General features: G+C 45.1%; 2 protein-coding genes and 1 long non-coding RNA gene across 3 annotated transcripts; 1 reads left to right on the plus strand and 2 right to left on the minus strand.

Moving 5' to 3' along the window:
* Window positions 1-10427: 10427 nt before the first annotated feature.
* On the minus strand, window positions 10428-18210 carry LOC146772582 (uncharacterized). Its single transcript, XM_085639969.1, has 2 exons — window positions 15918-18210; window positions 10428-11453 (listed from the first exon to the last, which is right to left on the minus strand). The coding sequence occupies exons 1-2, from the start codon at window positions 16345-16347 to the stop codon at window positions 10606-10608; spliced, it is 1278 nt and encodes a 425-aa protein (XP_085496095.1). The 5' UTR covers window positions 16348-18210; the 3' UTR covers window positions 10428-10605.
* LOC146772583 (uncharacterized) lies at window positions 18204-48227 on the plus strand. The gene is made up of 2 exons (XR_014972391.1): window positions 18204-18406; window positions 46006-48227. It is a non-coding gene; the product is annotated as an uncharacterized LOC146772583 (long non-coding RNA).
* A 6665-nt stretch (window positions 48228-54892) lies between these two features.
* On the minus strand, window positions 54893-55840 carry LOC146772584 (olfactory receptor 1L1-like). The gene has a single exon (XM_085637013.1). The coding sequence runs from the start codon at window positions 55829-55831 to the stop codon at window positions 54893-54895; it is 939 nt and encodes a 312-aa protein (XP_085493139.1). The 5' UTR covers window positions 55832-55840.
* Window positions 55841-72089: the final 16249 nt, after the last annotated feature.

Genomic DNA, 72089 nt, shown 5'->3' on the forward strand with positions numbered 1-72089 from the left:
GTGCACTGTAAGGTTGGATGAAGGGCAGCAAAGTAACTGATTACAAGGGGTTGTTGCATTTAATTAGTTGGGAGCACTTGAGTAGTCTATGTGTTCCAGAGCTGCACCAACATCTTTTAGACAGCAAGCTGACGGACCCCATTGAGCTTGCTAAGGAAGCGGACCGCTGGACCAGTACCAGGGTCCACAGAGGAATTGTTGGTACCACAGCCAAAGGTGGGCAGGGTCCCCAGCAAAAGAGTGGGGAGGACAAGGGTAACCAAAAGGAGTTCTCTCAAGGGCCTCAAAACAGTTCAGAGGAAAAGGAGCCCCAACCTCCCAAGCCCAAACCAACCTGGCCCCCTAGGTGGAGGCGGGACCCCAGGGGCCCACCTACCTGCTATCACTGCAAAGAGGTGGGGCACATTGCCCCTAGTTGCCCCAAGAAACCTCCAGCACCCATTGGTGCTCCTAAACAGGGTTTAGTGAGTGTAGTTTTGGGGGAGGATTGAATTTCTAGTGAAGGGGAGGGACCAGCAGTTATGACCCATGTCTCTTTAGGAGACCGAGAGATGGTCCAGGAAACCTACCTGCCCGATAACACTAAGAAATACGGGCAGTGGGTGACCATCAATAGGAGGAGGGCGGAGGCTCTGAGAGACACAGGAGCCAGCGTGACATCTGTGAGGTGTCAGTGTGTGTCTGCAGAGCAGGTCATTCCCAATGTACTTCACCAAGTAGTTGCAGCTGACAACTCAGTGCGCCTCTGTAAAGTGGCGCAGGTTCCCTTTGAGTGGAGGGGGGTCTCAGGTCTCTTGAAGGTTGTTGTGAGTCCATCCATGCCTGTAGACTGTCTGCTAGGTAATGACCTGGAGAGTTCCCCATGGAAGCAGGTGGAACGCCAGGCTCACATGGAGATGTTGGGTTTGCCTGAGTGGATCTGTGTGACCACTCGGTCTATGGCAGCCAGTAGGGGTGATTCAGCAAACCTGGAGCCTGAAACAGTGGCCCAGGTACCTGCCCAGAGGAGAAGGAGCAGAGGGCGTGGGAAACCAGCCTCCACCGTTCCCACGGTCCAGGAAGGAGCAGAACCTGAGGGGGATGCCCTGGAACCTACAGGGGAACAGGTGGCCGAACTAGGGGACCTACCTGAACTGACCCATTGGCAGCAAGAGGGTGGCCCCTCCAGGGAGGAGTTCTGCTGGACGCAGGAGGAATGCCCCTCGTTCAGTGGTATGCGGCAGCAGGCTGCAGACCAGGCAGCAGGTGGAGCGGTCAAGGATCATCTAATTTACTGGGAGGATGGGTTGCTTTATAGTGAGCCTAAGTTTGCTGAGCCCGGTGCAGCCCCTGTGCTGGTGGTACCCGAGCGCTTCAGGGACTTCCTACTGGGTCTGGCTCATGACGTGCCTCTCGCAGGACATCTGGGGCAAGACAAGACCTTCCAAAGGCTTGTCACCCACTTCTTCTGGCGCCAGATGAAGAAGCACGTCGGGACATTCTGTAGGACTTGCCAGACTTGTCAGGCAAGTGGGAAGAGCGGAGGAAAGTGCAAGGCACCCCTCCAACCCTTTCCTGTGGTGAGCACCCCTTTCGAGCGGGTGGGCATCGATATTGTGGGGCCACTGGACCCCAAGACAGCCTTAGGCAACAGGTTCATCCTGGTGTTGGTGGACCACGCCACCCGGTACCCGGAAGCAGTCCCTCTCAGGAGAATCACAGCACCCGTGGTGGGCCGTGCATTGATGAGGATCTTTTCCCGTGTGGGGTTCCCCAGAGAGGTGGTCTCCGACCGGGGTACCAGCTTCATCTCTAGGTACATGAAGTCTCTGTGGGAGGAGTGTGGGGTAACTTATAAGTTCACCACTCCTTGCCACCCTCAAGGAAATGAGTTGGTTGAAAGGTTCAACCGAACCCTGAAAGGTGTGATTATGGGCCTTGCGGAGCCCATGAGATGGAAGTGGGAGGTCTTCTTACCATGCCTGTTGTTTGCCTACAGGGAGGTGCCTCAGAAGTCCTTAGGGTTCAGTCCCTTTGAGCTTCTGTATGGCCATCCTGTTAGAGGACCTCTCACTCTGGTGAAGGAGGGGTGGGAGAAATCCCCCAGGAAAACCCCCCAGGATGTGTTCAGCTATATGCTGGCCTTCCGCAACCAGACACTGCGCTTCAGGAAGCTCGCACAAAAGAACCTAGAAGCCAGTCAGGAAGAAATGAAAAGATGGTACGACCAGAATGCCACTCTGGTCGAATTTCAACCTGGGCAGAAAGTGTGGGTAATGGCGCCAGTGGAGCCTTGTACGCTCAAGGACAAGTGGACTGGGCCATATGAGGTGGTGGAGCGCAAGAGCGAAGTAACCTACCTGGTTAACTTACAGACTCCCAGGCAGCCACTGAAGGTCTTACATGTGAACCGCCTCAAACCCCACTTCAAGAGGTCTGATGTAACCATGCTCCTGGCTACAGATGCTGGAATGGAAGAGGACAGTGACCCTCTTCCTGACCTCTTGGCAGCCGAGGAGCAAGATGGGTCAGTGGATGGTGTGGTCCTCTCGCCCACCCTGACCCTAGAATAGCAGAGGGACTGTCGCCAGGTGTTGGGTCAGTTTTCCTTCCTGTTCTCCCTGACCCCAGGTGTCACCAACTGGTGCGTCCATGATGTGGACACTGGATATAGTCTACCTGTAAAGCAGACATTCTACAGGATAGCTGACAAGGTCAGGGCCAGCATCAAGGAAGAGGTTTCCAAGATGTTGGTGCTAGGGGTAATTGAGCCCTCCAGCAGTCCCTGGGCTAGCCCAGTGGTCTTAGTTCCAAAAGTTGCTGTGCCCGGTGCCACCCCAGAACTCTAGTTTTGTGTGGACTACCGTGGGCTCAATGCGGTCACCAAGACTGACGTGCACCCCATCCCCAGAGCTGATGAGCTCGTGGATCGGTTGGGAGCTGCCCAGTACCTCAGTATGTTTGATTTAACATCTGGGTACTGCCAGATTGCCTTAACTGAGGGGGCCAAGGAGAGGTCTGCGTTTTCAACGCCAGAGGGCACTTCCAGTTCCGAGTTATGCCCTTTGGGTTGAAGAACGCCCCTGCCACATTCCAGAGACTGGTCAACCAGGTACTGTCCGGGCTGGAGGAATTCAGCGCCGCATACCTGGATGATATTGCTGTGTTCAGCTCCACGTGGGAGGAACACTTACAGCACCTCTGTGAAGTGTTGAAGGCTCTGAAAAGGGCAGGCCTCACTATCAAGGCCAGTAAGTGCCAGATAGAGCAGGGTTCTGTGGTGTACTGGGGACACCAGGTAGGGAGCGGCCAGGTGGCGCCCCTCCAAGCGAAGATTGATACCATCCTGGCTTGGGAGCCCCCCAAGACCCAAACAGAGGTGAGAGCCTTCCTAGGACTTACCGGGTATTATCGTTGATTTGTCAAGGGATATGGCACCATTGTTGCCCCCTTGACAGAGCTGACTTCAAGGAAGCAGCCCAGGAGAGTGAATTGTACCGATGCCTGTCAAACTGCTTTTGATGCCCTGAAGACTGCCATGTGCACGGCACCGGTGCTCAAGGCGCCTGATTTCTCCAGTGAGTTTGTAGTGCAGACAGACGCTTCAGAGCATGGTGTGGGGGCGGTACTCTCACAGATCAACAACGAGGGCTTGGACCAACCTGTAGCTTTTATTAGTAGGAGGCTACTTCCCAGGGAACAGAGGTGGAGTGCGATTGAAAGGGAAGCTTTTGCTGTGGTCTGGGCTCTGAAGAAGCTGAGGCCCTGCTTGTTTGGGACTCACTTCCGGGTTCAGACAGACCACAGGCCCCTCAGATGGTTAATGCAGATGAGGGGTGAGATCCCAAAACTGTTGAGGTGGTCCATCTCCCTACAGGGAATGGACTTTACGGTACAGAACACGACAACGCTGATGGTCTGTCCAGGTTTTTCCACCTTAGCGATGAGAATTCCCAAGAGGGTGGGTACTTCTCCCCACTTTCAGCTGGAGGGGACACGTGTTAGACCTGGCATCTTTGGCGTGGTTTCCCCTGACTTTTTGCCTCTACCTTCTGTATTTTTGATGCTGTGCTGGATTTCGTTTTTGCTGGTTTAGATGCTTTGGGCACTTTGCCGCTGCTGATCGGTGTCAAAGTGCAAGTCCTCCCTAGGTAAATTGTTATATTGATTGGTTATCCATGATTGGTATATTTGTTTCACCTGTTAGCCCCTAGTAAAGTGCACTGAGTGTGCCAGGGCTGGTGATTCAAATGCTACTAGTGGGTCTGCAGCACTGATTGTGCCACCGCCCTAAAATGGTGTCACAGGCCTGCCACCGCAGTGCCTGGGTGCAGTTGCTAACTGCCATGCTGACCTGACCAGTGTTCACACTGCCCAGGCATAACCCTTCCCTTTCTGTACACATTGGACACCCCTATGGAGGCCCTAGGTACCCCCCTGGGCAGGGTGCAGTGTATGTGAAAGGTAGAGCATGTACTGGTGTAGGTGACATGCTCTGGTAGTGAATTACAGCCATTTTCGTTTTTCACTATTGAAAGGCTATCTTGCCCATAGGCTATAATGGGGAATGCTGAGTATAATGTTTACCTGCATATCGTCCCATAGGAGCAAGATAGAAAATCAAATTTTAGTATGCCTGAACTCAGAATGATAAAATATATCTTTTAGTGAAGTTGGTTTTAACATTCTGTGTTTGAAAATACCACTTTTAGAAAGTAGGTATTTTCTTGTCTAACCACTCAAACCTGCCTCTGCTAGGTTGTGGATTTCTTGTCTGGCTCCACCCCCTGAGGTGCGTCTGATGTCTCTGCCCTGCACTGTGAAAGGAAAGAAGGAATCATGTCAACAAAGTGCTCCAGGGCTGTGCTTTCCCTCCACAATGCTGGCTCCACCTCCTGTGGGGCGTCTGATGTTTCTGCCCTGCACTGTGAAGGGAAAGAGGGAGTCATGTAAACAGAGTGCTCCAGATCTGGTTTGGACTGGGCAAAGGCCCCTCTGCCCTCAGAGGACTAAGGATTTGGGGGTGTAAATATTTGGACCCTGATCCCAAGAAATTGGGATCAGGGTCCCAATCAAGAAGGAACCTCTGCCAAGGAGAAAGCTGGAAGACTGAAGAAGAAGGACTGACCTGATGTAAGGCTGACCTGCAGTTGCTTTGCTGCCAAGAAGTGGGGAAGGACTTTGCTGTGTGCTCTGTCCCCTGGCTTGAAGGAATCTCCAAGGGCCTGAGTAGAGCTGGCCTCCTGTTAAGAAGTCCCAGGAACAAAAGGACTTCACCCCCAGTTTCCCCCTGAACTCTGCTGTGTGAGTTCTGCCCTTCCTAGAGTGCCTGATCCAATTGTGAGGCCTCTGGAAGTTGTGCCTGTTGTTGGGAAGCTGACCAAGAGAAAAGAAGAAAAAGATCTGCAACTTTTTCACGCACCGCCGGCTTAGCGAGAACATTTCCGTCGCCGCGAAGATCATCGCAGCGCCTATCGCCGCTGCAACGTCAACGCCGCGTTCGTCTTTGGAGCGCATCGCCCACGGAGCGGGAAGATTCCCGTCGCTGCGAGCATCGTCGCAGAGCCTGTCGCCGCTGAGTGAGATCATCACACCGCTCGTTAGCGGGCCGCATTTTGTCGCTGCGAACCTCGTCGCAGAGCCATCGAAGATCGTCGCATCATGCCTTTGCGAGTAAATTTCTACCGGAGAAGCTACGCCTTGGAATCCATACGCGTATCGTCTCACTCCCCATACAGACCGGATTCGTAGCACACGCCCGCTGCGTGCAGCGGGGTTGTCGCATCGCCTTCCCAGGGTCTCAGGACTGACGCTGTTGCTTGATTTTCGACGCCTGAGTGCCGCTAGGAACTTTTATCGCCTCACCAGGTACTGTTGGCTAAAATCGACGCTAATGTGGATTATTTTGTCGCTAAGCTAAGAACTCTATCGAAACCATATTCTTGAACTGTGTGTGTTGGATTTTTGTCGTTGTGGTCTTGTGCAGTTTCTATAAAAGTACTTTATTTATCTACACTGGTGTGGAGTCCATTTGTGGTGTTTTCACTGTGTTACTGTGTGTGTTGGTACAAATACTTTACACATTGCCTTTGATAAGCCTGTCTGCTTGTGCCAAGCTACCAAGGGGGTGAGCAGGGGTTATCTAAAGAGTGTATCCCCCTTACCCTGACTAGAAGTAATGGTCCCTATTTGGACAGTGGAACCTACCTCTGCCATCTAGAGACCCCCAGATCTAACAGAAGCCAACAGGCCTTTGCAACTGCAAGTTGACGCGGTGCACAGGGATTCGGTTATTGCAGCCCCCACGAGGGATACTGGCCTCAAACTTGGTAAGAGGGCACAGCAGGCCTCTGGAGCTGTGGAAAACCACCACCCGTGTTGCAGGACCTTTCAGAGTCCGGAGGAGCTCAGGATCAGCAGAACGGTCGACTTAGTTGCGGTGCCTGCAAATGCAGGGGAGTGAGTCCGTCACTCCAAGGGAGATTACGTCAAGAGTCTTTGATGCTTCAAAGGCCTTGGAAGGTTCCTGTATGATGCACAGGCACAGACGATGCAGCAGACTGGAAGGGAGATGAAGGTAGACCCAAACGAAGTCCAGCGAAGCCCACAGTGCCCAGACGGTAGAAGAAGAAGTGGTGTCTGATCTGAATCTTATCCCACGACGAATCTAAGGACCTCCACCCAGGTAGGCCCTTAAGTAACCTAGGGAAAGGGCTGGGATGATTCAGAGGACTCTCACAGGGGAGGTTACTCCCATGTCCTTTGTCCAGTTCCGAACCAGAGCTGGACAAACGGCTCCCAGGACTGGTTTGAACTGGACTATGCACAAGGACACCAAATGTGCCCCTCATGCAGACTTTGTGGCACTGGCAAGTGCACCCACCCGGTCCCAATACACTACCTGTCTGGTAGGCGGTCACACCTCCCTGTGACAGGATGTCTATTGTTCTGCCTTCCCTTGCTCAAGCTTTGTTCAGCAGCAGGAGGGCAGAAATGTGTCTCTGGTCGGCAGCAACCGTTTTGTGCTGTCCGGGTCTAGAAGGTTGGCACCGGGAACACTGAGATCCTAACGGAGTGCTCTTCCAGTGCTGGGAATCATACCTCCCACACCATTTACGGTGTGGGGGTATGATTCCAACTGTTTGACACCAAACATGATAGGATTAGTTGCAGGCGTTTTCGAGATGGTCATCAAGTAATTACTCAGTGCCCCTCTATATAGTACATGGCTGCTTCACTGACAACCCTGCGAATGGACTCCGTAGGCTGTAGGGGTGTCTTGCTCATGCAGGGGCACCCTCTCACTTAGAACCAAGCACCATGCCTTCAGGATTGCAAAGGCCTGCTACATGGGTCACTTATAGGTAGGCTATCTGGTTTTAGGTTTAAACCTATAATAACTGATAAAACCCCACCGAAAGGAAAATAGCCATCACCGGTGTAAACATATAAACACTGAAAAAACACCTTTACAATCAGAAACTAAGTGCCATTCAAAGAAAGGAAAAGATGAGTCAAAGTGTATTTTTTATTTTGTCCTGAAGGGGCCAATATAATGTAACTTTGTTATACAAGGTAGTATCAAGAAAGACTGGGCTAGCATTATTTTGCTTGAGTTTTGTTGTTTAGGGATGTCACTAAAACCTTATCTCTTCTTTCTTCTGCTTTTTGTAGTTTTGTGGTCTTTGGTCTAAAGATGCAGTGTTTAGAAGCATGTTTTAGGTCTTATTTAGTTGTTTTATAAACTGTAGAGAATCAGGAAATATCAAAATCGTATTTGAAATTTTGGCTACATTTGATTTAACTGATGGGAAAAATGGCTGGTTTCATTAGAATCTTTCCTAAAATGTAGCATCACATTTAGCCACATACAGAGAATGGGTGAAATCCTTTGATACATCAGCCCCCTTTTTTAGTGAGTCAGTATTGATTGTAAGTAAATTGCCAAACCCCCCAGTCTTTAAACATGACACCCGGCGTTTGGTAAACATGGAACACAGTGAGACTTAGAATTCTGCTGAAAAAAGTTCCTACCAAGTTCAATAAAGATTTGAGTGATATTGTTTGTATTTGTAGTAATTCAGCTATGTATATGAAAAAGTTGTATGATGGCCTGTCAAAATACCTGAGCTGAAGTGCTTCCCTGTAAGAGATCCTTGTCACTTGCTAGATTGTTTGCTGAAAGCATCTTTACAATCTTTAGAGTTAATGAAGAATGCTATCAGCGCAGAAAGCAAGCAATAATTAAAATTAAATAAAAATTCCATAAACACCGGTAAAACACTGTTTTTGTTGTTTTTAATAGCGCAAAAATGTGTAACCACTGATAATCACTGTTTTTTTAAGGTATTGGAAAAACTGAAAAAACCCCACCAGAATTTACCAAAAATAGAAACTGAAAACAGGAAAGCCTACTTATAGGTTTTAAGTGCAGTGACCCAAGATTTAGGAAACCTATATCTTTAGTAAGTGGAGGTAGCACCAGCTTACACAGGCTGCAATGGCAAGCCTGTAGTTCCATTTTGAATGGTCTCTCATAGGTGGCATAATACATGCTTCAACCCATGGGAGACCTCTGGTGTACCTATGCCCTGGGTACCTTAGTACCATATACTATGGACTTGTAAGGGTACCCCAGTATCCAATCTGGGCTGTACCTAAGTACTGAACACTACTATTTAGTGAGAAAGCAGAAAAACTGGGGTCCTGATTAGCAGAATCCCAGTCAGACTAGTCAAAATACAGCTTAGCACCAGGCAAAAAGTGGGGGTAACCATAGAAGCAGATCCTACTTTCATACAGTGGACCAGAACAGGATTATTGTTTCACTTCTAGTCAGCTTTATAACATGATTCTTTATTGATTAAACATTAACAGGCACATGCATCAAACCTTTTTGCGATCGCAAACGGTGCGAATCGCAAAAATTGGCCGTTTGCGATCGCAAAATACCGTGTAGAAATGCATCAACTGTATATTTGCGAAAACCCAACTTTTCGCAAAAATAAGGAATCGCAAAAAAATCTGCGATTAAAATTGCGATTCGGTAGTAGCGTCTCCCAAACTGCGAATCGCAAACAAAGATTCGCAAAATGTATGCATAAAAAATCGCAAATTGCGATTCCCGTGAAAATCGCAATTTTGCGAGAGCTAATTAAGAAGGATCACAACCAGGTGGTAATCATGAGTGCAAATCAGAGACAGCTGAAAACCAACTAAAACCCATTTAAACACATCCAGAATGAGCCAGCACCTTTCACAATGGCAGGGATTTACCTCATGGCGAGGAGGATGAGGCTGCAGGCTGCCGGACAGAGACGGAGACGAATAAATGAGCGCATTTACAGAGTCCGCATAACTTTGCTAGGACAGCAAGAGGATGAGATATACGATAAGTATAGGCTCAATGCAGCAATGATCCATGATCTAATCAATGAATTGGACCCCATACTGCAACGACAGACACGTAGGACCAATGCTATCCCAACGCATGTGCAGGTCCTATGTTGCCTACACCTACTGGCTTCAGGCAGTTTCCAGGGGGTCATTGCTGTAGCAGGAGGTGTGTCACAAAGCACACTTTCAAGAATATTCAAAGCATTCCTTGATGCCATGATGGCCTTTATCGGGTCTCACATCAAGTTCCCTACCACCGCGCTTGACCTTGCAAAAACCAAACAGGAGTTCTACCAGATAGCTCGCTTCCCACATGTGTTGGGTTGTATTGATTGCACCCACGTGGCAATATGTCCCCCTGCAGCACAGTAATATTTATATAGAAATAGGAAATGTTACCATTCCCTCAATATTCAGGTTGTATGCAATGCCAAAAACATCATCACTGACATAGTTGCGCAATTTCCCCGGAGTGCACATGATTCTTATATTTTCAGGCAAAGTGGCATACACACCCGTCTTGTCAGGGGAGAATTTGGAGAGGGACATCTGCTTGGTAAATATGTGTAATTGTTTCTCACTGTCATTGTACGCATGTCAATGTCAAACTGCCACTGACCCTTTCCTTCCTTACATGTAGGTGACAGCGCATACGCCTCGCGTAATTACCTCATGACGCCTTACCTCAATCCCACAACTGCCAATCAACAGAGGTACAATGCAGCACATATCTCTACAAGGAACATCATAGAGCGCACATTTGGGCTGCTGAAGAGCCGATTCAGATGTCTACATAAGACCGGTGGAGCACTGCAGTACAATCCTGAACAATGCTGCAAGATAGTAGCAGCATGTGCCATGCTGCACAATATTGCGACAAAGGGAGGAATGGAAATCGAGGCGTCTGACAGCGATTCGGAGGATGGGAACCAGCATGTGCCACACCACCATGCAGCACAAGGGGCAAACGCAGCAGAAGGGCGTAGGAGAAGATTGGACATCACACAAAATTATTTCTGAGGTGAGTAATGATGACACAGACACGTTATATTGCAATCAAAGTAATCTTTAATTAAATAAATATGTCATGAGTGTTGAAGCACACTTTTAATCTGACCTGTCTAATGTATATAAGTGGTTTGCAAATGAAAATGGACTTGTAAGGCAGTAAAAAGTCAGATCACAACAATGGTTACGTCACCATAGTAGAATGTACTTGTACATGGCAGTCTAGCGCTTTCTACCACGAACACCCAGACGCCTGTCAGAGCCAGCATGGTCATCCCTAATGTTGGAAGCGGAGGGGGTATTGCTGCGTGTGTTGCGTCTTCCTGCAGTGGCGACTGGAATTGCCAAACTGCTTAGGCTTGAGGCACCCTCACTACCCTCGTCAGGTGTGGAATTGTTGGCCGCAATTGTGGAAGCATTAAGCAATTCAACTGCATTGGTGACCTGGTCCAGTGCTTTAGCCACATCCCCGCTCCAATGGCACATTTCAGTTTGCATGGTCACAGACCTACGTGCCAGCAGTGCAGTTGTGGTGGCCAGCCTATTGTTCGATTTTGCAAACATTTTGAGGTGCTGCTTTAGTTCACGATGCTGTCTCTTTTGGGATACATTTCCCTCCTGCATCACCTTGCTCAGTTGCTGCACACTTTCTGATAGTACTGCTATGTTGCTTGCCATCTTGTCTATTTGGAATTGCACTGCACGTGTGTTCTTTGTCTGCAGGCGCTGCATACAGAGCATCTGTCCCTCCAGACCACCCCAGACATCAATTGGTTGCTCCTCCTGCTGTGTCCTGAGTGCTCTTCCTCTTCTACGCTGGACTCTGAGATTGGTTCTGGGGACCTGTGGTTGTGGTTGTTGGATGGAAGTGGGCTGTCCATGGCTGCCACCTGGTGTTGCATCAGCCTCATCATCACACTCCATGGTGACTAGGGATGGGACAGTTGGCCTGCGTGAGTGTGTGGCACGTGACGGATTTATTTGCACCACGGGTGTGTCCATGTGTTCACCTGCGCTGGTGTCCTGCATGTCTGGGGAATCGCTATCCACGGCTTCTACACGTTGAGCATCTGTGAGTTGAAACAGTGCAAAACTGCATTATTTAATGTCTGTGATCAAAATGTCACAGTAATACATTTGTTACTTTGTTAATGAATTCATAATCTATTAAACTATTTTGGGTTGTTTCTCTGAGATTTGTCATTGTAACTGCTTGTTATCCAGGGTTAAGTGGTTTTTCGACTGTTCCTTAAAAAACCCTCATTCACGTTTTTAGATGGTTTCTGTGGCGGTATCTGTGGCGGTATATCTTGATTCTCCGCCTAAATAACGTGACAGCATCATCATTGGGTTTAGTATTGTGCTACCTCCACCCGGAGGAAACCACTGGATATTTCAGTAGTGATCGGAATTAAAAATAAAAATTGAAAAGGTTGGTTTAGGTGCTCGTGTGCAGTGATTCGAGTGAATTAAAAAGGATGTTCCCTTATGTTACCTGGACCATGAATTTATTGTTGTCTGGAGCACAGGGAAAGGATAAAAAAGGGGGAGGAGATTGTACAGAGAGGGCAATTAGTGTGTCCACTGTACGATCAGTCCGGTGTGTGGGTCGACATGTTTCAGCTCCTCATGTGCCCCGTAGGGTCAGGTGAGGTTTCTTCAGGACCTAAGGGTGTTGTGATAGAGAGGGGTATTGCCCACTGTCTAGGTAAGGGGTTCAGAAGGAGATACGTTGAGCTCCTTGTGCGAGGTTAGTACCTATGGTGGAGAGAGAGAAGTAAAAGACATATATTTGGCAAATTAAAATACCCAAGATGATAAAGGCGGAGCAACATGGCAATTCTTTAAATACAGTAAATAGCAAGTGGTGTTGGAACATGCCGCTGGCTACATAGATGAAACAAAAGCAAGTATAAATGGCACATCTTTTGTAATGATATCTGTACATAAATTGGTTCACGGAGAATCTCCGGTTGTGTTAAGGGCATTGTGAAAAAGAAACTTGATAACGTCCCGCAGTAAATGGTGAGTGAAAGCAATCGGATGTTTCTCCGAGAGGGACTCATCATGTTGCTAGAAGGGGGGTTGTGGTTCATAGGTTTGTATGACACTACGCTAGTATGGTCTTGCTTACTTGTCCAGATGCGTGGTATGAGCAATGGCTTCGTGTTGTCTATAAAGAAGTGTGATTCAAAGTCTATGTGCCAATATGTTGGTGCGGTCTTGCTTATTGGCCCAAATATGTGGTATGAATAACAGCGTGTATTTGATATAAGTAGGAGAGTTGATCGTCACCCTCATTCAATTTCACGCCAAACAATTGTTATTAGATAATAGAGGAGCGATATTGTGGCGTATTTGTTAAGTCCACCCACGTACACTCAGAGAAAATCTACCTTACAGTCAATTCCTGCGACTCAAAAGAAACTGCAGTGAACTGAGTGAATACAAAGAACAAGCACAAGATTTGTGCACAAAACTATTAAAACGTGACTATCCTGCCAGAATTGTAAATAAATGTCAAAAAAGAGCAAGGAATCAACACAGAGAAAACCTTCTAGAAATAATACCCAGAACACAACCACCGGACCAATTGACATGTGTTACCACATACAACACAGCCAGCAATACAATCAAGAAAATCATCAACAAGAACTGGCGCATACTAACCTCAGGCACTCTGGACTGGTCCAAACCTCGTTTTGCGAACAGAAGAACAAAAAATTTTAAAGACATGTTAGTACACACTCGCCCCCTGGAAGAAAAGACAAATGGAAACATTAACAATCTATGGGGCCTGCCACCAGTGGTAGGCCACTTCCCCTGTGGACATTGCTCCGTCTGTCACTTAACAGAAACAACGAAATCCATCGAACTGACACCCGATCGGGTTTGGACAATGAGACAGCACACTAACTGCAACACCACTCATGTTATCTACATGATTACCTGCCCCTGCAAATTGAGATACATTGGGATGACGTGCCGCAAAATAAAACTGCGAATTTGCGAACACAGAAGCAACGTCAAATGTAAACGTCACACCACCAAGATGAGCAGCCATTTCATTGACTTCCCACACACGCTTGATGATCTGAAGTGGATAGTACTAGAAACCATGGTGTCAGGGTCACCTAATGTTGAAAAACATCTCTTCACAAAAGAACAAAGATGGGTACATCGATTGAAAACTAACACAATAGGCTTGAATGATGATATCCCCTGGTTGAGTGAATCATAGACCATCAACTCACTCTGGAAAAATAACATTCTTTGATAATTACCACCTACCAGGTCTTTGTACCATTATTCCCATTTAACAGAATGACAACCTCCGTTCTTTCAAACCATCGTATCAACTCCAAAGCATTACTCCCATCAATCAACCATAGTATTAGAATTGTCGGAGTCTGCTGTTTGTTGTTATTATTTTTTGCATCTAAATGTTCACGATGTCTACTAACGACAGTTTTTACCATCATGACTCTAGAACATAACAAATCTAAAATCCAAGATCAACTGTGTGATTTTTGGTGAAACTCGACCCAGCCCATAGTCTTTTTTCACTCTTTTTTCACTTTACACCAGTCCTTTCTCATTTTCCACCATAACTTTAAGAAACCTCCTGAAACCAGCCTGTCGTCAGCACAACAGGAAGACAGCGTCAGCACAAGTCGTGCTCAGCGGTAATCCCGGTAGGAAGACAGCACGAGAAGGAGACACGTAACGTTACTCTGAAATTACTTGTCCCTAACTTTCAATATCTTTATAGTTCTCCTCTCCTCTACCCCCCCTGTTCCTTTTTCCACAGCTAAACTGCGCTGTAATTCTTCCTCGGAAGCCCCAACACGGAGCTTCTCAAGGTATGCGTGTCATTTTGATAACGAGTGTTCGTGATTGTACAAGTTTCAGATGCCACTCTCTGCTTCTGTGGAGAGTTCAACAGTTCACGTTATCACTTACTACTTAACAAATACGCCGTAATATCACTCCTCCTCTACCTGAAAGCAAGCGTTTGGCACGAAATTGAACGAGGGTGCGTGTTACTTTAATAACGAGTGCTCTTGAATGTATGAGTATTACATGTCGCTCTCTGCCTCTCTGGAGAGTTCAACAGATTACGCTGTCACCATTACTTAACAAATACGCCACAATATCGCTCCTCTATTATCTAATAACAATTGTTTGGCGTGAAATTGAATGAGGGTGACGATCAACTCTCCTACTTATATCAAATACACGCTGTTATTCATACCACATATTTGGGCCAATAAGCAAGACCGCACCAACATATTGGCACATAGACTTTGAATCACACTTCTTTATAGACAACACGAAGCCATTGCTCATACCACGCATCTGGACAAGTAAGCAAGACCATACTAGCGTAGTGGCATACAAACCTATGAACCACAACCCCCCTTCTAGCAACATGATGAGTCCCTCTCGGAGAAACATCCGATTGCTTTCACTCACCATTTACTGCGGGACGTTATCAAGTTTCTTTTTCACAATGCCCTTAACACAACCGGAGATTCTCCGTGAACCAATTTATGTACAGATATCATTACAAAAGATGTGCCATTTTTACTTGCTTTTGTTTCATCTATGTAGCCAGCGGCATGTTCGAACACCACTTGCTATTTACTGTATTTAAAGAATTGCCATGTTGCTCCGCCTTTATCATCTTGGGTATTTTAATTTGCCAAATATATGTCTTTTACTTCTCTCTCTCCACCATAGGTACTAACCTCGCACAAGGAGCTCAACGTATCTCCTTCTGAACCCCTTACCTAGACAGTGGGCAATACCCCTCTCTATCACAACACCCTTAGGTCCTGAAGAAAGCTCACCTGACCCTACGGGGCACATGAGGAGCTGAAACATGTCGACCCACACACCGGACTGATCGTACAGTGGACACACTAATTGCCCTCTCTGTACAATCTCCTCCCCTTTTTTATCCTTTCCCTGTGCTCCAGACAACAATAAATTCATGGTCCAGGTAGCATAAGGGAACATCCTTTTTAATTCACTCGAATCACTGCACACGAGCACCTAAACCAACCTTTTCAATTTTTATTTTTTATTTCCGATCACTACTGAAATATCCAGTGGTTTCCTCCGGGTGGAGGTAGCACAATACTAAACCCAATGATGATGCTGTCACGTTATTTAGGCGGAGAATCAAGATATACCGCCACAGATACCGCCACAGAAACCATCTAAAAACGTGAATGAGGGTTTTTTAAGGAACAGTCGAAAAACCACTTAACCCTGGATAACAGGTACCAGTGATCCATTCTCTGTTGATGATAAACTTGTAACTGGAAGGTGAATGGATCATGTATTCTTCTTACTCCCTTACAATTGATTCGTTACATTGTAACTGCTTGACCTGACTACATCTCCCATAATGCACCACCCCTAATGTATACATTGTGTGCTGGATGGTCAAAGTGTGCAATTGGGCTGTACTGTGGTCATGTTCTACCTTTACATTTTGGGATAATGGTAACATGCATTCATCTTACCTTCAGATGTGTTTGCTGCTCCGGACGTGTCAAGCTGGGTCACCCCTACAACAGCTTCTGGCTGGATGGTGGATTCGACCAAGTCCTCCATGGGAGTGTTCCCAGTGTCTGTTGGTGTTCCCCCTCCTGTCTTTTTTGCCTCCTTGAGCCAGTCAGCTATGCGCACCTTAGCCCGACTGCGCAAGTCGTACCATCGTTTTTTCAGTTCTTCAATGGTGCGGTGTGTCACCCCAATGGCATTGACCCTGTTTTGGATCCGGAGCCAGATTTTCCTTTTCTCCTGCTCTGCCACTTTTAATGATGCCTTTCCAAACAGCTTATCATGGCTGTGGACTACTCCCTCAATGAGGGTGTCAATTTCTTTTTCTGCAAACTTTATTTTGCGCTTCCTGCCTGTTTGGCTCTCCTCTGCTGTTTGTGAGGCTTCCATTTGGTAGAGGAAGTTTTTCTGATGTCTCTGTCCCACTCCTGTTCAGCTCCCAGAGCCAGCTCCCTCCTCTCCCTGAGACTGTGCACTGGAAATGAGGCTGGAGCTGCTCACTTCCTGGTTGTGATGTCATCAGGATGCATCAAAATGCAACTTCGGTAACTGCGATTTCGCAAATAGCGAAATCGCTATTAGCGAGTTCGCAATTGCCGGAATCGCTATTATATTTGCGATTTTTAGCGATTCTTTATTTTCTCTCAATTTTTGTGGTGCATCGCGGTTTGCGAGTCTTTATTTGCGATTCCTTAAAAATCGCTAATAAGAACTCGCAATTTTCATTTTTGATGCATGTGCCTGTAAATGAACACAATCTTTTTCAACATAGAAACATACTTTTGAAACACATATTTGGTTCATATCAATTTTCCCCTTCTAGTTTTGGTATCCTTTCTTAGTCACTCCTGAACTGAACAACAAGTTTAAGACTATATATTTTGAAACTATAGCAACAGTTTACCAAATTAATACAACTAGAACTCAGCAATGTTTTTAAGCTTCCATTTTTTACATTAGTACTGATAATGCACATAAATACAGATAGATTTAGTTGATTTGGTGAATATCTAGAAAATTAAAAATAAAGCAGCAAAACAGCAGGCAAAAACATGGGCTGTAATTTTCCTTAGCATTAGTGATTTAAATAGAATGGTGCCATCTGCATGACTTCTGTTCTGTATGTCTGTAGCTACACAGCAGGAGGAAAAGCAGCACTATTCGGTTTGACGAAGGAGAAGAGCTACTCAAATGATTGTAGCCTGGATGGTTGAATTAGAAACTAGCGCAAAAGGTACTGGAAGACATCGTCCCTAAAGATTTCTGTTTTCTACATAAAGATAAGAAATTTCGAAAGACACAGTGAGGAGATACAAAGAGTTATCATGCCTCTTTCAAAACTTAATGGCTTGTGTAGCAAGACATTTCTGAATTAGGACGCGAACCAAAATAAGAAAACAGCGATTTGCGGCAAAGGACAATCACCTGGTTCTTTTTATTAGGATTTTTCTCATCGCACCTCTACTAGTAAGATTTTACACATAAAGTGGATGGCCCTGAGGAAGGTGGACATTAATAAAACAGAATTCACCGAAGCGTACGTTGGCTATTTGACACCCCTGGCTGACGGCCACACCTTGGATGGATAAATTAGAACTCTACCATATAGTGTAGTAGCACGTTCTGTCAAGGCTTCCTGCTTCCTGCTCCTCTAACCTTTGAGGCCACGCCCACGAGAGCGGAATGCTGCGGCCGTTTTTCATTCCTTTCCTGGCTGCAGAGGCCCCGCTGAGGCTCTATTGGGGGCTCTACTCCTCTGCTGGTTTTCTCCTCTCTCGGAGCTAGGGGCCCCGTGATGAACGCTCCGGGAGTCCCGCTTTAAATTCGAACGCTCTGCCTGTTTCTCTGCCACCACCTGCCGCCATTGGTCCAAGGAGGACACCCTGCCCTGTTCCACCGGCATCTACTTCACAGCGGCAGTAGACAGCGCCTGAAGGCGCTTTAAAATCGGACGCGGGGCCCCGCAGTCCGGGTCCTGCTTTTTACCCTTCAGTCCGGATCCTGCTTTGCCTGCAGTCCGGGCTCCGCTTTGCCGGTTTCTACCCTTCTGTGCTACCACCTGCTGCCATTGGTGCAAGGAGGACCATAGGAGGACCATAGGAGTCACACTGCTCTGCCTCATTGGTGTCCACCAACAGCGTGAGCAGATAGCGCCTAGAGGCACTTCAAAATCGGACGTGGGACCCTGCTGGGGGCTTTACTCAGCATGATTGAACGGAGCCTCTTTTGCTGATTTTCTCCTCTCTTGGGTGTGTGGGAACCTGCCCTGCCCTGTCTTGTGCCTTGCAGATGGGCGGAGCTGGCAGCTGGTCCGACGTGCCGGGAAAAAAGTATCGTAAATTGCCTGCGATACAGCACGCTGCTATTCCAATTTTGCCATCTTATCTGGAGCGGTTGATTACCCGAGGGGACTGAGAGACATTGCTGCCAGACGCTGGTCCACTGTGAGGTAAGGCACACTGGGTTGCTATCCAGTTCACGCTCGCTTTGCCACATTACACCCTTTGCAATTCTACATCGACGCATTTTTTGTAAGTTCATTGACAATTGAAAAGGTGAATTTAAAAGCTACGATCCAGATGGCGGCAAGAGCGAGGGGCAAACACTCCAAGCTAGAGCAGGGCAGGGAAGTTAAGCCCCTAATTCCATTGACCCCTAAAGGGGAGAGAAAAAATAAAAGGAAAAATCAACAAAAAGAAGCCCTTAAACAGAGGCCGCTGGGGTCCACTGACTTATTTCGAAAAAATAAGTATAATGTGTTAAAGAAGCAGGCCGAGGACGACAACAATGAGGAAAATGACCAAGAGGAGGGCGAAGAGGATGAAGAAGTAGAGAGTCTGACCCTGTCTGAACTATCCGCAGAGTTGAGCTTGCTTGCCGTTGGGGACAAAGAAGAGGGAGGTGCGAAAGACAAGGGACTAAGAATGGACGAGGGAGGTAAAAGTATGGTAAGCACGGACAAATTGGCCATGGCTCCTAATATGTCCCCTTCTACTTGCCATGAGAGCTGCTCTACCCCGAAACAATACCCTCTCTTTTCAAAAAATCCTCTTCAGCAGGGACAGTCCTCAAGTACTCCTTCACGTAGCGGGTTAAACCAGGAGAGTACAAGTGCCTCTTTAGAGCATGATGTCCTCAATACTGGAGGTCAAGTAAGCAGCACCACAGCACAGAAGACACCGACAAGACGAGAAGATGTTCCATTACCCTCACCAACGGTTCCAACTGCGATCTCTTCTAATATTTCGCTTTCCCTCCATTCTCTGCTGCCACCAGCTACAAGCCCAAGCTCAGGCTTAAGCAGCAAGCAAACCACGATATTCCCAAGCCAAGCAATAAGTCTTGAAGCTTCTCCGATCTCCCACGATGATGGCTTGCTTGTTCCTCTGAGTGTTACAAAATCAAACACGATGGAAGATATCCTAGTTACCATTCTCCAGGAACTAAGAGATTTCAAATCTTCCCAGACTCAGGAAATCTCTTTCCTACACAGTAGACTTACGAAGATGGAGGAGTGTCTTGGCAACATCCCTCTGAGGGTCTCAGAAGCTGAGGCTCGGATATCTTCTCTCGAGGACTCTCTATCTACAATTCAGCAAAACCTGGTGGTGACTAACAGAGAGAAATCCCACTTAGAGGAAAAGCTTCAGCACCTCGAGAATTATAATAGGAGATCGAATCTTCACCTTGTAGGCATACCAGAAGGTCTTGAGGATAAAGATGTAGTCAGGTGGACAGACTCTTTATTGAAAAAAGCTATCCCTGGCCTACAAGGCGACCTTACTATCACAAGGGCACACAGAGTCCCCGTACATAAACCAAATAATTTGAAATACCCCCGAACAATTTTGCTTAATTTCTCAGACTTCAGGATAAAAGAAAAAATTCGGAACATCGCATTTTCTAAAAGAACTTTCAACGTGGAGGGGGCGAATAATTTTCGAATTTTTGGTGATATGTCGGCAGCATCTGCTCACAGGCGCAGGGACTTTGTGAAGCTCATTGACTCATTTAAGAGTAAGGGAGCCCAAGCTATGATAGTGCAGCAATCGAAACTCAAAGTCTTGGCTAAAGGAAAATTTTTTATATTCTCGGTTCTTCATGAAGCCCAGACATTCCTCGATGGCCTCGGGGGTAATAAATTAAATAAGTCGCTGAATCTTGTTTGATTCACTATTACTTGAGGGCGGAAACAGGAAGCACACAAGGATGCAATGAGATGGCATCCAAAAAGAAGACACAGAGAAGGACGGAAGTGGGACACTGGGGTCTCCGTCCACTCAAGGGGAGGGGGGAGGGGGGTGAAGGGCGGTGTCGCAAGGGGGAAAAAGAGAGTTCAAAGGCAATATGTTTTTCCATACTCCACTTGGTGGGGTTGCAGGGGAAAAAAAGAGAGTTCATTTATTAGGAATTTGTTTGATCAATTGGCACTACAGAAGGAAATGGAACATTTAGGAATGGTTAGCAGTAGCATCCTACCTGGCGGTGTTCCTTTTTTTTTTTGTTTTTGTTTTTTTTTCTTGGCATTTTAAATATTATAGTCCCGAGTCTAACGAACTATGAAAACTGCGTATTTGCACATAAGGTGTTTATTCCTCTTTATCCTAACGGCTATGTTTGCACAATTGCTCAGATTAATTATTTGCTGCTACTTGGACTATCGAAGTACTGTTTTTTTTTGCATATTTGCACTACCAATGGGAGATGAGTAATACAATGAAGTCTGTTTTTCCTCCTTATTTTAACCGCTATGTTTGCACAAATGCTCAGATTTGCGTATTTGCACAACTATTGAGGGATGAGTAATACATTGAAGTTTGTCTCTTTTAATGTTAACGGTCTGAATAACCCCCGTAAAAAAATTGCTATTAAGTGTTGGCTAAAGAGCCTGAACCCTGATGTTATCTTTTTACAAGAAACCCATCATAGAACCCGGACCGAATCTGATAAAATCTTCAAGGGCTGGGTTGGACATAAAATCTTCTCTATAGCTGGACTTGCACAGAGAGGGGTTTGCATCCTAATAGGAAGACATGTAAGCTTTATTTTGGAGGGTACACTCTTCGACCCCAGTGGCAGATGGGCACTTTTACATGGTAAATTTAACCATGTAAATATAATCTTAGCTACAATCTACGCTCCAGTTATAGACGACCCTCTGCCAATTTTACAATTGAAGCAAGCACTAACAGGATTACCTGGGCAAATAATATGGGGAGGGGATTTCAACTTTTTACAGAACCCTTTAGTTGATTCTTCAAAAAAAGATAGGCGCCAGAATAAACCTCAAGTGGCCATCGCATTACAGAGCTGCAAGTTAGATCTTGACGTTGTTGACTATTGGCGATCACGCAATACGGTTGGACGTCTCTATTCGTGCTACTCAGCAAAATACAATTCAGCGTCCAGGTTAGACTTTTTTTTAACATCACACGGGTTAGAAGTACACAAATATGTTCATTTAATAAACGCATTTTCCGACCATGCAGCAATTTCTATGGAGTTAAATGTTGGAATGCACGAATTTAAACCACCTATGAGATGGTATTTTAATAAGTATAACACAATGGTGCGCAGATATTGAGGAAGAGATCTGTGAGTTCTTTGCAAGAAATAGAGGTACAGCCCCACTCAATGTGACCTGGGATGCCTTTAAGGCTACCTTGCGTGGAATAATTACATCTAAAGAAATCCCAAAGCAGAAGGAGAGAAGGGAGGCAAAGCAAAACCTACAAGTAAATCTTACGCAGGCAACTCAAGAACACTATAGGACAAGATCCCCTTACTCTAGGCAAAATCTCCTTGAGGCAAAGAATAAAATGAAAGATTTTTATTACGATCTGGGTAATGTTAACAGTAATTTTTATGCCCAAAGGTTATATGTGGAGAGCGAATATGCAGGTAAACTTTTAGCCTGGCAAGCTAACGAAAATCAAGTACGTAATAGGATTGAGAAATTAATGAACCCTGTCACTAATGTTCAGGCTAAAACCACAGCTTCCATCGGTGAGATTTTTTTAAATCACTATAAGGAAGTATATCAAGCTACCGAACCGGCCACACGTGAGACTATCTCTGCGTTCTTAGAATCTTTCGCTATACCTAAATTAGTTGACGACGATAACAATTTCTTGATCAAAGACTTTACAAGGTTAGAATTAGATGAAGTAATCTCTTCCTTACCTAATGGTAAGGCAAATGGGGATGATGGACTCCCCGCCGAATTTTAAAAAAAATTTGAGGGGACTTTGCGCAAAGAACTCCTCCTTTTGGCTAATTATTTAATACAAGGAGGGTCCCCCCAGAAAGCTTTCATTCGGCAGTTGTGGTTAGCATTTTAAAAAAAGGAAAGGACAAGGAGAATTCAAACTCGTATAGGCCCATAAGCCTTTTAAATATAGATTATAAGATTTTTACGAAACTTCTAACGAACCGGCTGAATAAAATAATAGGGCCTCTTATAGGCCCGGATCAGTGTGGTTTTATAACAGGAAGACACCTCCATTCAAATACAAGATTCTTACTTGAGGCACTGGATTATTTAAATATTAACAAGGTGAAAGCACAAATTTGGTTCCTTGATGCTGAAAAAGCTTTTGATCTGGTGTCCTGGGACTGTCTTTTTGCTATTTTGCACAGTTTTGATTTTCCGCAGGCTTTTATCTCTCTCTTAAAACAACTCTATATTAACTCTAGGGCACACATCATTATTAACAACTGCAATGTCGGGACATGCCAGGTTAGCAGAGGTACACGGCAAGGGTGTCCCCTGTCGCCAATTTTATTTGCACTTTTTATTGAACCTCTAGCCATTGCAATCAGGGGCATAATGTCCGATACAGCACCAGTAGTCGGAATGACAAATATTAAACTCTATGCAGATGACATTGCCCTTTTTTTAGATTCAAAGCCTGCAAGTCAAGTGAAAATTTTAAAAATCTTTTCTGATTTTCAAAAACTGGGAGGCTACAAAATAAATGTTAATAAGACTGAAATAATTTTACTTAATTGCACTGTTGACACTTTATTGCCGGAATTTAGGCAGAATTATAACTTATGCCCAAAGAGATATCTGGGAATATATATCTCGGATAACTTGGAAGATCTATATTCATTAAACTATATACCTCTGTTAAAAAAGGCCGGGTCCCACCTTGATCGTTGGAACTTACTGCCACTTTCCATAATGGGCCGGGTTGCTTTAATTCGTATGTCAATTTTACCTCTTTTTAATTTTCTTTTCAGCGCTGCCCCTTGTCCTATCCAGGTTTCTTTTTTTAGAAAAGTGGATGCTTTGTTTTCCTCTTTCCTTTGGACTAAAAAAATCCCAAGATTAGCACTTAGCACTTTATATCTTCCAACAATACAAGGAGGACTGTCCCTCCCAAATATTAGAGATTATTATTTTGCTACTTTTGCACACCACAGTTTTAGATTTTTTTTCCTAAATGACTACATGGCAGATAATTTTTTTATGAAAAGGATGCTGCTGGAATCTAAAATAACGGACCCTGTCAGAATCACGAAATATCCAAAGAAGGTCCGTTATAAGTTTCTCCAATGGCTATTTAAAATCAAAACCCAGCTCCTGTCATTCTATGGTATTTCCAATTTAAGCAGCTCAACAATGTTAACTAATTTTAGTTTTGGCGAAGGGGGCTGCTTGGATATTAACACAGCGAGACTCTGTGGTGAGAATGGCTTTGAGACAATAGAGGACTTTCTTGTGGGAAATAGATGGAAAAAATGGGAAGAAGTTCTTAGGCAAATCCATCAACCGAGTACAATCCTCCAATGGTCTTTTTGTATGTTACACGCGGAACTTAGATATTGCGATATAGCTAATTTATTTCACAAAAGAGATGTATCAACAGCATTAAACGACCCCTCATTAAAGAAAATCAGCATGTGGATCAAAGTATTAAAAGAGGATAATGCAATCGAGGTATTTACTAAAGTCAGTGACAGGTGGAAAAAGAGGGAAGACGTTGAAATTAGCAAACCGACATGGGATAAAATTAATAAAAAAATCTTCTGCGGCGCGAACTTCCAACGTATGCAATTTTATAGTAAATGGCTTATTTATAGAACTCCCTCATTTCTCCACAAAATCTATCCCCTGGTCGAAGATAAGTGCTTTCGATGCGTAGAGAAGGGCACCTGGAGTCATATAATTTGGGAATGCCCAAAAATAACGGAATTCTGGGAAGAAATAGGAAAATACCTCTCTATTTCGATCAAAGCCAATATCCAGATCGATATATCAATAGCAGTACTAGGCTGCTCTCCGAGCCCCACTCCACACGATGAGGCTCTGTTTATAGCATCATTAATAGCCAGATCCCTAATCCTATAACTGTGGAAATCAGAGAAAGCTCCAACCTTTCAAGCATGGAAAGCTAAACTACTTCGGATCCAGGGTAGGGAAAGAAAATATGCATTAAGAGCAGGAGCACTCAGGAGTTATCATAAGCACTGGAGCACGTTTGAAAGTTAAATGGATCAACATCCTCTGCTATGAGAATGACACTTTGCATTTCATATGTTTAGATAGGTGTTAAAAGATCCAATCCTACAGCAGAATTCCCTTTTCTTTCCTATTCTCCCTATGCACTTTATTTACTAATATGCTTGCTGATGCTTAATATACTGCTTATGTTGTATTTATTTTGCTGTTATGCTATAATGAATTGATTATAATTATACATATTTATATTTTCCAAATTCCTAATTCTTGATGTTAATCTGCATGCCTGATGACCCTTGTAATCTCTTTCTGTGTCTATGAACTCTCAATAAAAAATATAAATAAAAAAAAAAAAAAGGCCAGGAAGTGAAAGATAGGTTGATAGTGTGTATGTATGAGTGGTTTGAATGACAGTAGAATGGAGTGAGAGGTGCATTTTGATTTTGTTTCTTTTTTATAATGTTTTGTATTTACTGAAGGAAAAAGACAAAAAGTATCACAATATTGAAAGTACAATCTTGTGCAACCAGAGTATAACTATCAAATGTGCTACCAATATGTCTGTCATGTTTTATTTGTATATATGTAAAAATATTGTTTCACTTTGGTTATAAAAATTATATAATATCATGTTTCATATTTCAAAAAAATGTGCAAAAAAACCAAAAATACTAATGTGATTTCAAAAAAATGAATTATATTTCTTGAATTAATTACTCAAATGAAATTTAAATGAAAAAAGGAATTAGTTTTGATTTGTACAATATAGGAAGCCCTTCGAGAGTTTGTACAGCCATAATGAAATCACTATAGGTCGTGTGGGAGGTTGTTTTGCCTATTTGTGCTACACAGCAGTTATAACACGCCACTATAAGCATTATTATGCACATGGTTTCAAAAGTCTCCTTGTGGACTTCCAAATTCATTGAAACGTGCTATTTACATGACAAGCTTTCATTTAAATATCTGTTGTGAGACAAGGCACCATTGGCGTGTATCTCCCTTCGACTTTTTCACTGTTGCCTCCTATGTTTTGCTATGTTTTTGCTGGTCTAGATGCTTTGGGCTCTTCGCCACTGCTATTCAGTGCCAAAGTGCAAGTACTCCCTATTTTAAATTGTTGTATTGGATTAGTGACTCCATGATTGGCTTATTTGATTTACTTGTCAGACCCTAGTACAGTGTACCATGTGTACCTAGGGCCTGTAAATCAAATGCTGCTGGTGGGCTTGCAGCACTAGTTGTGCCACCCACAGAAGCAGCTTGTAAAGTGTGGCTCAGGCCTGCCATTGCAGAGGCTGTGTGCAGTCTGGGACTGCCATGTCGGCTTGGCAAGTGCACCCACTTGCCAGCCCCTAAACCTTCCCTTTTCTACATATCAGTCACCCCTAATGTAGGCCCCAGGGGCAGGGTGCATTGTATATAAAGGTAGGACATGCCCTGGTGTGTGTGGTATGTCCTGATAGTGAATTAAAGCCAATTTCGTTTTTCACTATTGCAAGGCTATCTGTTCCCATAGGCCTGAATGGGCAGTTTGGGAACTGCCCATTCATAACTGACCCAGGGAACAAGATATGGAAATAAAGTTTAGTATGTCTGAACTCAGAATGTTCAAATACATCTTTTAGTGTGGGTGATTTTTACATTCTGTGTTTGAAAATGCCACTTTTAGAGGTTTGTGAGTGACAGTGGGCTGGAGAGAGCCTTGGCTCCTGCAGTCTGATGGTTCAGGGCTGGGCTGAATAGGACCTGCATTGAATAGGGAGTAAGGGACAGAGATTTCCTTTCATTGACTTGAGCCCTCATAGAATAGAGAGTAGGGGGAGGAGATTTCCTTTCAGCTACCTGGGCCAGGTCTGCTCTCAAACAATGCTGTATCCACCTCCTGCCAGGAAGCTGCACCCAGGAGGACAGAGCTGGTTTTGGCTGGGCACAGACACCCTCAGCCTTCAGAGGACAAAGGATTTTGCAGTATAAATATTGGGGCCCTGATCCCAGAACTTTAGATCACTTCTGGGAATCAAGACGGACCTTTGTCAAGGAGAGAAACCAAGGAAGCTGAAGGAGGAGACTGCCCTAGTGCTGGTTACTGTCTTGGGTTGGCATGCAGTGGTTACTCATTTCCAAGAAAAGGGAAAAGGAACTTTGTGTACTTTATCATCTTGAGGAATATCTCCAAGGGCTTGTGAGATGGATTAAGCCACGCCCTATTTACAACACTAAGTTAGCATAACCGAGATCATGGTTAACAAGCAAGCTTGTCATTTCTGCTGCGCTGCACACGACACTGTTGTTATGTGTTATTCATTTTAGAAATGCTGACTCGACTTTGCCTTACAGGATAACAAACTGTTGTTTCACATTCTTAACCGTGAAATGTGCCCTTGGTCTGTACATCATGCAAAGAACGCGTCTGGGTCACTAGAAGGTACAGAGTGTTGTATTTAGATTGATCGTACCACTTGTTAGACATATCATGCATACAGCTGCCAATATTTGAAGGACAAGCGTCTTTAATATTGCAGAACAGTTTGGTTTTACATTCATTCGAACAGAAGAGCTGATGCATGCTGTGAGAGCTGATCCTTTGATGTGATTCTACTAAGCTGATCTATACGGTATGGGGTCCCCCCTGTTAGCCTAAGAGACCTTCTAATAGTCTAATAATAATAATGTATTAGATTATAGTGAAAGGAGTGTGGCCGTATACCACTGTCATTAATAGTATGATTGCTCCTTTCATTCTATATGGTATTGTAATAATGCTTATGATTCTGATCTGTGCTGTTAGTCTGCTAGTGTTAGCCAAAGTACTGCATCTTAGGACGCGAGGTTTATAAAATAAACTCTTTAAACTTTACCGTGTCTGTATTATTATGTTGTGGACTAACAAATAAGTACGAACAGGTATTTCGGATTCCCACCACTCCTGAGAAATATCTAAGTCGCTTGTTCTGGTTTGTCTATACATTGGGACCGCCTAGCTAGATCTAGGCTAACGAATGGGATACTAAGCTAGTCGGATAAGGGGTTCTGGGTTCTGAGGGGAGTTTTCTGGTACACCACAATTCTCTGAGGTCCTGGTCTCCTGCGCATAGTTCTGTGCAAAAGCAGAATCCCTGCAACATGGCGCACCTAACGTTTGGTCTTAACGTCTGAGACGCTTTAGTAGTACTAGTTTTAGTCCACAACTACCCTCACTCTCGTTTCCGGAAAACTTGAGTGACGGTTTAACCTACCTAGGTTTAGACTAAAGGTTCTATCAAGCTTGAAAATTAAAAAGGTTATAATTTTTTAGCCCAAGTGCTACTGTGAATATCGTTGTTACTCTTTAAGGAGTCCTTATGGCGGTTAATATTCCCGCTCATAGTAGGGTTCCTCTGCGCGCTCATTTGAGGGCGTATGGGGTACCTGATGACGGGATGTCCGTAGTCTTTGTGGTCAGTGCTGATACCACCTACCCATATGAGTTGTTTTACTCATGGGTGACCTTTGCGGAGGTGGATACAGACGATAATTTGTTCCACGAATATACAGCCTCGGCTGTACCTGCGGCTTATGCCCCATATCGGACTCTGGAAATTCCTATTTCTGCCTGGCAGCATACAATTTGGTTTAATGGCGCCCTCCCCCATGAGGTCGTATCGGCGAGAATGGGCCCGTTGTCAATTGCAGGGGCTACATGGCCGGTACTGGCCGGATATACTCCACACCCACGCTACCTGACGGTGGGAGTGGGTGATTTAAGAACACTACACACAGCCCTGATTACGGTCCATTGGGCTTTAGTGCAGTATGTGTCACGCACAGTTCAGGTGGGAGCACCTGCGGTTGCTGGACACGGGGCGGATCACCATCACGCGGTGGTGATAAGCCCTGTTAAGGGTAACGCGGTTGTCGGCAAGCGCCCCCTCAGTAAGGATGAATTTCCTTACTGGCTTGCGGAAAAATTTGATCAATTAGAAGCCGTGTTTCCAAACACTACACCTGTGGATAAACACAGGATACTCACCATTACTATGCCGAAAGACCTAGTCCCTGAACTTGTTGATTGTGACAATTGGGGCAAGGTCTTTGCTGCGACATATTCGAAGTGCAACGGCACTCCATCTATGGCTGTACTACCCTCCGTCATCAAGAAAGTTCAAGAAAGTCATGGTGCGGAGGCAGCTATTGAGTTGGGATTAAGGCTTGTCGACAGTTTTGATGTGATTTGTTCCATGGTAATGGGCAACCTCAAAGGAGATGCCATGCAGTTCCAAGTTGGTAATATGCTGGAGCTTGTGGCAGATGCCGATAAGCCTAGGGAGTTCGCAAAAATTATTGCGAAAGCCTATAGGATGGTTGGACGTAGTGCCTTAGGTGTGAAACCCACCATCAAAATTCCCGATGTAGTGCAACAAACTAAGGTGAGTTTGTCTACAAAAGACGAAAAGCCCAACTTTCCTAAACAAAGGAACAGGAGAAGCAGCAACAGAAACAGGTTTCTCGTCCTGCCTCACCAGTTCAGTCGTATAGTGAACGCACTTATGATTTGCGCGATCATACTCGTATTAAGTCACCTGATAGGTTTCAGGTTTCTGAACAACGCTCTCCTCGTTCTTCACAGGAAACATCGACTTCGTACTCTGGTGGTGGAGAGCGTGGAAGAGGACGGGGCACTCAAGGTCGAGACCACCCCCGCCAGACTGACGGTAAAGGCAAGCAGGAAGACGCTGCCAGACCACGTCCACCGTTTCAGAAAAAGAAAGTTGCTGCTATCTCAGCGAGATATGCCTCAGATGGTCAGGACACAGCTTCGGAACCTGACATGGGCACTAACGCTGCTAGACAGCGCGGCGGAAGCTCTAGTAGTGCGGGAAGCATTGCGTCCATTTTTGGAGGCGACAGCAACTGACATTTATGTGACAGTTGAAACTGCTGATACTCGCGTAGCCCCCCCGGAAAGATTATTTGAAATAGTCCTTAATATTGAGGGTGACATACAACGTAAAATTAAAGTGGTTTTTTGGGATAATCTTACCACCACATATGATATTCTTTTGGCGGAGAAAGATTGGCCTCCGGCTTTCGTTTTGGACGCCCCTAGGGGAGAGGAAGTTATACTTCCTTCCTTTGGGCACGCAGTGCCCACGGAGGAGTCTACTAGGTTAGCCGGGGAGTGGGCGCAGGTGCTTGCGCCTGCGTTATATCGTAATCAGGTTGGTTGGGACAAATGTTCTCCCAATCACGAGATTCTATTGCGATCCGATTCCCAGCCTCAACCCCAATATCCCATGCGTCGCGAGGCTAGACCTCACGTCGCGTCAATCCTTGAACAATTGGAATATCAAGGAGTGATTGAGACATGTGTGTCACCCATGAATAATCCTTTATTCACTGTAACGAAGCCTGACGGGTCGTACCGCCTAGTTTTGGATTACCGGCACTTAAACTCACATTGCCGGACGTGTGCGGTACAAAATACTCATAGTTTGGCTCTCGTAGATAGTCTTGTGAGAAAACGTTTCAAAACTACGCTCGACTTATCCAATGGCTTTTATTGCCATAATCTGGCCCCTCTTAGTTATGAGTGGACAGCATTCACCTCGGGTGGCAAACAAAAATTGTTCAAGAGGCTCCCGATGGGCTATAAAAACAGCCCTGGAGTTTTTGCCGCTCGCGTGGTCTCTCTCTTGGAGATGGTAGACCCGGAAGCATACTCGTATGTCGATGACATCTATCTGACAGACGACGAGTTGCTTCCACATCTTGCTCGTGTGGATAACATAGTGACTATGTTTGCAGACTTCGGTTACAAGTTTAACTTTAAGAAGTCGCACATTGCTGAATTTACAGTGTTGTTCTTGGGGTACAAACTCAATAATGAAGGTCGAGGCTTGGCACCGCAGTTCCTTGAGAAATGCGCAAACCTTCGTATCCCTACGACACTGAAAAAACTACGATCCTTGCTGGGTTTCCTGAATTTCGGTCGATCCTACATTCCTGATTATGCCCACCGTATCAAGACACTTTATGCCTTGATACAACCAACTTATACCAGATCTTGCTGGCTGCCAGAGCACTCGTTGGCATTATATACTTTGCAAACTGATCTTCTTACAGCTAAATATCTAAAAACTTGTGACAACCACACCAACCTGGTCATTAGAATTGTTCCAGGCGCGGAAGGTTTCACGTACTTAACGTTCAATGAGGGTGACACAGTCCCCATTGCTTACAAATTTCATCTGTACACTTCGGCTGAGCTGCGATTTTCCACTGTTGAAAAAGTCTTGACAGCAGTTCAGATGGCGATCCTGAAAGAACAAGCGCTATCACAAGGAAAACGCATGCTGGTGGTAACACCGTTTCCTGCTCTTGAAGCAGTCACTAAAGCTAGTGTACCAAATTCTAAGGCTTTGCATCCAAGGTGGATACAATGGGCAACCTCCTTGGCTTCGCCAGACGTCGAATACATCTTTGACGCGGCGTTGCAGACTCAAGAGAGTTTGGAGTATGAATTCGTTCATCTTGCTCCACAGTCATTGCGCCCCATCGAGGAATACCATTGTGTCATATACACTGACGGGTCGGCGCAACCCGCAACTGGATCAAGGCACGCATATTCAGCGGCTTGCGCAATTGTAGTCGGTACTTTCGTGAATGGAGAGTTCAAATCTGATGCAGTACATACGCAGTCATTGGGTGATTGTACCGCGCAACTGGCGGAGCTTCGTGCTCTGGTGCTTGCACTTGAGTTTGCTGATCACAGAGTCACTACTCTTATAGTGAGTGACTCTTACTATTGTGTTCAATCTTACAACGACAATATACTTTTTTGGATTATGAATTGTTTTCGTGATTCCAAAGGTAGCGCAGTGAAGCACAAAACGCTTTGGGCTCGAGTGTCGGAACTCAAAGGGAGTCTGCCACTTGTGGATGTAATTCACACTCTTGGTCACCAACGAGTTGGTGTCCATGCTGTCGGTAACAGTTTGGCTGACAAGGCAGCTAAAACAGCAGTGGCGACATATTTAGTAGCAGCAGTTACAAGATCAAAATCTAAGATAGAGGCAGACATCTTAGCAGCTATAGCTGCTTCTGAGACAGGGACAAACTTCCCTAGAGGTTTCCCTTCTCGATACCATTATCACTTAAGTCCTGATAAAGTCCCATTAGTGAGGATTAACGACGTTGGTGATAGATTGATCCCAACGCGGACTGCAGACCAAATCTGATAACAGCTGCCCACGAAGGTGTTGCGTCTGCGCATGCTGGAGTATCAGCAACTGTGTCTCTTTTGCAACAGCGTTACTGGTGGTACGGTTTGTATAAACAAGCGCGGGCTTATGTACTTAATTGTGACATTTGCCAGCAGATCAAACCTTCTTCTGTGGCGCGTCCACCTACAATGGAGCTGCATATATCTAATCAACCACTAGCGTGTGTTTATTTAGATCACTGCGGTCCTTTTACCTCTGATACTGCGTACAAGTACATCTTGGTTGCAGTGGATTCGTGCACACGTTTTCTGTGGGTGTGGCCACAAAGGAGTGCTGATGCCAGGACTGTCATCAAAGCATTGTGTGTCTTTATAGGGAGTTTTGCGTGTGGTACCCTTCACTCTGATCAGGGCCCGGCGTTCGCCTCTAAGGCTTACAAAGAGGCAATGAGAAGTTTGGGGGTCCAAGTCAAATTTTTGGCTCCATACCGGCCTGAGGGCAATAGTGTTTTGGAACGGATAAACCGTGACCTAAAGCAATCGTTGACAGCCAAGGTGTTAGGTACAGGCCGGAACTGGCTTGCCCACTTGTATGACGTCCAACGTGCACTTAATAATCTCCCTAGAAGGTCTCTGGGTGGGCGGACCCCGTACATGATGCTCTTTGGAGTGAGAATGTTTGTTCCGGACCTTGATGGTCTAGACATGGCGGCAGCTGCGGCGCCTTTTGACCTCGATGACCACTGTGCTGTATTACAGAATCTACAAGAAGCAAGAGACACTCTAGCTAAGGAACATGTGCCCTCTACATCTGAAGAAGCGCTCCTGATTCCGGTGGTCGGCTGGCTGCCTCGAGTTGGTGAACTGGTCCGTGAGAAGGTGGAGAACAAGAAGGAGTTTGGCCCCTCTTATCGTGCAGCAGTCCCGGTGCTTGGAGTATTGGGTACACGTACAGTTGTTTTACCACCACTTCCTGGTCGCAAGGAAAACAGGTACATTTCAATTGAAAATGTCAAGCTACACAGGGTGGCCGATTCTCCATAGTATGACACCTTCGGTTTCCTGCCCTTCAATGCTGAGAAACTCTGTTGTGTTGCCACCCTCTATCATCGTGCCTGAAGTTTCCGTTGAGATGATTACAGTTACTGATCCGCCACCTACTGCTGGTGGTTTGCCCGCTGATCCTGAGTATGCTTATCCTGCAGAAGTCGCCTTGCCCCTATTACATACAACAACACTTGCCCAGTCCCAGTCTTCCTTTGAAACTGAATCATTGACTTCCACTGCCCCTTCCAAAATTTCTATATTTTTTTGCCTGGTTCAAGAGACATTTTTTGGTTGCACCTTGGACTTACATCTGGCTGGTGCTGATTTGTATTTTTTTATTCATGACAATTGGCTTTGTGGTAGTGTTTTTTAGACTTATCAATGGACACTACCTGAATGAGCGTTCTACAATTCAATTAATTGATGGAACTTTGGCCCCCCATTCCTCATCACACATCATGAAAAGAGACCAGACGTTTGTGAACATCACCGCCTGGCCTGTACGTGATGGGATTGCTTGGGATGCGGTGAACTTTCAAATTCATGGTCACTCCGAAGTTATTAATGTGCCAACTGTTTTTCGTGTTTCTATGGGTGATGTAGTTAAACAAAACATCCGCTCAGATGATTGGGATGTACAAGCAATAGAAGCACTGTTTTCTGATTTAAAATATTATGCTGCATTTGATGCTGAAGATCTGTATTTAAATACTGCAAACTATGATGAGCAGTTTTGTTTTCAACATTATGGCACACATTTCCTACACAGAGCAAATACTTTTAGAAATTTTGTTAATTTCACACAATGGGAACATTGTCCTGTCCCTATGCCCGGCAGCTCTGCCACTTTATTGAAAAAATTCACATACTTTTCGGATTTTAGTGTGTCAAACCCTGAGTCTTTTTATTTTAAGGTAGCGGTAGAACCCACTTCTAAGGTCAGACTGACACACACAAAATTATTATATTCCAAATCCTTTATGGAGGAATTGGCTATTGGAGGTTATGACGTATGGAAAGCTACTGTCGATCTTAAATCGGTTTGGGGAACTAAACCATGGCAAGTACAAGGAACAGAAGCTTTGCATCGTGCCTGTCTTATCCCAAACCATATCTTATTTTTAAATTCATCTATTTTTCAGACCACCTGTTTTGGATTGGCTATATCTAAAAAATTAATTACCCCCTCGATCCCTGATCTGGGTGCTTATCCAGGTTGGGAAAATCACTCAGATCTGTCCCTTACTATGTTGCAGTCGCTTGTTTCCAATGGCACCTTCAATATTTCGACATTGAATCCTGAGGGTTGGTTGATATGGCAAACTAGCTCAGATTCCTGTCAACGTCGGTTTCTGGATTTGGCTCCAGGATATACACAACTTAGGGTTGACCCTCGTTTTACATCTTCACACACAGTGACTACCTACTCTGTAGGTAAATTATGTCAGTCATGGCTGCAACATTCCACGTTAACTTCAGTTAAGCTTCATTTATCACGCTTAAATGACAAAATAGATTTAAATGATTTTATTAAGGGTCCTGCAAATGGCAGGTCTAAACGATGGGCTTATGCTATTTACAATGAAATCTGGAAATTGTCGCAAATTGAAGCTGCTTCTAGATTACGTGCTATTGACCAGGCCAATATGGAAAAAGTATTGGCTGTGATAGATAATAGTATTAATACGTTGTCTTCTAGAATTTATACATTAGATAATATTGTTTCTTCTGTCGTAGACATTGTGCAAGATGATGTATCTGTGTTGTATCATGGTCAAAATCAGTTGCGTTCAATTATGCAGTTTGCATGGACATTGCAAACGTTAAAGGCAGGGAAAGTCCCTTGGGATTACATGAATATTTCATCATTGTTCCTTCCGTTTAATTTGACTGAAAAACAGCAGTTCATGTCCATGAAAGATGCAACTTATGCATTGCTGCACATTGAAAAATTAGAACCTTTACCTTTTTCTGTAGCTGAGTTAAATTCAGCCGTGTGGTTAATTCACGGATTAGTAACTTTACCGTTCAGTTTGTTCAAGTTTAGTTCGTGCATGAAACATTATGCTATCGGCAGATATGAACAACTTGGTGATGCGTTTCTGCATGAAGTTTGGTCACTTCCGTTCACTTACAGATGCGTGAGGGATGGCAAGGAAGTTTACTTAAAAGGTGAAGAATGCAATTCCGCTCCTGATCACTCTGTTGTTTGCAGACATATACAATTACATGGCGCTTGCAATATACACGCTCCTAATTTAGCTTGTGTCCTAAAGGGGATTCCAATGCCAGTTATAACGTCTTCTTTTAAGCTGCTTGCCAACGGTAGTTATTTGCTTTTAAATAGTGAAGCTTGCTGTGGGATGCTAGTGGGTATTCCTTACATAGTGACTGTTTCACAAAAAGTAGTTTGCTGTAATAACGTCCTTTTCCCGCCCCCGCAAGGCCGACTCGACATATCCATCTGGCCAGCGATTCCAACCTTGAACGCAGAGTTCAATAGGATGAGCAGAATAAGGGCTCTTTTGTCTAAAAAAGAGGTTGCGTTGACTTCATCCCGTGAAACATTTCTTCTTAATGTTGCGAACACACGCACTGGAGGTACAAGCTCTTTTAAATACCGACCTCCCCCTCCATTTTGGAACCTTGATTCAAACTATCTTTAATGCTTCGTCTACGACTGGCCTTGTTCATTTTTTTTAAATTGTGGGCACCGGCCTCGTGACATCTTTCCAGACTGTTTGTGGTGTGATCCCCGCATTTTTACATTCTATTTTTTCAAGTGTCTTCGGAGGGTTCCCCTTGCTCCTCGCTTTGGTGGCTGGGATCCTCTTGTTGATTTGCGCACTTCGATATGGCTGCACACCGGGAGTTGCAAGACAGAAGGCTGCGCTTGCTCCATCTTCGTAGCCGGATGCTTGATTTCTACGGCACCTTACCACTGGCGGTATTAAGCGTCAAGTATGGATTGTCTTTCCGGTTTCTCTTTTTACGTGTGTGCAACCTGTTTTTCATTGCCTAGATTGTCCCTTCCAATGGGCTCTGGACTTGTGCCTGTCAAACTTGGCGTCACCTGACCCGGATTTTGATGAACTAATGTGTCCCTTAGTGGCTCATGAATTCGACTGTTCTGGTGTCGGGTTTATGGCTTTGGGTGATGCACACGGAGTCCTTGGAAACTGGGATATCGGAGAGGCAGCTATTGATTTCCTTGAAAGGAGTTATATTGAGGAGACTGACAGTTGTCCTATCATGGTGCTGGATGCTCCGATAATTGATGAACATGTGTGTTCCTTTCCCTTGCTCAACTGGATAGCAGATACTTTTGCGGAACGCTCCAATGATTTCCTCTTGGAAGCAGTCGCAACGTACGGTGCATATACCTTCATGGATTGACTGATTGACATTGTCAATGCAGCTTGCATCCAGAATTGTTAATTTTCTACGAAAATTTTGCTTATTTTTTACCACATCATTTTTCATTTTCTAAACAAACATTATTTTTATTCTCGGACTTTACACTTACCTTATATGCCCTTGGTTCCGCTCTAAATCACTTGAACTCTGCGTTCTTGATAAGTGTATCCCTATTGGTTAGTGCTCCGATCATGGGGGGGTGTGAGATGGATTAAGCCACGCCCTATTTACAACACTAATTAGCATAACCGAGATCATGGTTAACAAGCAAGCTTGTCGTTTCTGCTGCGCTGCACACAACACTGTTGTTATGTGTTATTCATTTTAGAAATGCTGACTCGACTTTGCCTTACAGGATAACAAACTGTTGTTTCACATTCTTAACCGTGAAATGTGCCCTTGGTCTGTACATCATGCAAAGAACGCGTCTGGGTCACTAGAAGGTACAGAGTGTTGTATTTAGATTGATCGTACCACTTGTTAGACATATCATGCATACAGCTGCCAATATTTGAAGGACAAGCGTCTTTAATATTGCAGAACAGTTTGGTTTTACATTCATTCGAACAGAAGAGCTGATGCATGCTGTGAGAGCTGATCCTTTGATGTGATTCTACTAAGCTGATCTATACGGTATGGGGTCCCCCCTGTTAGTCTAAGAGACCTTCTAATAGTCTAATAATAATAATGTATTAGATTATAGTGAAAGGAGTGTGGCCGTATACCACTGTCATTAATAGTATGATTGCTCCTTTCATTCTATATGGTATTGTAATAATGCTTATGATTCTGATCTGTGCTGTTAGTCTGCTAGTGTTAGCCAAATTACTGCATCCTTGGACTCGAGGTTTATAAAATAAACTCTTTAAACTTTACCGTGTCTGTATTATTATGTTGTGGACTAACAAATAAGTACGAACAGGTATTTCGGATTCCCACCACTCCTGAGAAATATCTAAGTCGCTTGTTCTGGTTTGTCTATACATTGGGACCGCCTAGCTAGATCTAGGCTAACAAATGGGATACTAAGCTAGTCGGATAAGGGGTTCTGGGTTCTGAGGGGAGTTTTCTGGTACACCACAATTCTCTGAGGTCCTGGTCTCCTGCGCATAGTTCTGTGCAAAAGCAGAATCCCTGCAACAGGCTTGAAGCTCCCCCTGAATTTCCTTGCTGGGAATTCTGCCTGCAGAGAGGTGCCTGCTGTTGTTTTGGGCCCTCTGGTGACTGCGTGTCGCTGGGACCCGGAAGCATGACGCATCGAAGAAGAAGAAGTGTCACCGACGCAGCAGTTGCCGTTGCATCGCCGAAGAAGTGTGTCGCCACCGCAGCTGTTTGCCGTCGCATTACCGGCGAAGCGTGTTGCATCACTAGAGAAGTGTGTCGCAGCCACAGAGGTCGCAGTCACATCACCGGAGAAGCGTGTCGCAGGGCCTATCATGGCTCAAGAGTTCACCGAGTCGACGCACGGCCGTCGGACATGCACGCATCGCATCCTCATTGTCGCATCGCATCAAAGACACCATTTTGTCGCATCGCACCGGATCGTCACCTCGCATCTAGGTGTCATCTTGTTGCCATCGTCACCGGGCCGCAATAAGAAATGACGCATCAACTTCACACACAGTAAGGAAGCGGCGCATAATCTCCCCTGCGCTGCAGTCAGGAACCAATGCATCCACTCCCCTGAGTGTAAGGAACAGCGCATCAACTTCCCTGCGACCCTTTTGTTTGTATTGCGTGACGCATCCCAGGTACTTTGAAAGTAAAGTGTTGCATTTACCATCTACATTGAACTAAGCTATTTTCTACCATTTTAAAGTCATATTTTTATTACAGTATTGTGGATTTTTGTTGTTTGGTCTTGTGTTAAGTCTAGCAAAGATTACTTATTTTTATAAACTGGTGTAGTGTCCATTTGTAGTGTTTTCACTGTATTACTGTATGTGTTCACAAATGCTTTACACACTGCCTCTGAGATAAGCCTGTCTGCTCGTGCCACGCTACCAAGGGAGTGAGCAGGGGTTATCCAGGAGTGTACACCCCTTTCCCTGACTAGAAGCAAGGGCCCCTACTTGGTCAAAGGTACCTACCTCTGTTAACTAGAGACCCCCATGTCTAACATTGGTGATCAGCGGTGAGGATTTGGACTTGCATTTGTGATTCATATACAGTGATTGGTGTCCACTACTAGTGAGTGCAGACCATAACGCGTCCACATACTTTTTGGTAGAACTTTTTTTTTTCGTGGGACTTCTATTTTTGTTGAGAACTGCCAATTTCCTGTCACCATGAGTAAAGCACCATCCATTGCACCTGAAGATTTAGATTTTCAGGAAGAAAAGGTGGATGGTTACACTGTGCCACAGCTGAAGACCATCTGTAAAAAGATATCTCTATGACAGGCCTCTCCATGAAGGAGGAATTCCAAAAGGCGCTGAGGGCCTGTTTGGAAGCTAGAAAAGCCACTGAGCATACTGAAGAGCCTAGAGAAGAGGCAGAGAATACAGATGGGCAGTTAGATGGGCCATTGCGCCTGACCAGGGAGAGGGTACCTTCCAGGCCAGGTAGCAGTGTTTCTTCCAAGGGCCTGTCCCCAGTAGAGCTAGAGGACAGGGTGAGAGATAGTGTGCATCAGATGGAGCTAGCCAAGCTCAAACTGGGTGGGCAAATTGAGTTAGAAAATAAGAAGTTGGCCTTGGAGGACAAATGGATGCATTTAGAGCATGAGAGAATGTTGAGGGAATTGGAGCTCAAGGCTTAGAGCTTAGAAATTACACCGTCTGGTGGCAGCACACTATCCGTGCCTGTAGAAACAAGAGTGTTTATTCCCAAGGAGGTGATTAAGGAGTTCCATAGGCATGAGGATATTAGGCAATGGTTTAAGGACTATGAGGTAGCTATGACCTCCCACCGGGTCCCTGAGAAGAATTAGGGAGCGGAGTTGTGGGGGCGGTTCCTCAGTGATGGGCAGGATACCTTTTTAGATTTTCCCTCTGAGGATCAGAATTCCAATGTCCACATGAAGGAAGCCTTAATGTCCAGGTAGGTATGGGTTGACTCCAGTGCTTTATAGACAAGGGTTTGGGAATTGTAAGAAACTGAAGTCAAGCACATGGGTAGAATATGTTTCTTTCTTTGGCAGAGCATTGGATGGTTGGGTGAAGGGTACCAAAGTGAATGATTTTGAAGTGCTCTATAATTTGATTGCATGGGAGCACTTGTTCAATAAATGGTTTCTAGAGCTACGCTAGCTCCTTATTGATAGCAAGCTGACTAAACCTAGGAAGCTTGCTGAGGAGGCGGACTGCTGGGTTAGTATCCGGGTCCACAAGGGTCATATGGGAGACTTCACCAAAGGTGGGCAGGGTCCCCAGCAGAAGAGTGGGGTGACAAGGGTAAACAGAGGGAGTTCCAGAAAGGGCCCCAAAGTAATCCCCAAGGGAACCAATGGAAGGGTTCCCAGCCTCCCCCTGAGCAGAAGTCCGGGGCCCCGACAGAGGAGCCTGTTCATAAGGGACCACCAAAATGTTTTAAGTGTGGTCTGGTGGGCCAATGCTTTTATGATCCTCAATTTCCCCTGAAAGTAAAAGCAGCACCCACGAGTGCACCGCCCCGGCAGATGGCTAATGTTGCCCTGGGGGAGGAGTTGGGTGCCCAAGGTGGGTGGGGTCCCACAGAGATGTTCCTTGTCTCTTTAGGAGACTGTGAGGTGGTCCCCAGGACCTAACTGCCTGATTACACAAAATAATACAGGCAGTGGGTGACCATCAATGGCCATAGAGTTGAGGCTCTTAGAGACACCAAAGTCAGTGTGACAGCTGTCAGCTGTCGGCTGGTGTCTGAAGAGCAGGTGATGCCCAAAGCATTTTACCCGGTTGTTGCAGCTGACAACACAGAGAGCCACTGCAAGGTGGCTCAGGTTCCCTTTACGTGGGGGGGGGGGGGGGGTCCCAGGTACTCTTCAAGTAGATTTGAGGCCAGCCATGCCTGTTGACTGTCTGTTGGGCATTGATTTGGAGAGCTCCCCTTGGGCTAGGGTGAAGCGAAGTGCTCATTTAGAGATGTTGGCTTTGCCAGAGTAGGCATGTGTGACCATCCAGTCCATGGCAGCCAGTAAGGGTGTTCAAGAGGACCTAAAGCCTGAAAGAGTGGCCCAGGTGCCTGCCTTAAAGAGAAGAGGCAGGGGGCGTGAGAAACCAGCCCATCCATTTCTCACGATCCAGGAGGAGGCAGACCTTGAGGGGGATGCCCTGGAACCTACAGGGGAGCAAGTAGCTGAACTGGGGGACCTGCCTGAGCTGACCCATTGGCAGCAGGAAGGAGAACCCTCCTGGGAAGAGTTTTGCAAGGAGCAGAGGAAGTGCCCTTCTCTTGTGGGTTTGCGGCAACAGGCCACAAAGTAGGCAGCAGGTGGTCAGTCTGGTTCACATTGGATCTACTGAGAGAATGGTCTCCTGTATAGTGAGCCTAAGCTTGCTGAGCCTTGGTCAGCCTGTGTGCTGGTGGCACCCCAGCACTTCAGAGCCTTCCTACTGGGGCTGGCTCATGATGTGTCTTTAGCAGGACATTTGGGACAGGACAAGAACCTCGAAAGGCTTGTAACCCACTTTTATTGGCCCCAAATGCGCAAGAGTTCAGATACTCATTGCAGGACCTGTCAGACTTGCCAGGCAAGTGGTAAGAGTTGGTAAGAGTACAAGGCTCCTCTCAAGCCTTTCCCTGTGGTCAGCACCCCCTTTGAAAGGGTGGGCATTGACATTGTGGGGCCTCTGGATCCCAAGACAGCCGTGGGGAACAGGTTCATCCTGGTATTGGTGGACCATGCCACCTGGTACACAGAAGCCATCCCTCTCCGGTCGGTGACTGCCCCCATGGGAGGCCATGCATTGATGGGGATTTTCTCCCACGTGTGGTTCCCAGAGAGGTGGTGTCAGACTGTGATACCAACTTCATATCCAAGTATATGAAATCCCTGTGGCAGGAGTGTGGTGTAACCTATAAGTTTACCACTCCTTACTACCCCCAAGGTAATGGGCTGGTTGAGAGATTCAACTGGACCCTCAAAGGCATGATTATGGGTCTTGAGGAACACATGAGGCGTAAGTGGGACGTCCTCTTGCCATGCCTTCTCTTTGCTTACAGAGAGGTGCCACAGAAGTCCTTAGGGTTCAGTCCCTTTGAACTTCTGAATAGTCACCCTGTAAGAGGACCTCTGAGTTTGGTAAAAGAAGGCTGGGAGAAAGCTCCCAGAAAACCTTCCCAGGATGTATATAGCTACATGCTGGCCTTCAGAAACCAAACTAGGCGCTTCAGGCTACTCGCTCAGGCGACTCTGGAAGCCAGCCAGGAAGAGATGAAGCGGTGGTATAATCAGAATGCCACTCTGATCAAGCTTCAACCTGTCCAGAAAGTGTGGGTCATGGCCCCCATGGAGCATTGTGCGCTTCATGATAAGTGGACTGGACCATTTGAGGTGGTGGAGCCCAAGAGCAATGTCACCTACTTGGTGGACTTGCAGTCTCCTAGGATCCCTGCGCGGGTCCTACATGTCAACCGCCTGAAGCCCCACTTGGAGAGGTCCGAAGTGGGCATACTCCTAGCAACAGATGATGGAATGGAGGAGGAGACTAAGCCTCTTCCTGACCTCCTGTCTGCGACAGAGCAAGATGGGTCAGTGGATGGTGTAAACCTCTCTTCCACCCTGACCCCAGAACAGCAGAATGACTGTCGCCAACTGTTGGGACAGTTTTCTGATCTGTTCTCCCTGCCTCCCAGTATCACTGATTGGTGAGTCCATGATGTGGACACTGGGGACAGTCCTCCTGTTAAGCACAACACTTACAGAGTGACTGACAGGGTGAGAGCTTGCATCAAGGAGTAGGTCTCCAAGATGCTTTTGTTAGGGGTGATTGAGTCCTCCCACAGTCTTTGGGACAGCCCAGTGGTTTTGGTCCCAGAGGCTGCAGCACCAGGTGCCACGCCAGAACTCCAGTTCTGTGTGGACTACCAAAGGCTCAATTCAGTCACAAGGACTGACGCGCACCCCATCCCCAGAGCTGATGAGCTCATTGATCGGTTAGGGGCTGCCTGGTACCTCAGTACGTTTGATTTGATGTCTGGGTGCTGACAGATCTCCTTAACTGATGGGGCAAAAGAGAGGTCAGCATTCTCCACACCAGATGGGCACTACCAAATCTGGGTATGCCCCTTGGGATGAAGAATGGCACTGCCACCTTTCAGAGGTTGGTCAACCAGGTGTTGACTGGACTGGAAGATTTCAGTGCCCCCTACCTGGATGACATAGCAGTGTTCAGCGCCCAATTGGGAAGAGCATCTGTGCCACCTCTGGAAAGTGTTGATGGCACTGCAGAAGGCAGGTCTCACGGGCAAGGCGAGTAAGTGCCAGATTGAGCAGGGTTCTGTGGTGTACTTGGGACACCAGGTTGGGAGCGGCCAGGTGGTGCCCCTACAGCCCAAGATTGATACCATCCTGGCTTGGGAACCCCCAAGAACCAGACATAGGTGAGAGCCTTTTTAGTACTTACTGGGTACTACAGGAGGTTTGTCAAGGGGTATGACAGCATTGTTGCACCCTTGACTGAGCTGACTTCCAGGAAGCAGCCCAAGAAAGTAAACTGGACTGACACCTGTCAGAAAGCATTTGATGCCCTGAAGACTGCCATGTGCAGGGCGCCCGTGCTTCAGGCACCCAACTTCTCGAAAGAATTCATTGTACAGACAGACACTTCAGAGCATGGTGTAGGGGCTGTACTTTCAAAGATGAATGAGGAGGGCCTAGACCAACCTGTAGCCTTCATCAGTAGGAGGTTACTTCCCCGGGAACAGAGATGGAGAGCAATTGAGCATGAGGCATTTGCTGTGGTCTGGGCTCTGAAGAAGTTGAGACCATACTTGCTTGGGACTCACTTCCGGGTTCAGACAGACCACAGGCCCCTCAGATGGTTGATACAGATGAGGGGTGAGAATCCAAAGCTGTTGAGGTGGTCCATTCCCCTACAGGGGATGAACTTCACGGTGGAACACCGCCCTGGTGCATAACACGCCAATGCTGATGGGCTGTCCAGATTTTTCCGCCTTAGTGAAGAGAACTCCCAAGGGGTGAGTAGTTCTCCCCACATTTCAGCTGGAGGGGACACGTGTTAGACTTAGCACCATTGGCGTGGGTCTCCCTTCCATTTTTTCACTGTTGTCTTGTATGTTTTTGCTGGTCTAGATGCTTTGGGCAATTTACTACTGCTATTCAGTGCCAAAGTGCAAGTGCTCCCTATTGTAAATTGTTGTATTGGATTAGTGACTCCATGATTGGCTTATTTGATTTACATGTCAGACCCTAGTACAGTGCACCATGTGTGCCCAGGGCCTGTAAATCAAATACTGCTAGTGGGCTTGCATCACTGGGTGTGCCACCCACAGAAGCAGCTTGTAAAGTGTGGCTCAGGCCTGCCATTGCAGAGCCTGTGTGCAGTCTAGGACTGCCATGTAGACTTGGCAATTGCACCTACTTGCCAGTCCCTAACCCTTCCCTATTCTACATATCAGACACCCCTAATGTAGGCCCCAGGGGCAGGGTGCGTTTTATGTAAAAGGTAGGACATGGCCTGGTATGTGTGGCATGTCCTGATAGTGAATTATAGGCAATTTCGTATTTCACTTTTGCAAGGCAATCTGTTCCCATAGGCCAGAATGGGCAGTTTGATTATAACATCTTATAATCATAACTGACCCAGGGAACAAGATGGGAAAATAAAGTTTAGTATGTCTGAACTCAGAATGTTAAAATACATCTTTTAGTGTGGGTGATTTTTACATTCTGTGTTTGAAAATGCCACTTTTAGAAAGTAGGTATTTTCTTGCCTAACCATCCAGTATGCCTCTGCTAGGTTTGTGTATTCATGTCTGGTTTGTGAGTGACAGGGGGCTGGAGAGAACCTTGGCTCCAGCAGTCTGATAGGTCAGGGCTGGGCTGAATAGGACCTGCATTAAATAGGGAGTAGGGGGCGTAGATTTCCTTTCACTGACCTGAGCCCTCATAGAATAGAGAGTAGGGGGAGGAGATTTCTTTTGAGCTGCCTGGGCCAGGTCTGCTCTCAAACAATGCTGTCTCCACCGCCTGCCAGGAAGCTGCACCCAGGAGGACAGAATTGGTTTTGGCTGGGCACAGACACACTTTGCCTTCAGAGTACCACGCTACCAAGGGGGTGGGCAGGGGTTATCCAGGAGTGTAACCCCCTTTACATGACTAGAAGCAAGGGCCCCTACTTGGTCAAAGGTATCTACCTCTGCCAACTAGAGACCCCCATTTCTAACATCTGTGTTTTTGAAACACCTTTCAATGGGTAAATATCCTACCAACTGTGTTATTTTATGTTACCAAACTTACTAAAATAAGGAATATTTTTAAAAAATGTGAGTATTTTTATTTTATAAGATAAATGTCTTTTCCACTTGATTTTATTGGTAACTTAAGTAAGTAGTTATGTTCAGTTCAATAACTTTATTGGAATACCAAAAGTATTCATAAAAGTACAAGACGTACAACAAAATACATATAGTGCATTATAAAAACACAATTCGATAAAAACAGAGAGCTAAAATGTAAATCACATATTAAAAATGTGCAAAGATGTGCAACAATCATCTCTGTGAGCCTATTCAGTATTTATGGTTCCATGAACTCGTAACGCTACCCTTAAAAAAGCGCCTACGTGGACGATTACCTCCTCATCTATAAGTTGAAAGAAAATACTGAGGCGTACCCTAAAGTTAATAATATTACGCTTTTATACAAGGGGAAGAAGGAAATGCTACATAGAATAATAACCACAACAAATGTAAAATGCAGCATTGATTGTCCAGACTTCCCATCACAAGTAGGTAAGAAAATACACTCTGGATCTATCCTCAGTTAAGTAGTCGATTTAAACTTTTCCTCATTGAAATAATTGTTCAGAATGCAACTATGACACCTCAGTGACTGTACTCTTAATACATAGGATAAGGATCATTTACCATCTTAGGGTATGCAGTCATTTTCCTATGGAAAAGTGGTAGGTTTTCATCATCTGGTAGGGAATAATAAACAGACAAAACAAAGGTGCGCCTCTTCTTAAGCTCACAGCATTCTACATATCGTAACCAGAACAGATTGTGCTCAGGAAGGTGGTATCTATGATAGTCAGAGGAGGGATGATAAATTATGTGCGCCATTAGTTATTTTTTTTTTGTGTTTTTCTCTTTTTAGATCGAGTCCTAGGCAAGACCTAATGATTTTACCAAAATTCTATAGACAGTATATTTACAAAATAGGTTTTCAGATAGCCATTGGTCTGTTGTTATGATGTTTGCATTTTTCTTCTGCCTGCTCCAACATGCAACATGGGAGAACTGGTCAGCCAGCTTCATCCATTGGTTAGTTTCACTTTGAGTGACAACAGTCTTCCCGTTCACAAGGAGGACATCACCACACAAAGTAGGTCCCTTCATGCTAGAGGCTGCAATGACAGTGTATTCTTTTTGACACTAAATATTTTTGCTTTGAGGCAATTTTAAGATGAAATCGGTGAGGACTCGAACATTTCTGCCACAATAGACTATTATATAAGCTATAATGAAAGAAAAAAGCCATTGGCAAAGCCGAAACGCTGGTTTCCATTGCCAAACGTATTACCTTTGCCAATGCTTGTTTATGATATGAATTTGAAAAAAGTAGATGAACTCTAGGGTTATGTAATCCTTTGATCCTTTTGAAAAGAAGTATCAAAGTCATTTCATTTTGTTTCTCACTTTTCTCAATGATTCTTTCACTTTATTGGTTCTGATTGTGTACGCAAATTTGTTCAGTTTAGAAGTCACCCTACTGTACATTAGATTAATCGTTTTTTCCTTATGACAGCAGAGAGCTGATGATGGACCAAGGTATACAAGATGCCAGTGTACATAAAATTGAGCCATGGCGATGAGATGGGAGACCCAAGTGAAAAGGTTTTTTGTACTCCCATCAGAGAATTTGATTTTCAAAATGACCAAACCAATCCTAACATAAGCAACACGTATACACAGCGACATCAGAATAAATGCCGTAATCCCACCGAAAAGCAGGAGCTTGTCATTGGTGGTGTCTGAACATGACAGCTTCAGGAAAGATGGTGTCTCACAAAAGTACTGATGGATTTCTCTCGAGTCATAATAGGGTATCTTGGAGGACATCAAACAGGGCACTAAAGAATGTACAGCAGTGATGACCAATGCACAGAGCACCAGTGAAATGCAGAGGCGCTTTCTCAGAAACTGCACGCAATGCAGAAGATGCCGTATTGCCCCATATTGTTTGCAGCACATGTTTCCCTGAAGGAAACTGTCCATGTTTCCAAGTGAAAGGAGAAACTTCAGTTGGAAGATGCAAGTCAAGAATGAAATTGCCTTCTGCACTGAAAGGAGGTTTACTAACAGCTTCGTCATTGACATGGATGTCAGACAGATGTCTACACATGCCAGCATGTGCAGGAGAAGGTACATGGGTCTGAGGAGACTAGAGTTGATTAAAAATAAGATTGTCAGCTTTCCTAGCAAGATCATTATGCACCTAATGAAGAAGACAAAGAAAAGGAGGGTCTTCTGCTCTGGAAGGTTGTAGAAGCCCAGCAGGATGATGTTGGTGACAATGCTCTGCTTTTCTGTTTCCATTTCAGTACTGATCTGTAAGGATGAGAAAAATCCTTTTTAGTTCTACCGTCAGATATCCTCCATCATTCCTGTGTCTTCACACTCTGAAACCTGTTTACTCAGCTCTCCCACTCTTTCCAACCAACCAAAGAAATTAAGTCCAAGTTTCAGATTGTCATGAGTCAATCTTGCACAATTTGTATGTTTACCTTTTCCAATTGCACAGAACATATGTCTGCCTCTGAGCAATGCATCTTCAGCTGATTGCTTAATACTGCCTCTGTGTCCCCACAGAGCATTGTATAAAAGTGGCTCAAGTTGTGGTACTGGGGGTATTATCATGACATTTTTAATAGTTATCAGCCCAAATTTGAGGACCATCTTGGTCCATCCAAGTTAATATCCTCACTCCTGACTTTAGATTAGTGTACTCTGTGTAATATGTTCATGTTTGTTCCCAGTGTCTGGGCTAAGTTTATGGAGCAAAGAGAGCAACTTTCTCTTGCCACCCTTGATGTATCTGAGATGTTTCTTGAATGTACATTGATATATTAATTTATTTAATGGTGGGTTATGTAAGTCTTTTGGTTCATCTGGACCAAGCGCCCCGATCAAGTAGCTCACGAAGAGCCAGTAATGTGCTCATTGAAGTGTTGCCCAGACCCCCATTAAGAGGGCCCAAAGTTGACTTATATTGCTTCTTGCACAGTGGAATCACTGCAGCTTGATTGCAGATCTTAGGAGTGAAAAGCAGGAAACTAGTGGCAGGACTTTGCCTCTCTCTTGCTCTGTCTGTCACATAAACTGTCACACTGTGAGAGAGAGAATGTAGCTGTGACAAAACTAAAGTTGTGTGGTGCACAGAGCAAAGAAGATTTGATATGAGTGCAAAACTTGAGAAGCCAAAGTGATTTGTGTAGGCCGGCCGCAGGGGCAGCTGTGGAGCAAGGAACACCAGTGGCTAGCGCTGGAGAGAGACAGTTAAGGACTTCATTTGCTTTGGTGAATGGGTGGAAAGTGAGCACCTATGGGCAGATCTGTCTGTTTGTGCACGGATGTGTTCATTTGTGTATATGAGTACATTCATTTGTCCTAGTTGGTGTCTTCATGTGTGAGTGAGTGAGCGAGTGTGCCTAGTGTAGTGATCCTCCTAGGTCGTAAATGTCTGGCAGCAATCTCTTGTGTATGACACCTCCATTGGCATCTATTTCCCCCTTGTCATCATGGCACAATGTAGGCCATTCTTGGCACAGTGTTGGCTACTGCTTACATCCAGGCATAATAAAGTACTTTCTAGATCTTTTGGGGTACGTTTGACCTAATTGTGGCTGTGAAGCATAATAGTTGCCACCTGTGACATTTTTGGAGCGTACATGTTATGGTGGCCACAGCTGCCTAGAGCTGAATGCTTTGTAGACAATGTACAAGTTATTAAAGGTGATGTGCATTGGAGTAAGAATCTGTGGGTTGTTTGAAGGCGAAGGTAATGTTGTCATATGTCTAGAGACTTTTCTTAATGCCAGCAAAAAGATGGAGGTTGCTTATCAGGCTGTTAGGTATGTTTTGTTGATGTCAGCCTGCAGAGAGTTCCCTCAATCGAGATGGGATGGAACCAGTTCTGAGCAGTTCTGAAGGTTGGTCCTCATAGAAAGGCATTGACTGTGTAAAGCAGATCCTGCTGGTGCCAAGTGTTTTCATCTTTTTGGGACAAGACTTTTAAAGCTGACGTCTATTTAAAGTCCAGGGTCGTGACCTATAGACTAGTTAAGTGTAGCTCCCAAGGAGCTCTATATAAAGGTTGAAGGTCACCTTCAGAAGATGGGGATTTTGTACAACAATGATCCAGAGGAGCTCATTTGGATGAGCTGAGTTCTGTTCAGGTAGGACATGAAGCATTGCAAGATGACACCATCAAAACCCATTCTGGTGACAAGGGTGTTGAGGAGGGTGTGGTAGACATCATTGCCAAAGTCTAAAGAATGTAAAAAACTCTTATAAGTCAGTGTAACCACTTTATCACTCAGATCACAAATGCTTGAATTGATGCATAAAAATGACAAGTTAGATCCATGCATCCAGCATGGATGTTGCCTCTTCTCCACTTCTACCAAAATTGCCTGGAATCAATTTTAATGTCCAACAGTTCGTAAAAATAAATATGCATGATTATTCGCCTGCAAGGTCGTGAGGAAGCTGCTTGTTGCACCCAACTACCTTTGTGGCAAATATCCATGATCTCTTGGAGTACTATCACCAAGGCTGTAGCTTAGCAGCATATTAATGGTATTACCCAAAGTGATGGGGTCAATAAACAGAATTGGTGCAATGATGTAGCCTGGAGCAGTAGTGAGGTCTGAAGCTGTATGGGTCTATCTGAAATGATAGAGGATGGAAAAAGTGAAATAAACAATATTTACTGGGGTACATTTTAAGAAATAAACATCCCCTAACTAAGAAGACACAACACCTGAGACAAACCTGAATGAATTTCAGGAATACACAAACAAGAGCATGGTTGATCGAAGACCCCAGATAGCGACCACCATATGCATCGTGAAAATGGTCCAAGAATATTTTTAGGTCTCCAAGAAAATCCAATCGGCATCACCATGAATCTATATTATGCTCCTTTTTGCATTTGCAACATTAGCCACTCAGCCAAGGAGATTGACGAGTGGTTGCGGCCTCATCCCAACTTCCTTTTGTGTGTTCAGCTAACTTCCGTGTATACGTGCCTACGGGTAGTCTCACCTTATTTAAGTGCAAAAGATTTTCAACTTGAGGACTGTCTAGTTCCAAATCATGTTGCGACCAACATAGGAGGACAAATGTACAAAGGGGCAGTGTAAGACATGTACGAATTGTAAATGATTGTAACTTTTTTGATGATGTCCACACATGAAGAACTTGGATATCCCATTTATTCCTTTGTGAATTCTTGTGGGGTTAAAGTCGAGCCATAATATGTGCCCTTCTGCACTTTCTCATTTGCTTTTTACAAAGTGAGTAGTTAATTGATGCAATTCCAGATAAATTAGGTTCTATGATATGGAAAACGTTAGCTAACACCACTGTTGAATCATATTACAATAGTTATTTCAAGAATAAATAAGATTGAAATCTATCACAGGAACCAAGAGTCAACCCAAGGTGACCACACACTTAATGCTCAGATTAACATAACAATGAGAATTACATGATATAGATCCTGACATTTGCTTGTCCCGGTGCATGGCAAGGGGTGACAAAACATTTCAGCCTCGCTGAATAGGAGTCCCAACATATAAAATATAGGGTATACCCTCCATCCTAAAAATTCTCTTACTAGTATTTATATTGGAGTCGACGAAAGAGGGGTTGCCCAGTACACCTTCTTATAGTGATGTGCAGCAAGTTTGCTTGAGGAAGCTGGCAGCATCAGGCGGCCAGCAAGATGGCAACAGGGCAGTGTGACACGCATTTTGAAGTAGTGACGGCTCGTCCGCTAAGGCGTAGAAGGGTCATCCCACTTTTTTTGCAGTTTAAAAAAAGGAAAAATAATATGATAACAACTAGAGGTCATTATCATTTTAGTTTTCCCTGTTGCAGCGTCTTTGTGGGGCGGGCCTGGTTTCAAAGCAGGTGGACTAGTGGTGGCACTCCCTATGTGATCATGAGTGCTTGGCCGTCCCTCTTGGGCCCCCAAAACAGTCATGTGCACATAGCGTGTTCTCCATGCAGGCTGCATTACAGCCTGCATGGAGAACATGCCCACCCCTCCAGCCCCCGGCTGAGCGCCGTGTCACAGTGCTCAGACCAATCACAGTGCTGCAATATAGCGTTGTGATTGGCTGCAGGGAGTCTGGGAGCCCTGGTGCCTCCTGCTTCCTGTCTCCCCCAAGAAGCCAGGAAGAAGATGTAGGAGAGGCGGCGGCCAGACAGCCTGCTGGACTGGAGGTAAGTGATTTTTTTTAACCCATTACTCCCCCCGCTCCTTCCCCTCGCCCCACTGCTGCTAACAGTTAGCAGCCGCCACTGTTCTTCTGAAACAGCCCTCACCAAACATTGTTTTCTTGTGTGTGATTACTTTGTTAAAAAATCTAGGATTCTAACCTATTACCAATTGTCGGAGTGAACCTTGAGTCTTGACTGATGGACCAAGCCACCATTGCAGAGTCAATTGTGCAGAAGGTGCAGGACAGCTTTCCTGTCAAATGACCCAGAATCCTGCTGATCACCAGGAGTGAGGGTGAGCACACAACAGTACTGAAGTGAGGAAAAAGTCTGGCAGCCACTTAAAAGAAAAATTCTTGAGGTCAAAAACTAGTAGTCGAACATTAAACACACCAAAATCTATAGCCTTCGGCCGAACATTAAACACACCAAAATCTATAGACTTTGGCATTTTTGGACTATTTTTGTAAATGTTTTGACTTGCTATAGTTATATCTACACCTTCAAAGGACTTAACTGAAGCACTGCTTCAACACTTTCGTCATGATAAATATTTATTTAGAAAAACAATCTGTCAAGCTATTACATTATTATATAGCCATGTAAAATCATGAACATTAAAAATACAATTAAAAAAATAAACCTGGCTACACAGGGGAACCTGCAGAGTAGTTACAATTCTACAATATATATTTCAAATGAACTATATTTCGTTGTTCCTTGTTCTTACATAATACTTAAAAAGCAAATTGAAAACGTGAGCAAATCACACCTAGATGGAATGCAACAGCCATTACTCACATCATTGGCAGTGATGCAAGGAGAATTTGCCTTGTATAGGAAGTCGAATTTGCTTTTGACCATAGGATGGAATATCGGTGCGATAAGCATTTTTGGATCTCTGATATTTGAATTCATGTCTTTCTTGAAGTGGGTATGGGAGAGATTGGCGTAGAAAAATATTCAAAAAATGACTTTCTATGTCTTTTGAATCAGCCTCTGATTGTTTTACCACACTGATGGTTTGGGCATAATGTATTATATGCTTGATGATTAGAAGACCTGACATCCTTAAGACATTCCTTACAGAGATTCTTTAGGATGGCATCTAGGCAATAAAAGATAACACCCACAGTGTCAACCCAGAAAGACATGAACTCAAGGGAGTAGAGCGTCTGTGTCTTCAACACTCATTGTCTATATAGGTTGTGGTTATACAACTGGTGAGACCTGGCTTTCCTCAATACTGTTGACAGTACTATTGTTTAAAGGAGATTGTGGGATCATAGAGAACATATCGATAGATTAATTCTCTGTTGCAACACTAAATGGTACCCAAGAATAATAGGTATTGGCTGCCAATTTTTAGAGACACATAGCTTATACCTAAGTGGACTCACAGACATCAATTGTAATAGCATAAACCTTTCTTTTGAGGAAAAGGGAGGGCAGCTTGAGGTGTCTATAAACACTTCTAAATCTGTTAAATCTGTTGCTCTTCCAAATCTAAATTTAAAAAACATTCAGCGTTGCCTGATGGGCCTGGCACAGGAACTCTTTTTATGCCCTGTCCAGCATTTGCTCTCAATGAATTGAACACCTGGAAAATGTAAACTATTTATTTGATTCAGTTTCTGGTTTATGAGGAATTTTCTTTAGATCTTCAACATTTTCCTTTGGTGCATCATTTGTACATGATCTTACTGAGGTCGAGAATGTACCCGTTCTCAGGATTGTACTAATTTGTCTGGGAGAGCCTGAAGTACATTTGAAGTACTTGTTACAATGACTGTGTTATTATCCATAGAAGTAAGATCATTCCTGAAAAGTTTGAAACATTGTGGTGCTAAAACACATATCTGGCAAACATCTTGGAGACTACAAATCTTTTGTCAGCTTCCCTAGAGCACTAAAATGTTGAACTGATGTTACAAACTAGCTTTGTCAATACAGAAATAAGTTTTAGGTCCATGCCTATCTTCGAGAGAGAAGAAGCTTTACAGTTTGGCTTGGAATATTCCACCAAAGGCCATTTGCAAATACGATTTTAATGGGATTTGAATTGATACCTGTACAGAAAGTCGCTGACAATGTGGCTAAAGTAACAAATATCTGGCTGTGGAGGTCGAATAAATTGCAGGAAACGTTGCACTTGAAGTCAAAGTGTTTATTACAAGAAGCAAGCGTGGAAATAAACAGGCCACAACCGGTCACTCCAACGCTCTCGTCGCATCTGCCTGATTTAGCAGTTACAGGAGTTGCGACGAGAACGGCAGAATGTGAGGGGAACTTGAATGAATACATCGCCCGTGAGAGGGGCTCGTGAATAGCAAGAAGGCGCTTGTGAATAACAAGTTGCTCTTAAAGTGACAAGAGCACCTTGTTATCTCAACACTGGCTTGCTGAAGGGACATTGCCTGGATTATAAAGAGGAGGCTGATGAGGTGGCCTGTTTATGTTTGATGATTCAGTTTGAATGAGGGTCGGACAGGGTTGAAAGGTTGTAGTGAAATGTTCTTATGATAGGCATGGGTTGCTATGAGGAGGGGTATCTACATTTTAGAATCAGCCTGATCAATGGTCCATGCAGATTTGACTACATCATCCTCTGCTCAAGAAACTATCCTCGTAAAGGAGAGGGGGTCACCTATGAAGCCCTTCCCCTATGTAAATCACGGTGGCACCTTGGAGGGCGGAGGAAGTGGCCCAAGGGACCATTACCTGCTTTCCCTAAAGTTTTCTAAGACTGAAGTCTTTTTTTTTTAAAGCACACAAGTTTCTTTGAGGAACGTGGTCTGCCTTAAAATATTTTCTATTTTCTAATACATATACAGGTTAGTTGGTATTCTTTCCCTTGCAGTTCAGCATTCCAGTGATTGTAGCCAATGTATAGGCAGAGATTGCGTTTTCCACACAAACATAGTTTAAAAGTTTTTGGGGATTCAGAAATACTCTCAGAAGCAGGGCCGGACTGGGAACCGAAACAGGCCCTGACAAACTGCTCAGCCGGCCCCCGCATTGGGTGAGGGGGGGGTGCAGCTGAGCAGTTTGCGAGGGCCGGTTTCGGACGGTTTTGTTACAGGGGACCGATTTTGCCGACCCCCGGCGCCAGGGGCCCAAAACTGGCCCAAAGCTGGCTATTACCATAGCGGCCCACCGGGGAAACGCCCGGTGCCCACTACGGCCAGTCCGGCCTTGCTCAGAAGCACAACTGGGAAGCTGTGCCAGATGCAGGTATCCTTGCATACTTCTGAGAATGTTCTACTATATTTCAAAAATGTTCTTTATCCACTGTGCAGAGTACTCAATAGTGACAAACTCAGGACAGGAGGACTAGGAGCCTCCTATTCAAATGCACTTTTTTCTCTACAGAGAAATTCTTTTTTCTACATGTAGAAAGCCCTTACCCTATACCCCCAGCAAGTCTGGGCATAACCCGTAACACTTACCATCCAGTATGTGAAGTCATAATGGAAAGTATTTGATTCAGTGTTTGGTAAATTATCTGGCACACACAACAAGCCACTACTTACAAAGACCTCTTACTACTTTCCCTTACAAATCCATTCTAATCATTATAGCCCTACTCTAAACTCTACTAAACACACAAGAAATCAAGAGCACAAACCTAACACAACTAATGCACAAGAAAAAAACACATTACTAATCTACCAACTATTAACCACTAATCTTGGCTTTCGGAGTAGCGTTGTACTCGCCACAAAACGCTCCAATGCCTCATTAGGGGTAGAAAGTGCTATAATAATACACTTTACAAAAACAAAGAAAGTAGTGCGCGCTTTGGAATGCTTACTTCTCACACCTTGAATGTGATTTACTACTGCAGATTTTCTGCATTCATGGTAGAGAAAACTGCAGTAGTAAATTCATGTATCTCCACCAGGAATTCCTTTGTGGATTCCTAGCGGGTGTGAAAAAAGGTAATTTGGTTGTAAAATGATATTCACACATGTATTTAACCGTGTCAATTGGGCCCTGTGACTTTTTTTGGGGGGGAATGACAAGCTATTTTTTGTGCTTGGATTAAATGGCTTCTCGGCAGCAGTAATCTGTCTCCCAGAGGTAGATGTTGTTTATTCAGCCTTTCCATATTTAGTACCAAATTCTGTGAAAACACGACAGTTAAAAGAATATTGATTATTTTATTTTCTCTTCTCAAAGATCTATTCATGACATTGCATTTTACTTCTCATTTTCTTCAATGCCTCTTTCACATCATTGTTTCTGATACTATATACAAATGGATTTAGAATAGGGATCACCATGATATACAATAAACTTATGCCAATTTCCTTATCAAGGGCGTACGCCGAAGACGGACGGATGTATGTAAAAAGCAGTGGACCGTAAGCTATGACGATACATATCAAGTGGGATATGCAGGTGGAAAAAGCTTTCCTCCTCCCATCGGCGGACTTCATTTTAAAAATGACTACAGCGATCCGAACATAGGAGAGTAGAACACACAGAGGAGGTGCTAGCAAGATTGCAGTAGTCTCGGTGAAGAGTAAAAGCTCGATAGTGGAGGTGTCTGAGCAGGATAGCTTCAGAAGAGGTGGGATGTCACAAAAATAGTGCTGAATTTCATTGGATCCACAATAGAGTAATTTGGAGATCAAGATACTGTGCACCAATGAATGTATAGTGATGATCACCCCAACACAGACCACTAATATTATACAGAACCTCTGACTCATGATCCGCATATAATGAAGAGGGTGGCATATCGCCATGTATCGGTCAAATCCCATAATTCCCAGTAGGCAACTGCCCATATTGCCAAAAAAAATAAAAAAATACAGCTGTGTGATGCAAGCTGAGAATGAAATTGCCTTCCTCACTGACAGCAGGTCCACCAGCAGCTTTGGCACTATGAAGGTGGTGGGAAAGATGTCTACCAAGGCCATAAGGCCCAGAAAGAAGTACATCGGTGTGTGGAGTCGAGAGTCTATTCTGATAACAATGAAGATCAACAGGTTTCCCAGCAGGATTATGGCATAAATAAATAGGAAGGAAAAGAATAGAGGGATCTGATATCCTGGGTGACTGGAGAACCCCAGGAGGATGAATTCTGTGGCAGAGCTCTGGTTTCTTCTCTCCATTTTGAGACTCATCTGAAAGATTTAAACAGAGGATTATTGCTTGCCCAATCCCTAAGCGGGAATTTTGAAGTGACACTTTCCTAGCCCAACTCTGGTGTCAAGATATTAGGTGTCAATCTTGCACAATAGGATTGATAAGCTTTTCAAAACATAACTTTATGTCTAGTTCTGGGCAATACATTTTATTGTCTAGACATATTCAGTCTGAAATAAGGGTCATTGGGCAATCACTTACATTTTACTACAGCCACTTGGAGAGCTGATTAGATCCAAGGAATATACTCATACACAGCAGAGAAAGTGCTCAGATCTCACGTTCAATGTGCTCAGAGAACTCAAAAAGCTAATGTAATATATTGATTTTTTGACCTGTTGTTATGTGTCAAACTAGCCTGGGAAGATTATAATGATCAGTTTCTAATTGCAATTTTCTATGCAGATTTGTTAAATAGTTGAATCTCAAAAGAAGCTATAATGAGGCTACGAGAATGGCCACCAACACTAAGTTACATTTTAAATTTTTTTTTTTCCCTAACAATTCTGGGCTGTGTCGTAAACCAGTCCAGTTACACAGCAAGGGTCAAAAGTAGAAATTAAACTGAACTTTGCCCAGCTACTAAAATAATAGAACATGTGCCCGAAATGACGAATAGCTTTTTTTATTCATTTTGGAATTTGTCTAGTACTATTTTCCGGAAAACCCAATTTTCCTGATCTCTAAATAAGGTGGAATCAGTACCATTTAGAAGAGAGAACAAGAGTCAGTCAAATGATGCTTGAGGGACCTGAATCCAACTTTGAATGTGTCAGGAAAATCAAACTATAAAGTTGTTCATTTCCTAGACCTATTAATATATGACGAAGTGTGTTAGTGCACACTCTAACATTAAATAACATAATGCTTATACTGTTTTGAAAGTTTCCACCCAGGTGCACTGTGGAATATTTTATTATAAAGACCATTTCAAAGAAATAGAAGCTGAACAATCAAATATCCTCCTGCAAAAATGGCAAGAGAATGTGTACCCCAGAAAACCGGTGCCCCATGCTCACAAAATATCCGTAGGGAATGTTTTGAGAAGAAAGATAAAGTACTGAAGGCACAGATACCTTTGAACTATGTCAAATTATGCATACTCAAAAAAATGGTCAGTCTTGATTAAAGACTCCAGTTCACTCTCATAGCCTAGATTTTGTTTTAAATAAGAGTTAACATCAGGTAAAGATCAGCACATCTGCCAGCTGCCAAGAAACAATATCCAGGTAGAGCACCCTGCGGAGCTCACATCCAACAGGGCTTACACTCCCTGGCTCTTATATATACAAATTCACAAAAGAATTTATAAACATAGATACAGATGTAGGAACCCAGCTATTCAGAAATATCAGACAAACTGTGTATGTGAAATACTTACCAATTACTTACCGTACCAGAAGCAATGGTGTCATAGGCAATATAGTATGGAAAATGGGTGCGAATAGTAATTTTACAAAGAATTGTACAGTCTAAAATAGTACTGCACATTTACAAGACAAAATCATAACATATGAGGGATTGTATGACTGTACAAGAATAAGCAATGGTTTATTTTTGTGGCAGAAACATGGAAGATGCATTGCACAGTAAGAAACAATATGGATATTATCTCTACAGCTGCATATGTATGGGTTCAATGAAGAATTTAAATGGCATAGCCTTGCCTTCTTGTTAACAGAAAAAGATAAAGAAGATGAATTGGTATCATTATGTAAAATATTAAAATAATCACCCTTAAAGATATATTCCTTTTTTTTAATGCTGCTGCTTAGTAAGTACATTTCATTTTTTTCACAAGTTTATCACTAAATATGAGAGAAATCCTGTTACCTAGAAGAGAATATTCTGGACAAAGAATGACTAAAGGAAAAATTGTATAATATCATGGATATGGCAATGAATGTGTAAATGTCAGGTACAAACCAATGAAAGGGTATGAGTAAGGCAAAGTGATGTAGCTTAGTATTCAACTAAACATGTGGCAGTGAAGAAAGACACTAGTAAACAATGGGGGTATACAACATACCAAGTATAACAAAATGGAAGCCGCTTTTGGATAATGTTTGCATTGAAATTTCCTAATATGAAAGATAAAAATTCTGATCCAAAATGATGTCTTTATTAAAAAAAAGTCACCTGACTTAAGTTATACAGAAATATCGTTCACTTGAGGTTTACTGAGCCCGTAGAGCTCAATCAGGCTATTGGAGAAGGGTATAAGTCAGTTACTTACTAGAAGCATGCTGAATCTTATTTGCAATGCTGCAGATCTTCGTGTAATTTTCGAAATACAAACCTGCCCCCTGGCTTTAGAGGGTCTTCTGTACTCAGGCAAAGTTGGCAACCGAGTGAAGGTCGGACATGACTGAGGCTTTATGGTCATTTAGGCAAGAGGCAAAATCACCCGGTTTTTCTACCTTGTTGGACCTGGACCTCTCCCCAAACATTTTGCCTTTTCCTCTCCATTTTTTGCTGAATTAGTTTTTGTTGGCCTTTGGACTCTGTGCACTTTACCACTGGTAACCAGTGCTAAAGTGATTATGCTCACTCCCCTAAATATGGTTTAATTTGGCTTACACCTTGATTGGCATATTTAATTTACTTGTAAGTCCCTTATAGAGTAGTATACCTCTCAGGCATATTTTTCAACTTTGACCCGGTCTCTCATGAATAGATGTCCGTGGTTGGCGCTTTGAACTTTTAGGCGTTAGTGTTTGCTAAAAACCTTAACAATTCATAACTCTGGTTCTCCTAATTAGATATTTGTCATTTTAGTGTAAAATTATTTATCAAAATGTACTCTATTTTTCTAAATTTGCACGGGATATTTTTATATGTTGTGTTTTCACTTTATTACTCTTTGTGTGCTCCATAAATACATTACACTATGCCTCTAAGTTAAGCCTAACGGCTTTCTATGCCAAGCTACCTAGGGCTAATCACAGGTCAATTTAGTGACTTTTGTGGTTCACCCTGCATGGGATTGTGGCTGTTGTTTGACCGGTGCTCACACCCCAATCAACCAGCAATCCAATTTCCCACATACCTTCTTCTTGAACTACCTGAAATTCACAGCACAGGCTGGTAGCAGCCAGAAAAATTTTTTTGTATTTCACCCACACTCACTCAGTCAAAGCCCCCAACTTGTTCGGCAATACTCAGCACACAAAAGATAGCATAAGGCAAGCCTTGATTCTACAATATGGAGAAGCTATCTGTTAGAGAGGATGAAAATTTCAACACTTGGCCACAGCAGTATGCAATTTATAAATACATACATGGAAATACTAGGACCAGTAGAAACAGGGCAAATATTTTGTGCTGGTAGTCGCTATGTCCTTCCTAAGGCACCTTTCACATGGCTTATGGATTTCCTATCGTAATGTGATGAGATCGAGCAGAATAAAAGCCTTCATTGGAAGTAAATGAGAAACATCAGGCGTGCAGGCAGTGGCCAACCACTGCAAAGCCAACCTATTCCAGATGCTTTGGTGACAGAAACACAGAAAGTATGCATGTTAGATGAAAAGTAAAGCCCTGACTAATATTAATGTTTCACAACCTTTCAGTTGCCCAAAAGCCCGAGTGGCAGTTGATTCCAACATTGTTGCTTGGCTGTACATCATCAGGCTGAATAATTGTTACTGAGCTACAAGTTTCACATTTACCATGCAGAACAGGTTGGTCCTATCCAGATGTGCAGTTGTTGAGTTGTTTTTTCCCAGCAGTATCCCTGCTTGCCTAAACCGATGCTGTAATTTCACAGTGTCGATCTAGACCAAGCTGGGGGAATGCAGTGGGAAGGGAAAAGTAGAACATCGGAATTGTTCAGACAAGATGCTATCAGATGTTTTTTGGCTACTGGTCTGCACTCCGGTGTGCAAAAATCAAGAAACTATAAATGGCAATCCAAAAGACTTAGTAGATCGCATAACTGTTGGATGAGTCTGACAAACTGCACCTTGTACAAATACACCATCATGTTAGTCCCTGTTGCAGGTTGATCAGTTCTCAAACCTACTTCCTCATGCAAGTTTTATTTCTTGCACATAGCATATCATATTGATGTTATGCGCACTAGTACCTTGTGGTTCTGGAAGGACTCTGAACAGTAAGTACGTAACATGTGGGGAGGTGTTAGGGTGTGGTTAAGTGGAAATTATGATGTGTTGCGCAGTGTGTGAGTGTATGCTGAAGAACAAAGTAATGCCTAACCACAGCCCCTGTGTGGCGTAATCTATTTGCATGCTCCTGGGCTGGGGAAGACGCTACAACTGGCGACAAGTAGGAGATATGTGCCCAAGAAGACAAGACTGCTCTCCCTGAGAGTTGAGTTTGCAACGATACGGCAAACTGCTTTTGCATGCAACATGTGCCCAGAATCAATGCAGAGTGGTCTGCAACTGGCTCGTGTGGAGTCAAAGCACTGCTTCAGTCCATACGCAACAGCAGAAGAAATCAAAGGCCCCACAGAGGAAAATATTCAAAAGGCCCACCAAAACCGTTGACAAAGTGGTCGACAGAGACGCTGCGCCATACCCCAGATACAGAATGATTATAGAGGTGAAGGCAGAAATAATGACAAAGACAACCAGGTAAGAAAATCAGAAAATTTACACACAGTTAAAGACAAGTGAAGCATTCTACAACATCATATAGGGTGTGGTGACCCAAGTTCAAGCACAAGGGGTGTTTGCAGAAGTTGTAGGGGGCGCCAGGTACAGTGGAAAGCTATCTGAGCAGCATATGCTCTCAATGGTGGCATAAGGGGGCACAAAATACAATCCAGCCTTGTTCCTGCAACCACCACCGCCTTTCGACACGTCTAAGAAACACAACATTGGTTCCCGGTGGGTTGCATGGATTGAAGCGTTTGATGACTTTATAGACAAACTAGAAGAAGAAGATGACAAGAAGATCATCAAATCTTTGAAAAATCTTACAGGTGATGGAGTGAAAGAAGTGTTAAAGTAAATCTCACAAACAGATGCAAACGTGTACCAAAAGGTACAGGATGTGTTGAAAGCCAACTTCGACCCAATGTTGCTTATGAAAATTACATCTTCAACCAAGCACGACAACAGGTTGGTGAACCAATGGATGAGTTTGTTAAAATACTTGGTGCACTTATTAAACATTGCAAGTTCTGTGATTTTACTGATGAAGAAGCCATGCACCTCAGAGTCATTGATGGCTGCCTATTAGACTTCTTAAGAAGACACATGCTGAGGGAAACACACAATCTAGAGAAAATGCTGATGGTGGCAAGAGCAGAAGAACGAGCACACCAACAAGCTGCTGACATAGAAGCAGGTACAGCACACAATGAATCAGCATTAACCGTGAAAAGCAAACACAAGTATAAACAAGTTACACAAAAGTAGACATCTTCCAGGAAAACTAATCTATGCTTCCAATGTGGATTCTTGTTTCCAATGAAGGCAAATGTCCAGCCTTAGGACAAACCTGCAAAGGTTGTGGGAAAGAGAACCACTTCATAACTGTTTGCTGAGCTGAAGCATAATCAAGTGAGTCATGACAGCAAAGATGGACACTAGAACATTCCAGAAGAATTCTCAGCGCGCCCCTAAAGCCAAAAAGCAACATCACCTATGACAAGTAGAAACTAGGCAAGATCAAGTGTCATCAAGCACATCATACAAAGGTTCTTTGACGTTACTATCTAGCACCACCGAAGAAGATGGGTGTGCACTGATAATATCTACCAAAGAACGGCATGCCAGGTGGGGTTAGCTGCCTGTGAAGAAGAACACAGCTCAAAGAAGACTCACCAAACCAAGCAACAAACTTCCTTTGGACACTGTCACACAAATCATCATAGACAGTGGTGCTTCGATTACCATCATGCCAGGGGATATGTTTAACAGCCTATCTTCTGTACCTCGACCACCCATCAGGTATGGAAGTATATACCTGAGCTACTTATGAGCTGTTGCAAAGCAAAGGGGCATTCATAGTGACAATGCGACACAAAAAGACATTGATGCAAGCCACCGTTCATGCTTTGCATGGACTTCATCGAGTGCCTGTCTGCTCAGTTTTGCCACCACTGCTGACATGCGGTTATTATCCCTCAACTACAACCTGTGTGCTCAGTCTGAGATCACAAGCCCATATCTCATCATTGTTCCAAGGCCTGGACTCAAGAAAATGAAAACATAGCTTCATATCAATGAAGACATTTGCCCTGTTGCTTAGTGGCACCATAGAGTTGCTTTTCATCTACAAGTAGCTATAGAGAAAGAGTTGGAAGCACTCTTAAAAACGTGACATCATTGAATGCTCCACAGGCTCCATGCTATGGGTTTCACCCATAGTAGTAGTACCAAAAAAGGGCAGTAGTGGAGTGGTACACATTTGCGCTGATATGCACCATGCCTACAAAGCCATTGAGAGGGAGACAAACCCTGGTCCACATATAGTGGATATGATCATGCAATTGAACGAAGATAAAGTATTTTCCCATCTTGACCTGAATAAAGATACGACCAACTCGAACTGGAGGAGAACTGCAGGTACATTACTACCTTTTCAACTCATGTTGGTTTGTTCAAATATTGGAGACTGAATTTCGTATACTCGACTGCTGAGAAATTTCAAGATATTATTCGCTGAATAATTCAACTTGTTACACATGCTTTAAATTACAGTGATGACATAATGGTTTTGGGGAGAACACAGAAAGAACATGACAAAGCCCTTACCCAAGTGTGCCAGTTACTTGCTGATGCAGGTCTCACTCTGCAAAGTCTGAGTTCCACAAAATCAAACTCATGTTTTTTGGACACATATTCTCTGATGGGGGAATGACTCCAGACCCAAACAAGGTGCAAGCATTATCATCTACTCGCCACCCCCCAACCCACTGCATGACACCGTGCTACGATTGTTTCTAGGCATCACCAGTTATTGCTTGAGGTCCATTCGCAACTTTACTACAGTGAGTGCCCCATTGAGAGACTTGACAAAGAGAAATGTACCATTTCCGTGGTCTCCGGAATGCGACCAAAGTTTCAATGACATTAAACATGCAATTGAGAATGCAACTGAAATGACCAATTTTGACCCCAAGTTACATACTGAGTCAATGGTGGATGCTGGTAAGGTTAGGAGCAATCCTCGTTCAGCACAGCAGCCATCCGAATGCTCAGAGACACATTGTGGCCTATGCCAGTTAAAGCCTGTTGGAAAAAGAACATGCTTACTCTCAGCTGGAGAAGAAGAGTCTGCTGTATTGTGGGCCTGCAAACATTTTCATGTATTCCTCTATGGAAAAAGATTCACTGTCATCAGGGACCACCAGGCGTTGCTCACAATTTTTGGGAACCCAAAGGCTAAGATGCCCCCTTGCATTAAGAGTTGGGGGTTAGGACTGTAAGAGTACGACTATAAGATTGTGCACAAACCTGAGAAGGACCAAACCTAGCGGACCACTGTTCACGACGAGTACCACTATCTCGTCACATTTCGATATCAAAGACAACATCTGGGTTGAAGAGCAGACAGCAGGTGTCCACAGTGGTGGCTATAGAAAATAAATAACTGGGAGGAAAGTGAAGGGTCAATGTCGAGACAGACTACCTCTCACAACAGTAGAAGGACGACAATTGATAAGGACTTGCTTTAAAACTAGAGGTAGCAGTACAGTGATCAGATGACCCGGTTCTCCCTGGACATCCCGGTTTTCAGAGGACTGCCCCGGTGTCTTGATGCTTTTCTTAATTTTAAATACATGTCCCAGTTTTTGGGGCAAAAGTCAGGTCATCCTGCAAAACATAAGGCACCTCCGAAGTCTGAATAATTTATTTAATTTATTTGTTTCTCTCAGGCAGCCCCTAGCAGAGAGACAGAGTGGGGAGGAGGGCCGGATATATATATATATATATATATATATATATATATATATATATATATATATATATATAGTCAGAGAGAGAGAGAGGGAGAGAGACAGACAGACAGAGAGAGACAGAGAGTCACATTTACAAGAAGCCTAGTACACATTCTCTCAAGAGATGACTCTCATTCACCTGCTGGTTCTCAGCCCCCAATGAAGCACAGCTGTGTTTTAGCTGAGGATCTGATGAGACAAAGCTGAGGTGATCACAGCAGCCCTGGAATGCTTCTGCTTCTGTGCCTCTGTCAGTCCAAATATTTAAAAGAATGATCCTCGCCCTGGGAACTCACCCAGGGGTCCCAGCAGGTGCAAGCCCAGACTCATTAACTCATTTGTGGTGATTAATTGACAACAAAGTGTAAGATACCTAGAGGCAAAAGACATATTTTTACAAATGTAAACAACCTTGCTGTCTGCCCATTCGTTTGAAAATAAAAAAATAAAGAAATTGGTGTTCTCAAATTCGGTCACTTTTAGTATTTATACAGACACAGCAAATTCTGTACCACAATATTCTTCTATATTATTTTTTATTTATTGCAGGTGAACTGACATGATGTCATTGCACACAGCATCTCCTTTGACTTGGGAAAAGACTGTGGACCAGTGGCGTAACTAAACTTGAGGGGGCCCCACGCAAGGTACGTGGAGGGCCCCCTCCCGGCTCAATCAGGAGCTCCCGGGCCGGAGCACTGTGCTGAGGGGGTCCCCTGGGGTTTGGGGGCACCCGCACCGCAGGGGCTGCGGGGGGCTGTGTTACGCCCCTGCTGTGGACCTGATTGGATTTGGCCCCTTAAATTGAGATTCCTTCACAAACATCTACAGGCTCCTGCATTCCAATTAAGAGTGGAGTGATGTTTATTGCACAAGGTCATTTCCAAGTGTGACAAAGTTTCCACAATCTATTGCAGTTCATCAGGTCAAACCTTCTTCAGTTTAACATGTGAAAGCACCTTGTATTTTCCAGAAAAGAGCATATTTTAGAGGCGTGAGCACCAAAATCTTTATAATCTGACCAACATTTGGAATACACGACCATTATTGCATCCAAAGAATTCTGAATACTTTGGTGTTGGATTTTGTTAGGATTGATAATTGTTGCATAATTCAAAGGGCACTCACAAGAGGCCTTATGCGTATTAGTAATCTAGAGGAGGTCCATGCCGAACAATTGTTCAAGGTGAGCAAACGTGAGTTTGCCAGCTGAAAATTTGCACTCAAGCGACTAACTGGTGCCTGCCCCAAACCTGCATACCTCCACAACCAGATAGATGACCATCACAATACTGGTCCCCCTGGGACACTAACATGGTCATACTCAAATAGTGATTTTGTGTTGGAGTATAGGGGATGCCGGAATTTGTTGTGCAGAAGAACCTGACCAGATTTGGTGAACTAAGGGGTCCATTAGGATGTCGGGCGGTGGCACCACCGCGGTGCTGGCGGTGCGGAAAAATGCCTTTTTCCGCCCTCGAGCAGCGGTCCTCACGTCCGCCATATTAGTATGGCCAAACATAGCTCATTTCCCATCCGCCGCGGTGAGACGCGCACCGCCATCAAGGTGCGCCCGCCACCGCAGCGGTGGGAGCCAATGGAGACTCACCGCCGTACGGAAAGATGTCCCGTCCGCCGTACAAATCAGGATGCCTCAAACAGCCAGTCGTACCGCAGCGGAGAAACCGCCCAACCAGAGATGGCGGAAGCTCGACAGCGGAGCGCGATACCAGATACCCAGTCCCCGCCACACGGTCACGAACGCCATGGATCCAGCTTTATTCGTCCTCCCGGTGCTGTACGTGATACATCACCAGCAAATCATGGACCGTCGCGGACGCCGCCGCAGGTACGCAACAAGACAATCCAGCACACAATCACAACACATGGGCTGATACAGGGTCCCTGTCCCCACCAGACACACTGGTGGGTACAGGAAGACATCAATAAGTGTACCCACACATCTTACCTGGCACCAAATCACCCCTCCTCATCCAGGTCACCAATTTACCGCGATCATGAAGTAATGTCCCGGTCACGTCAACTCAGCGGTGAATACACGGGAAAACATGCGCACAATGCAGAAGCCAGGGCCAGGCATGGGCAGGCCATAAAGACCACAGGGCCACACCTCCACCCTCCACACACTGCCCCCCTGCCTACATGAATAGACATGCCATGTGCACCCCCATGGCCAACACCAAGCTAGGTGAATCCACACCCTGCACCACACAACTAACAACTAGGGAGACAGCCACAGCAGGAGTGGCTGCAAAGGAACACACAGCACAGAAGCACAGGCCCAGGGCAACACACACACCACAACAACACCACATTCATGGCAAGAAAGCTGAGTACAACCACAAAATGAACACATGCACATACAATGAACAAACATTCCACTGGACACACAGCCTGCCAAGTCACACAGACATACCCCACACTGACACACATCCACATACACAGACCACATGCTACCAGCAATGGAGCACTACATATAGGAAAGCCAAAGTGAGGTGCATACAAATGGGAGGTCAAGGAGACAACCAACAAGAATTGTGTACATCACATGCATGACAAGGAACAGAGAACAACACCCTCACACCATCAAAGCACACGTGGCTGGCACAGTGAGTGAACACAAACCACAGTCACCCCAGTGCAACAACTCAGGGAGACAGCAAGGCAAACCATGTATAGGCACAGGGATGAAAGGAAGGCCCGGAAGTCAAACTGTGAACAGCCACACATATGTACACAACAACTACACAGGAGTATGCCAGCAGCACAACACACTATGCACATTGCACACACCATGACTGTCAAACACAAGTAGGACTCTTCACACATACCCTCATCATACCTGCAGCACACAACCCCAGTGTCAGACACACAGAAGGGTGTCAATAATGTCCAGTCAATACACAGACAAACACTCACGCTCCCTGGGGGTAGCCACCAACATCACACACACACAGGGATGCCAGAACCAATGTCTGAACAAAAACAGCCAAACACATAACACAACAGAAACACACACAGAACCACAACAAGACCACACATGACCTGTGCAGCCAAACTGTGGGAAGGCAATGGGAGCACAGACACAACAGGGGTGCACAACCTCATCAGTCAGGAACAATGCACAGACAACATAACACAACACAGACAAGAAGTGCACCATCACAGAACAACACAGCCACATCAAACACACAACAGATGCACATGACAAAACATCACATAGCAAACATAGCAGGACATCAGGGGATGCACACCAGGCCAGGACAAGGCAACATACACCTACAGTACTGCATGCACAACAAGCTGTGTGTGCACACAAAACATAACAGTCCCACACAGCCATGAGTGACACACCATGAACACCCACAACAACAAGCAAAACAGCACACTGACAACATCACACCCAGGAAGTCAAGCAGTACCCCAGCATACACACATACACCCAACACAACACCCACAGATGCACAAGTCTGGGACACAAAAGGGGAAACAACTTGACCAGAGGACTGGCCAGCACAGATAGTTGAACTGCACATGAGCAACCATGACTGCTGAACAGCACTACAACATCACAGATAACTAATTGGGGAAATGTCATGAGTGGCACAGTGCCACTGGCCAAAGATACGTACCACAATGCACAGTGTCACAAATGAAGTGATGGGGAGGCACACACACAGGCAACACAAGGGGACAGCTGACATCAAAGTGAAGTGTGGCGCACCTCATGAGTGGACATGGCAGGAGTGTACCATACACCAATAGAGGGAGTGCTGACTCACAATGTCAAGGCATCTGAAGCACAGATAGGGGATGGTATCACATCGCACACCACATGCCACACTGGAGGCAATAAAGCACCATGTGACATCAATGCATGAGAACATCACACCCACAATGTCAGTGTTGTCGAGCAGGTATGCACAGTGAGCACAAACAGTATCAAGACACATGGCTGTTCACCAAAACAAAACCCTGAACTGCCAGTCACACACTCTGCATACACACAATTGGCAAAAGCAACAAGTAGAAGTCAGCCACAACTGCAAGGACACACCAACACACTGCACACTGCACAACATACAACTCACACATGTGCCCACAATCACAGGCCAGAACAATAACACAAACAGGCACTCTACTCCTGGGTGGCACATGTGTTTAGTTGACATTGCATGGGCACACACACATCAACACTCACGACAAACTCACAACCTTCACACTGCTCACTACTTGACCACCCAAGTGCACACATTGAAAGTAACCCATGTGACTAGGATGACTACCCATCACAACATGACCATACACCTACACTGCTGGGCACACAGAAAGTAAGAACAAAACTCACATGATGACCCTGGCCAGCCTGCCTGCAATCCTGTGGATAAAATCCCACTATGTGCTGGCAGTGCCCCAAAACCAGACATGAGTACAATATAGCCAACATGAACAAAGAATTAATGTGAAAACGGTATCTCATCTAAAAACAACCTCATTGCACCCAAAAATTTAACCAGTCAGGAAGAATTGAAGTCCCTGTCACCCCTGCAAAAATAGAATAAGTGAGACAAGCCATTGGCACAGTTGAAGTGGCACACAGAGCATGGGGCACAGTATACCATATACACACAGAAAAAACTTTATTTAGTAAGGACACTGACAAAACTGACAACAGGATCAACTGTCTTTATTCACATATTGCACAGATAGGCACCAATATTAGACAAGAGCAAGGCACAAAATGCAGAGCCTGTCCATGAGAAGATGCACATGCGGGGGGCACACAGCAGTGAACGACAAGGCCAGTGGGCAGGACAAAGTGCAGAGCCTCTCCACGAGAAGCTGCACAGGCAGGGGGCAAACAGCAAGGGCAGTGGCCAGTCCACGGTGCAGAGTGAGTCCATGAGAAGCTGCACAGGCAGGGGGCACAAAGCAGTGAACGACAAGGCCAGTGGGCAGGACAAAGTACAGAGCCTGTCCATGAGAAGCTGCACAGGCAGGGGGCAAACAGTAAGGCCAGTGGCCAGTCAACGGATGCAGAGTGAGTCCATGAGAAGCTGCACAGGCAGGGGGCACACAGCAGTGAAAGACAAGGCCAGTGAGCAGGACAAAGTGCAGAGTGAGTCCATGAGAAACTGCACAGGCAGGGGGCAAACAGCAAGGCCAGTGGCCAGTCCACGGTGCAGAGCCTGTCCATGAGAAGCTGCACAGGCAGGGGGCAAACAGCAAGGCCAGTGGCCAGTCCACGGTGCAGAGTGAGTCCATGATAAGCTGCACAGGCAGGGGGCACACAGCAGTGAATGACAAGGCCAGTGGGCAGGACAAAGTGCAGAGCCTGTCCATGAGAAGCTGCACAGGCAGGGGGTAAACAGCAAGGCCAGTGGCCTGTCCACGGTGCAGAGTGAGTCCATGAGAAGCTGCACAGGCAGGGGGCACACAGCAGTGAACGACAAGGCCAATGGGTAGGACAAAGTGCAGAGTGAGTCCATGAGAAGCTGCACAGGCAGGGGGCAAACAGCAAGGCCAGTGGCCAGTCCACGGGGCAGAGCCGGTCCATGAGAAGCTGCACATGCAGGGGGCAAACAGCAAGGCCAGTGGCCAGTCCACGTTGCAGAGTGAGTCCATGAGAAGCTGCACAGGCAGGGGGCACACAGCAGTGAACGACAAGGCCAGTGGGCAGGACAGAGTGCAGATCCTGTCCATGAGAAGCTGCACAGGCAGGGGGCAAACAGCAAGGCCAGTGGCCAGTCCACGGTGCAGAGCCTGTCCATGAGAAGCTGCACAGGCAGGGGGCACACAGCAGTGAACGACAAGGCCAGTGGGCAGGACAAAGAGCAGAGTGAGTCCATGAGAAGCTGCACAGGGAATATGTGTGACTGTACCCTGCCATGGTCAGCAACACTGTCTGGTGTGTCACGATGGGCAGGACAGGCACCGTTGTGGGAGAGAGAGGTGTGTGAGGTTAACCAACATTCAGACTTGGCTGTCAGTCAGACTGGGAGATGGCTGTGTGTCGGGCACAGTTGGAGCACTTGATTGGGAAGAGAGAGGCCCAGCTGAGGTAGAGCTATCACTGGCTTGGCAAGCCGGAGGACTGCTTGGATCAGGTGGTGTAGTGGCACGTGGAGGTGGAGTCATGCTGACGTGAGACACAGTGTGTGTGGGAGATTGTGGAGGGGTGCCTTTCCACTTCTTGGGGATTCTAAATGGCTTGCCTGACTTTGGATCAATGGGTAGTGGTGTGGACAGAACAGGCACACGCAACACCAAGGCTGCTGCAGGTTCAGATGCTGGCCCTCCCTCTGGGAACGTGCTGGATCCAGCGGAACGCTTTGCCTCCATGAAAGCAACCACCTGTGCCAATTTCTTTTTTGTGGTCAATAAATGCATTTAGGAGAGCTGTCTGGCCTACACACAGCTGGCGCAAAAGGTCCACAGACTCAGCACTGATGGCAGCAGGGGGTACAGGGGCAGGGGCAGCAGTGCCTTGGGTGAAGGACACTCTTGCCCTCTTACTGGTGCAAACATGGGCAGCACCAGAGGAAGTTGCTGGGAGGGTGGGCAATGGATGCTGTGTGGTAGAAGATGATGCAGAGTCCCAGTTCCCTGTGACCCCCAACATGGCTGCGTCACCGCCGTCGTCAGATGACGTAGAACTTTGCGTCTCAGGCTGTGATCCCTCTAGCTCTAACTCCTGTCCCCCTCCGAGGCGCTGGTCAAATCTGTGTCACTGGGCTCCTGTGCAGCTGTTGTGCTTGTTTCCCCACCACTGGTGTCCGTCCCATGTTCCTCCGTGACCACGGGAGATGCTGCATGAGAGAGAAGATGTAGGGTCAGTTCAGAGGCAGCAACAGAACAAACATATGCAAGCAAAGCAACACTGAGGATGACTAAGTCTACATGTTGCAGCCCACACTGTGCAATAACACTGTGCAAACACACTTTTGTTACTTAAACAGTGCGTGTAAACAAGAAAACAAGGCATAAGTGAGCCATGTGGTGACCACACAGCACAACATCCTGCATGTGTCTCCGTACAAATACTAACACAAATAGCCCAGACCTGAAGCCCACCACCCAGAATGCTATTGAAATGCCCAGTACCCGAATAACATTAGGAAGTACAGGTAGGACAAATGCATGACAGCTGCACCTAGCACAGAGGCCACTTACAAGCCACTGCATCACACTAGCAACATCGCGTAGGCCAGCGCTGGCACAGGCTTGGTTCACATGCAGCCACTCACAGCCAAAGTCACCCTTCCCAGAATACTCACCCCTAGCTTGCTGCTGATGCTCCTTCAAACGTGCATCCAGCTCAGGCTGTGTCATGGCCAAGATGCGGCACATTAGTGGTGTCATGCTGTGCCGTGATAACCTGCCACTGCGAGGGAGCAGCCCCAGTGTCATCTCTGCAACGTTCTTTGCCAGCCGTGAAATGTCGTTCCACCTCTTGTGGCAGTGGGTGCGCCGGAGGTTTGAGACTCCCAGAGCCCGCACCTGGGTCGCAATGGCCCTCCACACGGCCTTAGGCTGGTGTACTTTGAGCTGCAGATATGTCTTGCAGAGACAGGAATGCAGCTCACAGGATACATTGGCATGTGAGAAGCCCATGGAAATGCATTCAGGTGTGAGGGGGGACACAGTACCTGCACATGTCATATACAAGCAGGATGCTAGCATAGAAAGCCATGTGTAGTCTGCCAATATCTACTGTCCATTTCCAGGTTGAGCAAGACATACGTCACATATCAACATGTGTTTGGGGTGAGACTCACTGTGTCCAACACTGCGCAGGCCTCAACAACCTAGCCCTGTGAATAGCTCACTGTGTCATGTATGTCGCATTGAGGGACATGTTCTCACATACCACATCTCACAGGGCCAGTCGTGTGCAATCTACAGGGCTGAGGTGGCTCATTGATGGAGTGTAATGAGAAAAGACACATGCAACACCCTGTACGTTCAGTGATGTGTCTGAGGTAGAGCTATCACTGGCTTGGCAAGCCGGAGGGCTGCTTGGACCAGGTGGTGTAGTGGCACGTGGAGGTGGAGTCATGCTGACGTGAGACACAGTGTGTGTGGGAGATTGTGGAGGGGTGCCTTTCCACTTCTTGGGGATTCTAAATGGCTTGCCTGACTTTGGATCAATGGGTAGTGGTGTGGACAGAACAGGCACACGCAACACCAAGGCTGCTGCAGGTTCAGATGCTGGCCCTCCCTCTGGGAACGTGCTGGATCCAGCGGAACGCTTTGCCTCCATGAAAGCAACCACCTGTGCCAATTTT

Source organism: Triturus cristatus, chromosome 12 (assembly GCF_964204655.1).
Source record: "Triturus cristatus chromosome 12, aTriCri1.1, whole genome shotgun sequence".
NCBI classification, from domain to species: domain Eukaryota; kingdom Metazoa; phylum Chordata; class Amphibia; order Caudata; family Salamandridae; genus Triturus; species Triturus cristatus.

Excerpts from the sequence above, each read along its gene's own strand:
- LOC146772584 (XM_085637013.1), bottom strand. The coding sequence starts at position 55,831 with ATGGAGAGAAGAAACCAGAGCTCTGCCACAGAATTCATCCTCCTGGGG.
- LOC146772582 (XM_085639969.1), bottom strand. The coding sequence starts at position 16,347 with ATGGAAGCCTCACAAACAGCAGAGGAGAGCCAAACAGGCAGGAAGCGC. Across the intron at positions 11,454-15,917 it reads AGCAGCAAACACATCTGAAG|ATGCTCAACGTGTAGAAGCC; the intron begins GTAAGATGAATG and ends TTCAACTCACAG.